The sequence below is a fragment of the Carya illinoinensis genome, chromosome 7 (genome assembly GCF_018687715.1).
Source record: "Carya illinoinensis cultivar Pawnee chromosome 7, C.illinoinensisPawnee_v1, whole genome shotgun sequence".
NCBI lineage: Eukaryota > Viridiplantae > Streptophyta > Magnoliopsida > Fagales > Juglandaceae > Carya > Carya illinoinensis.
Window position 1 is genome coordinate 3,299,476 of NC_056758.1, and position 72,089 is coordinate 3,371,564.

At 35.0% G+C, this 72,089-nt stretch overlaps 4 protein-coding genes across 6 annotated transcripts; all 4 read left to right on the forward strand.

Moving 5' to 3' along the window:
• The first annotated feature begins 793 nt into the window (after positions 1-793).
• On the forward strand, positions 794-1,255 carry LOC122315509. Its single transcript, XM_043131446.1, has one exon. It carries the CDS (start codon positions 794-796, stop codon positions 1,253-1,255), a length of 462 nt encoding a protein of 153 aa, XP_042987380.1.
• A 7,345-nt stretch (positions 1,256-8,600) lies between these two features.
• Positions 8,601-20,185, forward strand: LOC122317503 (phospholipase D zeta 1-like). Of its 2 annotated transcripts, XM_043134627.1 has the most exons (21): positions 8,601-9,123; positions 9,946-10,047; positions 10,280-10,395; positions 10,527-10,668; positions 10,908-10,949; positions 11,229-11,390; positions 12,362-12,535; positions 12,931-13,173; positions 13,263-13,379; positions 14,339-14,478; positions 14,598-14,747; positions 15,129-15,285; positions 15,531-16,052; positions 16,359-16,469; positions 16,699-16,845; positions 16,934-17,131; positions 17,478-17,579; positions 18,217-18,348; positions 18,564-18,629; positions 19,425-19,486; positions 19,570-20,185. In XM_043134627.1, exons 1-21 carry the CDS (start codon positions 8,917-8,919, stop codon positions 19,820-19,822), a joined length of 3,345 nt encoding a protein of 1,114 aa, XP_042990561.1. In that variant the 5' UTR covers positions 8,601-8,916; the 3' UTR covers positions 19,823-20,185. The 2 variants fall into 2 exon arrangements, with proteins under 2 accessions (XP_042990561.1, XP_042990562.1); XM_043134628.1 differs by lacking the exon at positions 10,908-10,949 and having other exon boundaries at positions 8,602-9,123.
• Positions 20,186-34,405: 14,220 nt separating this feature from the next.
• On the forward strand, positions 34,406-37,941 carry LOC122317456 (probable protein phosphatase 2C 34). The gene is made up of 6 exons (XM_043134564.1): positions 34,406-34,651; positions 35,786-36,100; positions 36,322-36,633; positions 36,813-36,930; positions 37,014-37,237; positions 37,574-37,941. Exons 2-6 carry the CDS (start codon positions 35,855-35,857, stop codon positions 37,781-37,783), a joined length of 1,110 nt encoding a protein of 369 aa, XP_042990498.1. The 5' UTR covers positions 34,406-34,651; positions 35,786-35,854; the 3' UTR covers positions 37,784-37,941.
• A 21,326-nt stretch (positions 37,942-59,267) lies between these two features.
• Positions 59,268-60,770, forward strand: LOC122317225 (ribonuclease S-7-like). Of its 2 annotated transcripts, none has more exons than XM_043134197.1 (3): positions 59,268-59,684; positions 59,853-60,126; positions 60,423-60,770. In XM_043134197.1, the coding sequence occupies exons 1-3, from the start codon at positions 59,448-59,450 to the stop codon at positions 60,704-60,706; spliced, it is 795 nt and encodes a 264-aa protein (XP_042990131.1). In that variant the 5' UTR covers positions 59,268-59,447; the 3' UTR covers positions 60,707-60,770. The 2 variants fall into 2 exon arrangements, with proteins under 2 accessions (XP_042990131.1, XP_042990132.1); XM_043134198.1 differs by having other exon boundaries at positions 59,853-60,060.
• The last annotated feature ends 11,319 nt before the right edge of the window (positions 60,771-72,089 follow it).

Sequence of the window (72,089 nt, forward strand, 5' to 3'; positions counted from 1 at the left end):
TTAGTAGTGTGATCTTACAGAAATTTTTTCTTACAGAAATTTTCAACCAAGCTGTTCTGTTCTGTGTCTTTCGGCACTCTGTGAGTTGTCTTTCGGCAGGTTCTTGGCACCATCATCTCGTGTTCTGCAGTTTCTTGGCACTCTGTTCTTGGCTTCGTGTTCTGCAGGTCCCTCTCCTCTCGGTTTCTCTCTTCTCTCCTCTTTGCGTTGGATCCACTCGGTTCTGCAGAATCATCATCCACTTGGTCTCTCTTCTCTCCTCTCGGTCTCATTTCCCCTCCTCTCGGCAGGTTCTCGACAAATCATCATCCACTCGATCTCTCTTCTCTCCTCTCGGTTTCTCTCGGTCTCATTTCCCCTCCTCTAGGCAGGTTCTCGGCAAACCACACGAGAACAGCTTCTGCTGGTTCTTCTCTCGGCAGGTTCTGCAGCTTCTCTCTTCCCGTGTATTTTTTTCTTTCTTTTCCCAGCCTCGGTCAATTATTCCCAGCCTCGGTCAATCATTCCAACACAGCATCCGTTATTTTCAAACCCCATATATATGGGTTCAGGTCCTTTTTTGTTCTTCTTGAGGCTGATGACAATCCACTGAACAAATTCTTCTTGAGATTCTGTGTGGTATTTCGAGCACACAGTCCGTGGGTCATTTATCTTTTGACAGTTTCGGTATCCTCTCGGCAGTTTTATTAGCTTTCTAATTTTTTTGTGATTTTGCTTCCTGGCATCTTTAGTGCTATTTTTTGTCTCGGCAATTTGTTTTCCAATGGATTCTGCCCCTGTGTGTGTTAAATTTATGGGCACAAATTATTCTACCTGGGCATTTCAGTTTGAATTTTTTCTCAAAGACAAAGACCTTTGGGGTCATATTGATGGCACGGATGTCACCAAACCCTCTGCTTTTACACAATCTCAGGATGTCGGGTCTTCTCCGTCATGGGTCGTACTTGATGCACGCATCATGTCTTGGCTTCTTGGTTCCGTGGAGCCCCATATTGTCACCAACTTGCGACCCCATCGCTCCGCTCAATCTATGTGGGCTTACTTGAAGAGGGTTTATCATCATGATAATGATGCTCGTCGCTTTCAGTTAGAACATGCGATTGCCATGTTTCAACAGGGTAGCCTTTCTATCCAGGACTACTACTCGGCTTTTCTGACCCTTTGGCATGAATATGCTGATTTGGTTACAACGGATGTTCCTGATGCCGCTCTTTGCACTATTCAGACTCTTCATGCGACTAGCTGCCGTGATTAGTTTCTTATGAAGCTACGTTCGGAATATGAATCTGTTCGCTCCTCTTTACTGAACAGATCTCCTGTTCCTTCTCTTGATATTTGTTTTGGAGAGTTACTTCGTGAAGAACAACGTCTTAGTACTCAAGCTATTCTGGAGCAATCTCATTGCAGTTCGGGGATGTCAACTGTAGCTTATGTTGCACACAGACGAGGACCCTCTATCAATTCTAAAAACTTGCAATGTTTCTGCTGCAAGGAATATGGGCATATTGCTGCCAATTGTTATAAGAAATTCTACTCTTATTGCAAGAAGAAAGGTCACATTATCACAAAGTGTCGTACTCACCCTCAGCATCGTCAGGCCCAAGCATTTCAAACTTCGGTTACTGTTTTGCCTGCAGCGCCTTCTGTAGCAAATGGCTCTCCTGCACCTCCTGCATTGAATTACTGCACCTCCGACATGGTGCAACAGATGCTCATGTCGGCATTATCAGCAATGGGGTTCCAAGGTAACAATTCTACTAAACTCTGGTACGTGGACTCGGGGGCCTCCAATCACATGACTAATAATCCCATTGCTTTATGACATGTCCGGCCCTACGCTGGTAAATCTGCTATTCAGACTGCCAATGGCAGCTCTTTGCCCATAGCTGCTGTCGGAGATGTTTCTTCGAAGCTCACTGATGTGTTTCTTGCTCCTCAGCTTTCTACGAATCTTATTTCTGTTGGCCAATTAGTTGATAATAATGGTGCTGTTAATTTTTCTGGTAATGGTTGTGTTATGTAGAACCAGGTAACGGGGGAGCCGATCGCGAAGGGACCTAAAGTGGGGCGCTTGTTTCCACTATTTTTGTCTGTTCCCAATTTTTCTCCAGTTTCTTCTATTAAGTCTTTTGCTTGTAATAATGTTTCAGATCTTAGTATGGTATGTCATCGTCGTTTAGGTCATCCTCATACTCAAATCTTATCTCATGTATTGAACTCTAGTTTACTTGGTAATAAAAATCATTCTTCTTTATCTCTTGAATGTGATTCTTGCAAACTTGGTAAAAGCAAAACTCTTCCCTTCCCTTTGCATGCTAGTAGAGCATCTCACTGCTTTGATCTTATCCATAGTGATGTTTGGGGACCTTCTCCTGTTTCTTCACATGAAAAGTTTAAATACTATGTGACTTTTATTGATGATCATAGCAGATTTACTTGGGTTTACTTTCTTCGCTCTAAATCTGAGGTCTTTCGTATTTTTACTGAATTTTTAGCGTATGTTGACAATCAATTTTCTGCTTCTATTAAAACATTACACACAGATTCCGGTGGTGAATATTTGTCTACTGAGTTTCAAACATTCTTGACTTCTAAGGGTATTATTCATCAATGTTCATGTCCCTCTACTCCTCAACAAAATGGAGTAGCCGAACGCAAAAATCGTCATCTCCTTAATGTGGTACGTACTCTCTTGTTAGAATCTTCTGTTCCATCCATGTTTTGGGTCGAGGCTCGGAAAACAGCTACTTATTTGATTAATCGTTTGCCTTCTCAAGTCTTAAATATGGAGTCTCCCTATTTCCGCTTATTTGCTACGCAACCTAGTTATGATAACCTTCGTACATTTGGTTGTGTATGTTTTGTGCATTTAACTCCTCATGAGCGACATAAATTTCTGCTCAATCTGTCCGTTGTGCTTTCTTGGGATATAATGTGTGTCAAAAGGGATTTGTGTGTTATGATCATACTTTACATCGTACACGGATTTCTAGAAATGTTATTTTCTTTGAAAATCAACATTTCTTTCCTGTGTCTTCTGTGTCATCCTCTTCTACTGTGATTCTCCCCTCCTTTGAACAACCATTCTCAGATCATCATCCCGTCAGTTCTCGCTTTAGACCAGGTTTTGTGTATACGAGACGCTCCCGTCCACAGTCTCTTCCGGTGGCTCCACCGATATCTGCTCCTACCATGCTCCAGGACCAATCAGTTGCAACACCCTCAGAGCACTTGGCACGTCGCTCTTCTCGAGTGTCAGTACCTCCGGATAGGTATGGATGGTTTGCTTCTACTCTTACTGCTACATTATCCAATTTTGATATTCCCACATGCTACTCACATGCTGTCAAGCGAGATTGTTGGCAACAAGCTATGCAAGAAGAAATTGCTGCTTTAGAGGCCAATCACACCTGGGACATTGAGCCATGTCCTCCTACCATTGTTCCTCTAGGTTGCAAATGAGTTTATTCAGTCAAAGTCCAATTTGATAGACGTTTGGAACATTACAAAGCTCGACTTGTTGCACTTGAGAATAATCAAGAATATGGTGTCAATTATGAAGAGACCTTTGCTCCTGTGGCTAAGATGACTACTGTTCGTACGATTCTAGCTCTTGCTGCTTCTAGTGATTGGCCATTACATCAGATGGATGTTAAGAATGTTTTCCTTCACGGGGATCTTAAAGAGTGTATTTATATGAAGCCACCCCCGGGATTGTTCACTTCTCCAACTACACATGTGTGTAAGCTTCGTCGCTCTCTTTATGATCTCAAACAAGCTCCGAGAGCCTGGTTTGATAAATTATGCACAACTTTATTACAATTTTCATTCAAGCAAAGCAAGTATGATACTTCATTGTTTCTTCGAAAATCAGACAAGGGTATTGTTGTTCTTTTAGTTTATGTTGATGATATTGTGATCACTGGTTCCGATTCTGTTTTACTTGACCAGCTCAAGACCCATCTCTTAGAGTCCTTTCATATGAAAGATCTTGGATCTCTCACATATTTTCTTGGTCTTGAGGTGCATCGTAGTCCCTCTGGTATTTCCCTCAATCAACATAAGTATGCTAGTGACTTGGTGGCTACAGCTGGCCTACAGGAGGCTACTTCTGTTGATACACCTATGGAATTAAATGTCAAGCTTCGCAAAGAGGAGGGTGACTTACTTGTTGATCCTAGTTTATATCGAAAGTTGGTGGGTAGTCTTGTTTATCTCACCATTACTAGACCAGACATTTCTTTTGTTGTACAGCAAGTCAGTCAATTTCTTCAGACTCCTCGTCATCTTCATTTGGCTGCTGTTCGTAGGATCATACGCTATGTTCAGGGCACTTCTGCTCGTGGTTTATTCTTCTCGGCTAGCAACTCTATTCATCTTGCTGCTTATAGCAATGCTGATTGGGCTGGTTGTGCGGATACACGTCGCTCCATCACTAGTTGGTGTGTGTTCTTAGGTAATGCATTGATCTCTTGGAAGAGTAAGAAGCAAGACAGAGTTTCTAAGTCATCTATAGAATCTGAATACCGGGCGATGTCTTTAGCTTGTTCTGAAATTATTTGGCTTCGAGGTATGCTTGCTGAACTAGATTTTTCAGAAACCGATCCCACACCTCTACATGCCGATAATACGAGTGCTATTCAGATCACAGCCAATCCTGTCTATCATGAGCGCACGAAGCATATTGAAGTCGATTGTCACTCTATCCGTGAAGCATTTGACGCTCGTGTTATCACTCTTCCACATATTTCTACTGAACTTCAAATCGCTGATATCTTCACCAAGGCTCTCACTCGTCATCGACATTGCTTCTTAATTAACAAATTGATGCTTGTTGATTTACGGGCATCAATTTGAGGGGGGGTGTCAACGAGGAAGAATATTAGGCACCGTATTAAGAGAATTATGGAGGAATGTTAGGCACCGTTTGTTGTATATAATTGACTTTCCATGTATAGTATTCGGTGGCATAGTTTATATAATAAAGAGAAATCTCAAGGCCAGAGTATTCGGACCAAGAAATTGTCACATACAAGGACATGGGTCCAAGTGCCATTCAACAATAGAGGTTCAAATTCTTCAGTCATTGCAGTTTTAATAAGGATCACTGGCAGCTTTGGAATAACATGTTGGTTCTGTTTCAATCATAATGGTAGGGTGCCACAGGTTAGGGGTGAAAACCGACCTCATCGGCACGGTTTTTGGGTAAAACCGACGCCAACCGATGAGGTGAGATTCACCGGAGCAACCGACCGTAACCGGTCGATGGGGGGGAGGAAAACCGTCCGTATCTACTCCGGCGGTTCTCGGTCGGTTGTCGGTTCCTCTAGCGGCGCTGGTGCTCGGAGAGAGTAGAGAGAGAGAGAGTTACAGAGGAGAGAGAGAGAGAAGCTGTGAAACCCAGGTGAATCGGGGGAAGAAGAAGGAGGAGGAAGAAGGAGATCAAAACGACGACGTTTGGTTTTAAATCCAACGGCGTCGTTCTACTTATTTTTTTTTTCGTTATCATAGATAAAACGGCGCCGTTTGCTTTAATACAAACGGCGTCGTTTACATGTGTTTTATCATAACAGAATCAAACGACGCCGTTCCACTTAGTGGAACGGCGTCGTTTTATTTAGGTATAAATTAAAAAATATATATGTTTATGTTGTCGGCCGGTTTAGCGGTTTGAGCCGGCCTCAAACCGCGACCGAACCGACGAACGTCGGTTTTGCTAAATCGCTGCCGACCGCCGACCGGTTCCTTGGCGGTTTCGGCCGGTTCCGGCCTCCGGCGGCCGGTTTGCCGGTTTCGTGTACACCCCTACCGCAGGTGGACATCGGGCAGAGTAGAATAAAATAAAGTCAGAGAAGTCTTCGGCTTAAGAGAGCCAGTGTGTGATCGAAGTAGCATAGGATGATGGATGTATAACAAAATGTGGTGGAGGATCAGGTACCGATGTGGTATGAGAAATAGGAGAAGGGAAGCATAAATGTGTCTAAGGGGATGAGGTAGATATTGGAGAACAAAGCTGATGTGTCCAAGCTTCATGTACTTGCTTCCATGCCAATCTCCTAATGGACAGAAGTTTGAAGTCAGGACGTGTCAACTTTTCTCAGTCGTGCAGCTATACAGTGAGTAAATTTTGTAGCCTTTTTCCATTTCAGGTCGATGATTATATGACACCACTTGTGAAGGTTCGCTGTCTCTGTCCGCTATCTGGCTGTTCTTCCAAGTCCTAAAAAATATTTAGGCAGTATTCATAGATTTATGTTGCTAGCTTGGAGCACCACAGGAGATAGATCCAAGCAGCAGTGATCATATTGAGTCAGTGCAACTGGCTTCCTTCAGAATTTCATGTCATTGGAAGCCTGTCAGGTAAATTTTCATAGCAAGATCTGTTTTTTTCTTTCTTTTTAATAGTAGTTTAGTAAAGTTTCTGGGTAATAAAAACTTAACTGTTCCTTGCCCTGGCTGTTACATTCAGTTTAAACTAGATTATGACATTTTATATTGTCTGCTAAATTGCAGCACTGTCTAAACTTTATGGGTTTTATGACCATTGGAAATGCCAGAATTCAGATACGAAGCCAGAAGGCAAGAGACACAAACCATGATAGGTACCTTATAATCTAATACAAGGATTTTGAATATGAAAGGAGGTCATGACTTTTGTCTCCTCAACAAAATATTCCTGCCATGATTAGGATGGAGACAGATACACATGCCTGTCTCTGGCAGTTCCCCTGTCTAGATTCGAGTACAAATTTAAATCACTAATGTCTTCCTTCTTTACTGAGTTGTTAATTGTTTGTACCTGGCATCTTATGTTTTCTATGTAATAATGGTCATGGGCAACAACTTAGGCCATATGTGGTTATAACATTTTTTCAGAATTTTTTATGAAATGTTTTCAACTTCAATCCAAATATTTTTAAATCTTAAAAAAAAAAAAAAATTAGAAAACATCCCTATATATTCGAACTTTGGGATTTATGTCCATGAAAGTTGAATGAAAAGAGAAGTAGTACCTCGCAGCAAACTTTTGGGAGAAAACAGAATTGAAGATTGACCTGCAAAATGTGTGTTACTTCTGGCTCTCCTTTTGTGCCAATTGAAAATGACTTCAATCATGAGCAACACATGAATATTTTTGGAGTTAGAAAAACAACAACAAATAAAATAACCAAAAAAACCCCTCAAATGGCAGTGGTGGGAGGTGGAAGGGGATGTCTCTTGGGAGAGGACTGCCCCGAGCCACCTCGAGGTGGTGGATTGAACCGCCCCGGATCACAATTTCCTCTTTATTTTATTCTTTTCAATTCTCAAATGAGCTTAAAGAATACTTTGAGGGTATTAGTTATACCTTTGTTGCAAGACTAAGAAATACTGCTTATAAATGTATGTGTGAAGGAAAATATTCGCCAACTAAGAACATCTAACAGGTAAATGGTGGTGACTTTGAGTTTGGTAGATTATCATTGTTTTAAGAAATTGTTTTACACGTCAAATGTTGAATAGTTTACAATTTCATCAACATAAAAAATAAATAAAGCTATAAGCAATAAAATAAAGTAATATAACAGCTTCATATGGCATGCTCATTCTGGTCATTAATTTTTTTTTTCTTGGAAATAAAAAAAAAAAAACATTTCTAATATTTGGAAAACCTCTCAAAATATCTAAAAATCATTAATTTACGTAAAAATATATTATTAAACACTACCGTGTATATTAGTAAAGAGATGGATTTATATTTACTTGACACGACATAAACACAACCATCATGCCAAATAGTCAAATAAAATGTGCTTCAACATTTAATTAAAACCCATCCAACATTTGATTATTTGAAGGTGTTTATTTATCATATGGCAAGATAATGAAGCCGTGCACGACAAAGCTCGGATGTCACAAACTTAGAAATAAATATAAAAAGATATTTGGATTATGGTAATGTTAGGCATGTGGGTACATTTGTAAAGTTGTAACAACAAATCCCAACCATACACCTTTTTTTTTTTTTTTTTTTAGCATATTCTCATTGGTAAGCACAAAATATCTGGATATTCTTTTCTGTGATTCTGCCATGGCATATGCCTTTCCAAACATCAACTTTTTGAGTCTCATGGATCTTCCATGGTACCACTGATTTTATTGGCCAAATTACACTCGTCAAATGGTCCCTATTGGGGTTGAAATTCTAGCCTACATTGCTTGGTTTTAATTCAAAGAATTTTGTTACACATAAGTTGGTACTGTATTATGTACTTTTTATGTTCTTAATTAATTGATCAAATTAATTATTTTATATTAAAGAAAAATAATGCAGCCAATTATATTAATTAAATATATAATAAATACATAAAAGTAATTATAACATATTTTGTTCATGAATTCGGGCCACATGAAAGCCTATATTTGTGGAAGAAGATTCCCGGGAATATTGAACGGTTAATTCGGACATTCTGCATTTTTTAGTTTCTCTTTAACTACAATTTCTTTAATTGAAACCCATAAAATTATTTTATGTAAAAAAACAAATTAATTAAACAAGACGAAATAGGATGAGTTAATTAAATGAATCAACTAACCGGAAAACCCAGAGAAGCTCCAAACGTTAGAGTTTGATTGATGCCACGAGTACTGGAAGGGTCGTAATCTCCATTTCTCGTACACACGTCTCCAATGATAGCCTAGTAACATGAAAATCCGGTGAGAACCCCGGTAACTCGACAACCATAGAGCTTGGAAAGCTTTTGTAGCTCCAAAAAAACTATAAAAACCGCTACGTTCTGCTCGGAAGCTCTCTTATTTTTCCTCGCAAAGCGAACCACCTCTCTCCTCCTCTCTCTGATTCTGTCTGTCTGTCTGTCTGTCTTCCAAAGCACATGCAAGAGGTGAATTATATTGGGTTTGTGCGGGAAGTTTGGGATGTCATCGGAGAGGCTTATTGCCAATGGTGTTTTACGGTCAGAGGCGCCTGTGATGACATGGTCTTCGTCATGCCGGCAATACGGCGAGCCGGCGTGGATCTTCGAGGAGTTGCCGAAGGCGACTATAGAGTCAGTTTCACGGTCCGATCCTGGGGATATCAGCCCCATGCTTCTGTCATACACCATTGATATCCAGTACAAGCAGGCACCAACTCTCTCTCTCTCTCTCTCTCTCTCTCTCTCTCTCTCTCTCTCTGTGTATTCGTTTCTTGGTATCTCTTGCTTTTGTTTGTTTGAGTCTCTTTACTGTCTGTTGGGAAACTGTGTAAAATAGTTGTGTAAGGCATATTTTGAGTGTGGGCTTTCTTATTTCTTGTCTTTCGCATATTATATAGCAAACCAGTGGAGACCAATTGAACTGGAATTATGGAGCTGAAAAAATATTCAATAGGAATTATGGATTGTGATTAACTGCAAAAGATTTTCATATAATGATGCATTAGAAATTGAAAGCTCGTTGCTAATATATGCAACATGTTTGATTAATTTAAGAACTACGAGTCTTTTTTTCCCCCCTTCTTTTCTTTCTAATTCGCGTCTGCTACGTTTGTTGAAAGAAATTTTTACAATTTCAATCTTTTAATTTTTGTTAGTTTCTAAAGTTACGAAGAGTTAAGCTTCTAGAATCTGGTTGTTTCCTGGCCTCAAGAACTTGGGCAAAGTGTTCTTGAGGGGAAATAATAGGGCCCCAAAAGATCCAGGAAAATGCTTTTAATAACTACTGGTAAGAAAAATGAAGAATGCTACTGAAACGAACTAGTACTTTTCAAATAATATTGAAAGTGATGATCTAACATTTTGATTGGATGTTACAAATAGAAGAAATGGCCTAGTTAGGTATCATCAATCAATATTTGGCCTTTTGTTGCTTCCCAATCTTATTTGCTGCTTTTTTCTTTTGATATTCTTTCTTGTTTAAAGACTTTCCCAATATTGTGCAATTAATGACTGTATTCATATTGAACAGTTCAAGTGGCGTTTAGTGAAGAAAGCATCACAAGTTCTCTACTTACATTTTGCTCTGAAGAAACGTGCATTTATTGAGGAATTATATGAGAAACAAGAGCAGGTTGGCCTAATATATTGACTTGTCCTTGATAATTTTTTAAAAATCATTTCTGGACTTGTAGGCTCGCCCAGTTTCAAACTCATTGCTATCATTATTAATCCCTTATAATTGAATTTTGCTCTTGAAATAAGAGTAAACCCAGAATGTCAATATAGGTTTTCTGAGTTTCAATTTCCTTTATTCTGTACATGTCACAATTTTCATTTAGTTTCTGCTGTAACTTTCGTGAAAGGTTAAAGAATGGCTTCAAAGCTTAGGAATAGTAGATCAGACAGCAGTTGTGCAAGATGATGATGAACCTGATGATGGAGCTATTCCTTTGCATCACGAAGAAAGTGTTAAAAATAGGTGAAGGCTGACCCTATATTGTCTGCTCTGTTTGGTATTTTAAACTGATAAAGCCTTTTTACCAGAGTTGCTTCTTGCATCTCTTTTGAAGCCTAACAAAGGAGCTTTTTGGGATTTGGTTCAATATGCAGAAATGTTCCATCAAGTGCTGCTCTGCCTATAATTCGCTCGGCACTAGTGGGGCAGCAATCTATTTCTGAAAGAGCAAAGGTGGCAATGCAGGGCTATCTTAATCACTTTCTGGGAAATATGGACATAGTGAATTCCAGAGAGGTGAAATTTCAGCCTTCTTTGGTTCTTCTGATAATGAATCATATTCAAATTCAACACTTTTTGACGGGGTTCTGTTGTTCTTTTGTCTGGATAATAACTGCTATATGTACATGTTTAAGAATTGAAGTTACATTCAGGCCTTTTCTAACATTACTCGTCAATCTTTTATTTTTGAACGTGATTATTGGTTCCTTTTTCCTTTACCTTTTTGAAACTCTCTCTTTAGCTAATTTGAGCAGGTAATGTGTACATCAACGAGTCCTCTACCAGGTTCCTGTCAGGTGATTTGACCGTTATGCCTGCTTGTGTAGAAATCCCAAAACAATGTGCTTAATAAACTAAGAATATGAATTTTGGCAAGGCCCCTTATATTCCTTTTATTTTTCCATTTTTGTGGGGTGGTAGGGTAGTGTCTGGATTAGGCAAGAATCATTTTAAAACTTGATTCAGGTCACACGGTTTTGACATTGCTCAATGAATTCAGTAATCTCACTACTTCATCAATCTTTTGTTCTTGACAGCTTAGGCCATCTATCGTGACAAGTGCCTTTGGATTGTAGGTATGCAAATTTTTGGAGGTCTCCAAGTTGTCGTTTTCACGGGAGTATGGTTCGAAGCTGAAAGAAGGTTACATAATGGTGAAGAATCTTCCGGGGGCTGATTCTGATGTGAATTGTTGTGTGTTACATTGGACTGGGTGTTGCCAAGGCAACTGGGAAAAGGTTTGGTTATGAACTTCTGTCCTTGTGATCACAATTCCCTTTTCTTTCTCTTTCTTTGTTGTTTTATTTTTTTTTTGGGGGGGGGGGGGGGGGGGGGGGGGGGGGTGAGTGTGATTAAGTTAATATTTTCCTCTTCAGAATGAAGAGCCAGGCACAGCCATGTGAAATAAGCCCCTCAGCTTGAAATCCTGTTACATGCCTCTACATTCTGGCTTGAGGCACCTTTTATACATCTAAAGACTGGAACATACCCCTACTCAGTTGTTTAGACATCACTCTTAAAGCACTTTTTGATTTGTCTCTGAATTCACTCTCCAGCCTCGGCTACTAAGTTAATTCAACAAGTGGGGGTGCTTGCTTCAGTCCATTAGTATCCTTCTCCAAACTGCATATCTGATTACATTTTACGACTACTACAACTTTATCACACCAGTGAAGATATTGCGTTGAATAAATTCTTCATGCCTGCCTCATAGGGGTCGAGAATAATATCTAGCTTAAGATTAATGGGATCTAGAACTGCAGTAGGGGTCATCCTGACCATTGGCCGCCATCTAGCTTCCTCTATATTTCAATGATCTCAGCGATCTAGTTGGAGTGACTGCATAAGACTGAGTATGGAAGAGTGGGGCCGTCAGCAGTCTCTCTTTTAGTCTGTCAATTATTATTGGCTTCTAAACTTCATGGCATTAAATGCTTTCAAATAGCTTAATTTATTGTTGTTATTTCACATTCAACCAAGTTAAATCATGGATAATGAATCTTATATGAAAATCAAGTTGTGTTGGTCTTGGTTTGTAGTGAATAATCAATGCATCATACAGCCAAAACGAAAAAAATTCTATAATTCCTGCTCGCATAAAGTGTACAATAGATTGATATGATTTACCTTTCCTGCAACCTCTCTATGTTTTCTCTGATTATTTCTTAACTATAGTTTCAATTATTATTCACACCTTATCTGCATGCAGGTATGGGTTGTTTTAAAACCTGGGTTCCTGGCCTTTCTGGATGATCCTTTTGACACCAAGCTCTTAGATATAATTGTTTTTGATGTACAACCAGACTCCCGTAAAAATCGGTTCTCCCAAGTACATCTAGCAAGTCCTATAAAGCAACAAAATCTTTTACGTTATGAATTTAACGTGAGTAAGCTGTCTTTGTCTTTACTTCTTCAAAGCTTAACGATTCTAGTCACTACGTAACTTATGCATCGGCACTGTGTTTGCTTTTGATTGACATTTTATGAGTCTAATGTAATGGCTATCTGATAGTTATGGTTATCTATATACAAGCAATTGAAGTTTTTTCTGCAAGAGAATCAGATAGCATAAGAAATTGGAACTGCATGAGCAATTTCAAAGTTAGAAGATAATATTGGTTGATAGATAATTTTATGCATATTGACTGTTTGTGCTTAGTTACTTCTTTAGAAGTTTTATAAATGAAATGGATGTTTAATTTTGTTGATTATTCTGAATATACCACCTTTGCTTTTTCAAATTTGATTCTAATGACAAGAGTTTGGAAATTGTGGAAGATAAATTGTGGAAGTCGGAGCATAAAGCTAAGAACCTCAAGTATGGCAAAGGTTAAAGAATGGGTTACAGAAATCAACAAAGCTGGTATGAGGCCTCAGGAGGGTTGGTGTCATACTCACCGTTTTGGTTCCTATGCTCCTCAAAGAGGTCTGGCGGAAGATGGAAGCCAAGCCCAATGGTTTATAGATGGGCAAGCAGCCTTTAAAGCAATTGCTTCTTCAATAGAGAATGCAAAATCAGAGGTTAGATTTTTAAGTCTGTACTTACACGGAAGGCACTCATTTCATGTCAATGTCCGTTTCTTTTGACTGAAGGATTAGATTGTATGCAGATATTGATTACTGGCTGGTGGATTTGCCCAGAAATGTTTCTAAAACGTCCTTTTGATAGACAGTCTTCCTCTCGGCTTGACGCTCTACTGGAAGAGAAGGCTAAGCAAGGGGTTCAGGTGCAAACACAAATGATTCCATCTCATTCTAGATAATATACCGTTTTGGTTTTGGGCTGTTTTTCTGAAACATGAGTTACTTGACTTGATGGAGGGAGGGAGGGAGGGCCTCCAACTCAAGCATAAAATCATTTTTGGGTCAAAATTCATCAAGGGATGTTAATGTCTACTTTTAGACACGGAGATCTTTCTTGCTTATTATATACGGTCTCTATAGAACTGAAAATTTTTGTGGACTGAGTTAACATAGATGCTTATAAAGTCATAATCAATGTAAGTATAACATTTACTAGACCTAAATTGAAGTATGCTGTAGTTGTATGATCAGAATGTCAATCCATGCCAGTTTATCTGAGTCAGATATGCGATGAAACTAGCAGACAAAAAATAAATATTTTTCTTAAAAGGAGACTAAAACTTAAATTTATCACGTCATGAAGTTTGCATTTATTGTAGGATAAATTTTGTGAACGGGAAGGTTTTGGCATCACTCTTATTCTGTTTCATCATTTAGGGATGATACTTATATGTGACGTTCTCTGGTTATTTGTTTCAGAGGAGTTCATAGCATTCAGTTGTTGTGTGTTTTAGCCTCCAGTTTCATAGCAAATTTATCCATGTAGTCATCTGTTCTCATCAATTAGTTCATTCCTAATTGTTATAGACTTATCGTTTCAATAAAAGTTATCTTTTCCAAAAGAATGTTCAGACTTATTGATTACGAGTTACAAATGCTTGCAACAGTGATTTGGCTGACTTTATTTTCGGTCAGATATCATTCTTCTGATAAAACATGAGGCTCGCCTTGAATATTTAGTCACTTATTTTTATCAATTGATCTTGTTTCCCTTCTCTTATCATATTTTTTTTATTTGTTTTCCCACTTCTGTAATAATTTCCATGTATTTTGAGTGGATTTGTAAATAATTTGCAGTTAACAATTTGCAATAACTATGCAGATTTACATACTTCTTTACAAGGAGGTATCTCTTGCCTTGAAAATCAACAGTATGTACAGTAAGACAAGGCTCCTTAGCATCCATGAGAATGTGAGGGTATTGCGTTATCCAGACCATATCTCCACTGGAGTTTATTACTGGTATGCAGTTTATGGAAACTTTCTCAGAATTCTTGTTGCATCTATGGATTTACTCTCTACTTAGAAATTACAATTACCTTGATTTCTTGCAAGTGCTTATCAATTCTGGTTATATACAGGTCGCACCATGAAAAACTTGTGATTGTTGATTACCAAATTTGCTTTATTGGAGGATTAGATTTATGCTTTGGCCGTTACGACACAATTGAGCACAAAGTGGGTGATTATCCTCCTCTTACATGGCCTGGAAAGGACTACTATAACCCAAGGTACTTTACCTCTCTTCTTACCTTTGTAATGACTCGGAACATTTTGTACAAGATGAAGCAAATATGATTCTCCCTTTGGTGTTTTATGGTACAATTATGATGCATTTAACTAATTTTTATATGTTGTATAAAAATAAAAATAAAAATAAAAACTAATTTTTATATGTGCTATGCATCTACAGAATTGTCTAATTTTATATTTAACACTCAAAATATAAAGCTCTGTACATATTAGTTTATATCATCCAGTGTGATTGTTCATATATGGAATCTATCTAGAGTTTGTCATTGCTGTTGGTTTGTAGTTAATAGCTCATGCTAATAAATTCTCATCTTCTATTCTGTTTTTCTTTTCTTTTTTACTTTTACTGCGGGGTGTAGAGAATCTGAACCAAATTCTTGGGAAGACACAATGACAGATGAAGTGAATCGTAAAAAATTACCTCGTATGCCATGGCATGATGTCCATTGTGCTCTTTGGGGACCACCCTGTCGTGACGTTGCCAGGCACTTTGTTCAGCGCTGGAACCATGCTAAGGTTAAGATTCTGTTAATGATAATCTCCAGGTCAAATTAACTTTTATATATGAGTAATGGTAGATGTACAAGTTCTACTGCGTAGGCTTTAAAAACTGATGTATCGCTGACAGAAAGTTCAAATGAAATAGCACGTCAAACCAATATTTAGTACCTTGGTGATGTGTTACCAATCACATGATTGTTGTAAGATTTGTAGTAAACTTTTCATTTTTCTTTTTATAACATAATGGAGCATTTATTCAGAGAAACAAAGCACCAAATGAGCAAACAATTCCATTACTTATGCCTCACCACCACATGGTCCTCCCTCATTACATGGGAAGAAGCAGAGAAAGAGATATTGACAAGAACTCAGATGAAAATCAGAAAGGCATCAGTAGGCAGGACTCTTTTTCCTCACAATCACCATTGCAAGATATCCCATTGCTTTTGCCTCAGGAAGCTGATGGACTAGCAGCTTCCAATGTAGACTCAAAGTTAAATGGCCTGCATATGAATCATAACCTTGTTGATCAGCCAAATGAAGAACGTGGAAATTATTCATTTTCCTTTAAGAAGTCAGAAGATGAAGACCCAGCCCCAGATGCACGGATTAAAAGCTTTGCATATGACCTTGGCTGTATGGATCTTCAAAGTGAAATGAATTCAGATGTAGTGGCACATTGTGGCATGAAAACTTCAAATGAGTGTGAAACACCCAAGGAAGGTGATCATGATGTTGCTGCTACTGACTGTGTTGGTCCATGTACTTCTTGTCATGTTCAGGTTAGCTCTTTTATCCATACCTCAAGGAGTCTGCCAACATAATATGAGTTCCATTCTAGGAAGTAGTATACCATTTATTGTTTATACCATTAGCCATCCACTTCTGCTAGGCACCAAGCATAAATTCATAGAAACTAGCCAAATCTAAATCCAGGCTTTAAAAAATTATAAATATTATAGTTGTGAATGCAAAGTTATGGCACGATATTACTTGTTTACGGTTATTTTCTCCTTCCATCTGTATCTCAATTTCCCTTTTTAATCGTTTATCTCCTGCCTTCTTTATATACGTTATGTGGTGTATAGATAATCAGAAGTGTTAGCCAGTGGTCTGCTGGGACAAGTCAACCCGAAAAAAGCATTCATAGTGCTTATTGTTCTCTCATTGAGAAGGCACAGCATTTTATCTACGTCGAGGTATTACATTTTGTCAAAGCAGCTTTATTTTTGGGTTAAAAACTAATTGGATTGCTCTTGATCCTACCTATTTTGACAACTTATTGCCAATGAAAAATTTAATTTGAGCACATCATGTTAATAATATGATTGGTGGATTGTGTTTTGTGAAAAAGGTTAGTCTGCGGAGCAGTTTGATTTGTCTTTATTGCTAGCATTTAACTTATCTTTATTGTTTGATTGCTTCCAGAATCAATTTTTCATATCTGGACTTGAAGGGGATGAGATAATACAAAACCGTGTCCTGGAAGCTTTATACAGGCGTATTGTGAAAGCACACAAAGAACAGAAGTGTTTCAGGGTCATTGTTGTCTTACCACTCTTACCTGGCTTCCAGGTACTTACTCTTGGTGTTATTTCTTAAATATTGAATATTAAGTCCCGATACTTAAGCCTTTTCTTCTGTTTTGAACCTTTTATTGCAGGGGGGTCTAGATGATAGTGGTGCAGCAACTGTTAGAGCATTAGAGCATTGGCAGTATCGTACTATTTCTAGAGAAAAGCACTCAATACTGGATAGGCTTAATGTCCTTCTTGGTCCTAAAACCCATGATTATATTACTTTCTATGGTCTGAGATCATATGGCAGACTTTTCAATGGTGGTCCTGTGGCTACAAGTCAGGTAATGTCTTGTTCTACATGCCTACATGCACCATGCATGATAATAGGGCCTCTTCACATTTGATTCCATAGCCTCCCATACTTGCTTTATAGATGCACCTGGACCACATGGCAAGTGGGCTAGGATGCTTTACAACTGGATCACAAATCAGGGATAACACTTCCAGATTCTGGTCCCATGACCCCAAAATGGGTTGAGGTGTTGTCATCCCAAAGCTGCATCTCTATACTTAATAAATAAGGCCTAGATTAATGTAGGATTGTTTTTCAATTTTTTTTTCTCAAACCATGATGATTCCCACGAATTATATGCTTGCTTTTCATTGCATATCCTCACTCTTATGCAGGTTTATGTGCACAGCAAATTAATGATAATAGATGATCGCATTGCCATGATTGGATCATCCAATATAAATGATAGGAGTTTGCTCGGATCAAGAGACTCTGAGGTATCATTTCTACTTTGGCACAATAGCTACCATAATGAGCATGTGAAAGAGCTTCAAATCTGGAGTACATTTACTGAATTTTTTCCTTGGGGATCTAAGCCAAGAATATAAACTCTTCTCAGATTTAGGAGATGCCAGGGAACTGTCATGCTTTATTCATCCATTACCATAGATCACTCAACACGAATGCAATCTTCTATTCAAATACTTGAGATAATTGTGGAAAAAAACTAGAATTTGCGATATGTTGTCAGAATATACTAGTAAATGGATGAGTTCTTTCAGTTTCTGCTTGAGAAGAAGGAATGGATTTCTCCTAGTGTGTGTTTGATTTAATGTTTCCAAGAATCGTGTCTCTTTCTTTTGGAATATGCAGCCAGTACTCAACTAGTTTGGCACATTTCTTGAATGAAAAAAAAGAATTAGATATCCTCTAGAAGTAGCATAATCCAAATAATGCTATTTGGAAGATTGTTTGCTAGATACAAGTTTGAGAAAATAATGACTAGATCAAATTTAAAATAAGAAGCCAAGTCTTATTGATTTATTTTTATGAAGGTGGTGTTTTAATCTTTTCTGGTTTTCTGAGAAATAATGTAAATTGAATATATATTTTACTATATGATTGCTGTTTCAGATTGGAGTCGTAATTGAAGATAAAGAGTTTCTTGATTCATCTATGAACGGACAGCCTTGGCAGGCTGGAAAATTTGCTTATAGTCTTCGGTGTTCATTGTGGTCCGAGCACCTTGGCTTGTCTGCAGGAGAGGCAAGTAATATTAACTAAACATGCATGTTTCTGCACTCTTCTTGCTTCCACAAAGTTTCAGAGGTGATATGTAAGGCCTGCTGCAGTATAAAACTGAATGAGACTAATGTAATTATAACTCCACTATCAAAGATACTTAGCACCACCACCTATTCATCAATTAACTAGTGACGTCATATGGTGCACTAATACCATAAACTCTTTTTCTTTTTCAGATAAGTCAAATCAGTGATCCATTATTAGACTCAACATACAGAGATCTGTGGTTAGCAACTGCAAAGGTGAAATTTGCTAGTTTTTGTGAATGTTCAGTTGGTTTCAGTGAGGTGTATGTGTATTGTGTGCTGTATGCATATGAAATCCAATATCATATTCATATACATGTAACAAAACTGACCCTTACAACTCCCACACACACATGCAGGCAATCACAACACGTAAATTGATATGTTAAGTCAAAGTCTATGGTAGAATGTGGCCTTGACATGTGTTTTTTCTAGAAAGTTTCGTTGAAGCCATAGACTAAAGGGTTTTTCCTAGTAGTCTGGATTGAATGACTTGGTTTTTCTCCATGCAAGTCTTGGAGGAAATTGGGCTGCTTGATATTACAGTGTAGTGTCTAATGTAGGTTAGTGTCATCTTAAGAAATAATTTGTATGTGGAAAAGTAGGCTGTCTCAATCATTGTGTAATGCTCCAGATTAAGTATAGAAAAATGGTGAATGGGATCTCACACTGTCTGGGAGAGATGTTCTTGTGGTTTATAAAATTTGAATGGACTCTAATTGTAACCTCGACTATCTTTTTTGGGATTATAGTGCAAATATGACTAGCATTTTCCTGTGTTGTTGCATATGGTACGTGAACCACCTAGTAAAGCCAGCCCATACTACTGAAACACTGTATAACATGGCCTTAACAAGATGGTCAGAAATTCAAGAGGGAAAGTTTGTAGCTCCCGATTCCCATGCGGGGAAAAGGAATAGCTTTATATTGTTTTATATTTTTTTTTCCCTTTCCACTGATTGTTTTTCCTTTTGCTACACTACCTAATGAACATACTATAATATGTGACAGGAAAATTCCATAATCTACCAAGACGTCTTTTCTTGCATTCCCAATGATCACATACGCTCCAGGTAAGATACCACCATGACTTCATATCCTTTATGCTCTCACTTTCCACTCTCCCACATATGTTTAATCTCGCTATCAAACACAGAGCTGCTCTCCGGCAAAGCATGGCCCATTGGAAGGAGAAACTAAGCCACACCACCATTGATTTAGGAATAGCCCCTGAAAAGCTAGAATCCTATGAGAATGGAGAACTCAAGTTAATAGATCCAATGGAGAGATTGAAATCTATTAGGGGACATCTTGTTTCCTTCCCATTAGAGTTCATGTGTGAAGAAAACAATATGAAACCAGTATTCAACGAGAGTGAGTTTTATGCAGCTCCTCAAGTATTCCACTAAGGAGGTAAAAAAAAAAGGGTAGTAGATAGAGAATATATATATATATATATTTAACAGGACCATTATTTTACCTATCTACGATGTAGATAAATCCCAATTATGGCAGAGAACAGGAATGCCAAGTTGCTAACAGAAGCTACTAACAGAAAGTTGACAGCACTCACAATATTTTGTAGATGTGTTAAGAGTAAAATTATTCAGAATGCCACATTGGCCTTCATGTAATATCTAAGACTACTGGAATTGTAAAAAGTAAGTGTGTGCTGTGTGTGTGTGTATATATGTATTCTGTTTTCCATTTATTCAAGGATGTCCTTGATTTTTTGTAACATGTATATATATATATATTGTTTTCATATTCTATTTTTGTTTTCTTATTTTTGTGCTGGAGTTTGAGACCTAGTACATATTTTGGCTTTCAAATCCAATGTACTGGTTCTCCTAAACTTCCCAGATAATGAGGCGATCTTGAATCTTCTGATTTTGCTGTGTTTGATAAGTGTGTGAGAAGTTTATTTTGCTTATAGAATCCGAGTCTAAAGTAAGACACGGTTGGTTGCTTAACTCTTACGCTTGGTTAACCAAAACCAAAAATCTCATCTCATCTCAACTCATCATTACAACTTTTTCAAATTCTCATATAAAATATAATAAACAATTTAACTTTTTCAAATCTCAATACGAAATTAATATTAAGAAATTATATTATAACAATATTTTATTCACTACCATTCAAAACATCTCATCTCATCTCATATGTATAACCAAACTAGGTTGGATTTGAATGTTGATCTGAGTTGAGTTCTTTATGAATAGTAGTGAGTTGAAACAGTAAAAGAGTTTTGTGGAGCCCACTTAAGATGAATTTAGATTTGTTTAGATGTTAAGATGAATTTAGATGTATTCATGAGAAGTTGAAAAAGGTTATAAATCCCGCATATAAAAAGGTGTTGAGTTAAATAAAATTACGGGTCCACGTGTAAAGAAGTCTTGAGTTCAGTGATTTGGAAGTTGTGTATTTAGATGTTGGGTTAGACTTAAATTTAAACTCAACTCAAATGAGCTCAGCTGCATGTTTCAAACATAGCCAATTCATAGATGAACTTGCATACAAACTAATTAGTGCCAAAGGGGTGGTGTGTTGACAGTAAGCAAACATTTCTCGTAGTTTGACATTTTGACTGCTGATGAATGCCAAAATAATTCATATGCAAATGTAAAATGGGAAGAAAGAAGCTGATTTTTTTTTTTTAAAAGAAAAGGACGGAACCCCAAATTTTATTAATAGCCCTCACTTTTGGCAGAAGAAAACCATGGTTACAACCAAAAGCCTGGGGGTTTACATATATGTTAGAAAGACCAAACCTAGGCCTAAAAAAAAAAAACCAAACCATATAATCGAGATCAAAATTACAATTTTCCAAAACAACAAAAGGACAAGATAAACGAGAACAGCCACCTACAATAAAAAGAAACAAACCAAAAAGATATAAAATGTAAATAAAGATAAAACGGGAGAGTACATACCTCACTAAGATATCCTCAGATAGGGAATACCAACTCTATCGATTCTGAGCAGACCTCTTAACTGATTGGGAAGAGACCTATCTTCAAACCACTCCATATTAGACCCTTTAGAACCCTCTTTCGCAAGATAGTCGGCTACTGCATTTCCTTCCCGAAAAACATGGCTCATACTACTCCAAGCGATCAAGACAGACTTGAAGCTCATCCCAATAATCCTCCAAGTTCCAAATATTACACACACCCTTTTTAATCCATTTAATAAGAATCTAGGAATCTGTCTCGATGTTAACCCGTCTAATACTCAAATGACAGCATCTCTTAACATCTTCCAGCAAGCTTCTCAATTCAGCATAATTATTAGAATCCTGGCCTAAGGAAACAGAGAAAGCCGCCCACATATGACCACCTACATCACGAATGACACCCCCAGCCCTAGCCGGACCAGGATTTTCCAAACTGCTCCCGTCAATATTAAGTTTAACCCAATTTGGACAAGGCGGAAGCCACTTCACCAAAGAAACTCTCTTTGCTTTAGGGGTCGAAATCAAAATCTCCAACCTTTTAAGGATGGCTAAATCCTATTTCAGAATCTTCGTAGCTTTCATATTGAAATACATAATATTATGGACCCAAAATTTAATAGCATTCCAGACAGACTCAACCGATTCAACCTGACCTTCATATCTAGCTTTACAATGCTTTTCCCATAATTTCCAATATACAATGTAAGGAATAAAACCAAAGATAGTCCTAACCTGAGACAATTTGTCAGCACGGCAAAACCAAAAATTAATTTGCTCCTTTAAAGTACGCAAATCACCCATATACACCCCAAGTTGAACAGAGGCCATGCTCCAAATTTTTCTAGCAAAATCCCCAATACAAAGAACATGATTAAGATCCTCAATTTGGCCCATAGAGCAACAATTACATTTCGAAGCCAAAGGAATTCCAACCTTTTTAATTTTATCATCCACATTCAAGCAATTATTATAAGCCTTCCACATCATAATGGAGATTTTCTTAGGAAGATTATTGTGCCAAATCCAAGAAGTCCAAAGTAAAGGGGATGCCCAAACCCTAATACAATCCCAGGCACTTTCAATCCGAAACTTTCCATCATTCTCCTTCCTCCAAACTAAAACACCATGCCCCTCTTTCCTCCTTGCCAAAACCTGATACAAATCCGTGGCTTTTTCTTGACCCACCAGCCATTCCAAAAGAGGAATATCCCAACCATTATCAATGTAAAAGTCTTTAATCTTAATCAAAGGTTGCTCGATCACTGGTAATTGATCATGAAGAGAACCTTCCTCTTGCCAATTGTCATACCAAAAAGAGAGATTACCCTCTCGCACTAGCCATTTAGAATTATTAAGCACAACAGGAATATTGTTAACAATAGATTTCCAAAGATGAGTACCCTTGTTCGGTGGCAGAAGGGAAAGATGATTTCCCCTAACATACTTACCTCTGAAAAAATCTGCCCATAAAAATTGACCAGAGATCAAACGCCAGGCAAGTTTCATATGTAAAGCACACTTCATATCTCCAAAATCCCTAATGCCCAAGCCACTTTCTTCAATAAAATCTTAGTCCAAGCCACCCATTTTCTTTTGCCTTTCCCTTCAGATTCACCCCAAAAGAAAGTAATAAGAAGCCTATTCAGCTTCATAATCACCACCTTGGGGACTTGTAAAATAGCTAGAAGATGAGTGGCCATACTCGAAAGAACATGACGTAACAAAATAATTCTCCCACTTGCAAAAAGTAATTTCATCTTCAAACCCGCAATTTTCTTTTTAACTTTCCCTAATAACTCACCAAGGTCAGAAGCCTTTAGTCTACCAACCACAATAGGCACACCCAAATACCTGAAAGGAAAAGAACCCTCTGAAAACCCAGTAATACGAAGAATAGATCTCTTTCTATGCATAGAGATATGTTTAGAAAAAAATATAGCACTTTTCTCTTTATTAAGAACTTGACCCGTCCAATCTTCATAAAAATTTAAAACCTGGATCAATCCTTTCATCGACCTTTTTCTACCATTCATAAAAATAACAATATCATCAGCATACATAAGGTGGGAGACAAGTGGAGTACCTCTCGCCTGATAATACTGACCAATATTACCATTATTAAAAGCATGCTTCAACAGACGAGAGAACCTCCTGCATTATAATAAAAAGGTAAGGCGATAACGGATCCCCTTGTCTCAAACCACGTTCTTCTTTAAAATAACCCAAAGGAGTGCCATTCATCATGGTTGAAAACCAAGTCGTAGAGATACATGAATTAATTAAAGCACAGACTTGATCAGAAAAGCCAAAAGCTGCCAAAACATGTAACAAAAACCTCCAGTCAATTCTATCGTAAGCCTTAGACATATCAAGCTTAATCAACACATTACCCCCCAATTGATTTTTTGTTAATAGAATGGACCATCTCCTAAGTTAAGCTAATATTCTAAAAAATGCTCCGACCTTGAATAAAAGCCCCTTGTTTCTGAGATATCATCTTAGAAAGCATGCTAGTTAGACGAGCAACAATAATCTTAGCACAGATCTTGTAAAAAACAGAGCACAGACTAATAGGTCTGAATTTATCGAACCCATTAGGTTTATCCACCTTAGGAATCAATACAATATAAGAAACAGTGAAAAACCTGGGAAGAAAACTAGTACTAAAAAACTCAGAAGTGGCCTCCAAAAGGTCCTCCTTTACAAAATCCCAACAAACTCTAAAGAAACCCAAACCAAAACCATCTGGGCCGAAAGAAGCTAATTGCAGCAGGCTTGTTTGGAAGATTAGACGTCGTTTTGCACATTTTTTTGTCTGCAATATGTGGTTTCAACTTGCAGTGAACTGCATAACCAAAAGTTCGTAAATCAAGTCAAATTTTATACGATAGTCTCTCCTCTCTCTTTCTAAATGGGAGTAAGAGGTAGAGTGGTGGGGCCCACTAGATTCTAACAGAATTTAGGTGGTTAGTGTGAGTGAGGAGGGGTGGTGCGCGAGTGTGTGGAGAGCTAGAGAGTGTGTGCGTACGGTGGATTATGGTGGTGGAAGGTTCCTATTCGTCAGGAGAAGAAAGAAAAACACAAAAAAATTAATATAGAAATGATTGAAGAATGGAGGATTAAGAACTCTACAATTGCTGGAGGATGAAGAAGTTGCTATAGAGCTTAAGGATGATGTTTGAGAGGAGCTTTCCTGCAAAGGAGAATGCAATCTTGTGGGGAAAGTATGTATGGACAGAAACATAAGTAAGGAAGTGGTGGAGAGCACGATGAAGAAAATATGGAGGATAAGTAAGCCTGCAAAATTTCTAGAAGTAGTTTCGAATATCTTTACAGTTACTTTTGCTAATCTAGCAGACAAAGATCGAGTGTGGAGTGGAAGACCATCGCTGTTTGATTATCATTTGTTTGTATTAAAGCCTTTCGATGAAAACACACCACCTCAGAAGCTGATATTCATGTAGGAGCGCTTTTGGGTCCAGCTGTATAATTTGCCACTATCTTGCATGAATGAAGATAGAGGAAAACGGATTGGTAATTCCATTGGAGTGATACAGGAGGTAGATGTGAGTGAAGATGGCAGTGGATGTGGGAGATATTTGAGGGTCTTGATAGATTTAGATCTATCCAAACCACAAGCTCGAGGCAGATCCATTAAGGTGGGAGGAGAAAAGCTCTGGATTCCTATAAGGTATGAAAAGCTTCCCAGATTTTGCTTTTCTTATGGTTGCATATTACATGGTAAAGCTGGATGTGATAGCAAGAATGATGGGGCTAATCAGTGTTGGGTTGGACTAAGAGCATATATAAAAAAAGGAGAAAAAAAAAGAGTGAGTCGACTAGTTGGAAAAATAATGATGAGGGTAGGAATGGGTGGTATATTCAGAGGGAGGTGGTTGAGTCATGCTATAATATGAAAGGAAATAGAGTAATAGAGGAGGAAAAAGTTGCTGAAGAAGGAAAGGGTAATAGTGAGATGGCATCTGAGGAAACGAGTGAAAGGAATAATGGAAAGGAAGGGAGATTAAATGAGGAGGAGGTGAGTAAGAAGCATGTAGAAGAAGTGATAAAGCATTATTAAATGAGGAAGGAGCAGAAAGGGAGGGGGAAGGGCCTAAAGAAGTCCATCTAGCTGTAGGGCCTCAGTAGAGAGAGGACCTTACTGAAACAATACAGGAGCTTATTAATAAGAGGTCTCCTCGAAAGGGAGAAGGAAAGAGAAGGCAAGAGAAAGAGGGAAGCAAGTGACAAGTAGTGGTGTTGGTTTTACCAAAAAAAAAAAAAAAAGGAGGGAATGAGATAAGAGGAGAGAAGGGAGAGAAAAAGGATGAAAAGAAAAAAGGATTGTAGGAGTGGTGCTGAGGAAGTAAACAAGTCTAATGAAAACATGGTGGCGGCTGGTCAACAGCCCCACCAATCCCAATGAAAATCCTAAGTTGGAACGGTCGATGGCTTAGGACCCTCGGATAGTTCAGCACCTTTGCCATATGGTGAAGGAAAAGTACCTAGATGTGTTATTTTTTATGGAAACTAAATTAAGGAGTGAGCTGTGTGTGAGATTGAAGAAGAGACTCAGTTGGGAGGGGTGCTTTTTGATGGAGCCAGTTGGAAAGAAGGGAGGCCTAGCTCTATGGTGGAATAGTAGAGTGAAGGTAGATTTTTTAAATTACACTCAGAGGCATATTAGTGTTGGGATTTTAGAAGAGGGTGAGAATGATAGCTAATTAATGACTGGCTTTTATGATTAGCCTGAGACCAGTAAAAGGGATGAAGCTTGGCACTTGTTAAAATCCTTAAAACCAAGAGGTGATAAAGGGTGGTGTGTATTAGGGGATTTTAATGAGATAATCTCGAATGGAGAAAAAATGGGTGGTAGGCCAAGACCAGAGAGACAAATGGAAGGCTTTAGAGCAGCACTAGAAGAGGGTAACCTTTTTTATCTCAGGTGGAAAGTTAACAAGTATACATGGAATAATAAACGTGAAGATGAGACATTTACAAAAGAAAGGTTAGATAGGGTAGTAGCTAATTCAATATGGACCCAAATGTTCAATGAATATTGTGTGGAGGTGCTGCCAGGCAGAAGTTCAGATCACAGGTCTCTTCTTTTGTCAATAAGGAGGAGAGGTGAAATAAGGTGGAGAAAGAGGAAAGTGTTTAGATATGAGGCAAGTTGGGACAAAGAGGAAGGTTGTGTGGAAGTAGTAAGAGAGGCATGGCAGAACAGGCAAAGGGCTATGAATGATCCAAAGATTAAACGAAAATTGGAGAACTGCAAGGAAGCCCTTAAAAAATGTAGTAGTCAGATCAACTCAGACAGAACAAAGAAATTAAAGAGAAAACTGAGTTACTAAAGAAGCTTCAAAATGGGGAAAACATATTTAATGTTGAAGAGATAAAGCGAATTTAGAGAAAGATAGGGACTTTGCTTGAACAGAAAGACCTTAAATGGAAACAAAGGGCTAAAAGATATTGGTATGCTATGGGGGACAGAAACACTAAATTCTTTCATGCATGCGCCTCACAGAGAAGAAGGAAAAATGTAGTTAAACAAATCATGGATGAGCATAAACAGTTGTGCAATAATCAAGTAGATATAGAAGGGGCATTTGGCAACTACTTTAACGGTCTATTTACCTCAACAAGGCTAGGTTTAGAAGATATTGCTGCTTGTGTACAGCAAGTGAAAACTTGAGTAACAAGTGAGATGAATGAAAGGTTGGTTAGGCCTTTCAGCAGGCTGGAAATTGAGGCAGCAATTAAACACATGGGCCCTTTGAAGTCACTTGGTCTGGACTGGTTTGGTGCCTGCTTTTATCAAAGTCATTGGGCAACAATAGGGGAGGAGGTGATTGTTGCAGATGATTGTGGCCTTTTTGGGAGGGCTAGGGTGAAGGAATGGAGAGACCAAAAGAATACACTTGGTACTTATGAGAGAGCATCATGATAGTTCCTTAACAAGGAGAAAACAACCATGTTTTTCAGTTTCAACACTGTTTCATCTATCAAGACTAGAATATTAAGGGAATGAGGGGATATAGTGCAAGAGAGTTATGAGAAATATTTGGGACTACCTACTTTAGTGGGCAGTTCTTAGTATAATACGTTTAGAGGCTTAAAAGAGAGAGTTTGGTTGAAGCTTAACAATTGGAAGAACTCATTTCTTTCAAGTGCAGGCAAAGAGGTTTTGATAAGTGCAGTATTGGAAGCTATCCCTTCCTACACCATGAGTGTCTTTAGATTATCAAAAAGGCTATGCAGAGAATTAAATCAACAAAGAAATAGTTGTATACAATGGAGGAGTTGGAAGAAAATGAGGCTCTCAAAAGACAAGGAAGGGTTGGGCTTCAGAGAATTAGAGAATTTTAACTCGACTTTGTTGGCCAAACAAGGCTAGAGAATGTTGTAGAATCCTTCCTCTTTAACTACTATGATTTACAAGGAAAAATATTTTAGTCAATCCTCATTGTTGGAGGCAAAATTGGGCTACTCTCCCTCATTGATTTGGAGAAGCATTTGGAGCTCCTTAGGGTTGCTGAAAGATGGACTAAGATGGAGGGTGGGAAATGATTGCAAAATTCAAATTTGGGGGCAAAGATGGTTATCCACTCCATCGTCCTTTTATGTGCAGTCTCCAATTAAAATCTTAAATGAAGATGCAAAGGTTAGTGAGCTTATGGTGGAGGGAAAGAAGGAATGGAATGAGAGTCTAATCAGAGCTATCTTTATGGAAGACGAGGTTGAACATATCTATTGTGTTCTACTGAGCAGAAAGGATGTCGAAGATAAGCTCATTTTGGGCCCCTCAAACAAAGGTATTTTTATTGTGAAAAGTGCATACCACTTGGAACAAGAAAGATCAAGGAGGGTTCAAGGGGAGTTCTCAAGAGGAGTAGAAATAGATGGTCAATGGAAACATATATGGAGCTTAGATCTACCTTGCAAGCTGAAATTGTTTATGTGGAAGGTAGGAAATAATTTGCTAGCTACAAAAAGGAACCTATTTGTTAGGAAAGTCAGTGAGGATCCTAAGTGTCCAATCTATCTCCAACAAGATGAATCCATAATGCATGTTCTATGGCATTGTCCTGCTGCAAATGATGTGTGGGCAAAACATTCTAAGATTCTGCATAAATGGGAAACAGGTGAAGAAGTCTTGCTGTGCTTATGGGAGAAACTTACTCATAAACTCAATAAGACTGAAATGGAAGAGGTTGCAGCTAGAATGAGAAGTTTATGGACTAGAAGAAATAATTTTATCTTTGAACAAAAGTTTATTGGCCCAACTTGTGTAATTAGATTAGCCATGGAAGCCTTGAGAGATTATCAATCAGTGCAGGCTATGTCAGAGGGGCAGGTGGTTCATAGTAGTGTAGTAGGAAGTGAGAAACGCCGGAACCCACCATAACAGAATGTGGTGAAGGCTAATTGGGATGCAGCTTTGAATGTAAAAGCAAGGAAGATGGGAGTTGGTGTGATAATTAGAAACGATAAGGGAGAGGTAATGGCAACTTGTCATGACCAGAAATAGTACATGGTATCACTTGTATTAGCAGTGTTATGGCTTGAGGAAAGCAATGGATTTATGTAGGGACCTCAATTTCGACAATGAAGTTTTTTAGGATGATGCATAGGCTGTCATAAACGCTGTGAATGATCAAGTTGAAGACGTCCTATTCTAGTGGTACCGTTGAAGAATTGTGAAGGAGCCTCAAAGGCCGGCATGGTTGGAAAGTTCTATACCCACATAGAAATACAAATGAAGTAGCTCACAAGCTTGCTAAGGCTGCTTTACATCATGTAGAGGAGAAGGTGCGTATAGAAAAAGCCCCAGTTTTTGTTTTAAATGGTTTACAGTTTGACAAAGTTTGTATTAATCATTATATGAATACAAAAGGAAAGGTTATTTTCAAAAAAAAAAAGGAAAAAAAAAGTTGGTAGATACCTGTGGAAAGAGAGAAACATATCAGATTTTGGTTTGCTTTTTCTAATTATAAACATGTCTGTATGCATTTAGCAAGTTTTGATCAATGGTCTTGTAACTCAGTTAAACGTAACTGTTTTCAAATGTTATCAAATTATTTAATTATTATTCAAAAATTATTTATTATTATTTATAAATTATTTATTATTTTATTACTACTATTTTATTATTATCTTATTATTATTTATAAATTATTTTTTTGATATTTACAAATATTTTAAAATATTTTTAAAGCTAGTTTGGTTATTAAAATACACTAAAATCAATTCAGTTTAATTTAATTTTAAGATGAGTCAAATATTTAAATATATAACTCTTAAATTATTAAATTTATTTTAATTTAAAATTTTTTTACATGTAAAATTTATAATTTTTATTTATCTTAATATTTAAATATATCTAAATTTATTTTATAAAATTTATTTTATTATTTTAACTTAATACTATTGATAAAATATTGAAGTGAGTTGAAACTCCAAAAGCAGTCTTAATATTCAAATTAAGATCTTTATCCACAAGGACAGCTAACCTGAACGAGCAAACTGGCCATGCGTTCAGAATGTTTCTTTGTCGTACTGCCAAAATTGAGGTCCATATCGATTTGAGTCCATTCATTCACTGTCATAACTTGTCATCACAGGTTGGGTATTTCTTTACTTGCGGCTCAGAATCAGTCGACAGGACCTTATTGGCATAAAGAAGCGTTCCATGATACACATTATGTAAAACTAGTTTCATAGTCAAATGTGTCACAAGCATGGCCCGGGCATACCTATGCAATGCGCTCTGGTTTACCATAGGGTGTCGGCTAAGGCTAAAAAACAAAACACACACGTATCTAACCCTGTATTGTGGCCCAAAATATCTGTCCCTTGCAAAAACGTGTATTTCTTCCTTAGCAATAGTGAAGATTGTATCCTTCTACACATTGATTTACACGTGTATGAATGTCAGAAGATATTTTTTCTTTATCAGCTATCCAATCAAGATTAAGAGATAGATTCTCCTTACTTTTCCATCCATTTTTATTTTATTTGTTTTATTTTTTTTTTATTTCAACCCAGAAGATATTTTGTTTAAATTATACAGTAGATAGTGAACCTGGCCGAAGTGTACCCAGGGGACAACAGAGCAGAGCATTTAACACGCATCCAGCACCCCGAGTCACTCCTAAAAAGGAGAGACGAGAGAACACTCCAGAGACTACAGTCCAGATTAAAGTTGTTTTTACTTTTTAGATAGGGAGTTGATTTTAAATATTTTATAAATAATAATAAAAAAAATAGTAATAAAATATTAAATATTAATAAATAACAATACAAAATTATAGAAAATACATAAAAATAATAAATAATAATAATAATCCAAATCAGTTCAAAGCATTCTCTGAGGCTTCGGACGTCGTTATCCAGTGCACCGCCCCACATGTGATTGTTTGGTACTTACGTGGCATCTATTTATTTGTCGAGAAATATTACACATCATCTGTATAAATAAATATTATTTACATATTATATATTTATTATAAAATAAATAAATAAATATAATGTATAAAATATAAGGATGATAAGGAAAATTTTCTTTATTTGCCACTATTACGAAACGTTAGGAGGACCCTTTAATTTGACTCGTCAGCCACTATTCTCTCATTCACTAGCAACCTTTTTTGAACCGACCTCCATCATGTTGTCTCACCGCTGCAAGTAACACGTGTTCCACGCCTACATAACCTATTTATCTGTCAGATCTGAAATCTTTCTCCTTCTTTGTTCCTACATATTTATTTATTTATTTATATTTATTTAAATAATAAATTAAGATGAGATAAATTAAAATAAAAATTTAAAATTAAATAAAATATTTTTAAAATATTATTTTTTAATATAATTATTTTAAAATTTTATTATATTTTATATAAAAATTTAAAAAAATTATAATACTAATCAAGCATTTTCTTTATTAAATATTATGTCCTTTATTAAATATTATTTTTTTAAATATATATTTTACATATTAATATCGATATATAAATTAATATATAAACTTTATTTATAAGGAGATTTTTTCATTTTATTAACTATTTATTATTATATTATCCATTTCATATTTTTATCAAGTATACTGGAGGCTCAAATTCGAACAATAACTTAAAAAAAAAAGATTTTTTACAGGAAAAGCAAGCCCACTTACTAATCAAGATGATGATGACCGACAGAATAGTAATATCAAATGATTTTGGAGGAGGAAAAAAAAAACTGATATTATGATTTGAATATAAAAATAACTGATATTATTTTAAATAATTTTAAATAAAATAACTGATAACCACTACATAGAATATACGAAAACCTTGGATGGATATATTAGATATTCCAATTGTAGTACGACAAATTTAATTGCATTAATTACAAATGTTGAGTGGGAGATTTTACTTGATTTGGCCAATTTAATTTAAAGAAATTAAATGGACCACAAAGAACAACCCAAAAAATAAAAGGACATATAAACTATAAATGTGTGTCAATAAATACACCATAACCTTTCCCAATACGAGGGAGATAAATATTAGGTACTAGAATCAATCTATAACTAAACTTTGGGCCCCACAAAAATATGGGTAGTGAGTAAATAGTGGGTCATCCCGCACTGTCGTTGGTGGTCAGCCATAGATATATTCGGTGGGGATGGGCCCATCTGATCATGACCTTTCCCTCCGCTCCACCTGCATTATTGTACCTAAATTTTACTTCTACTACCCTTTCGTAGTAGTGGGTTTAGGGTGGAGCTGTCTCCGTAAACTTTTATTTCTGCCATTCGAGGGAAAGAAATTATACTTTGTCCTAAAAATTAATGAGCAATACTACGTATTAGTTTTTATTATTTGGAGACTGTATTATACGTATAGATAATTTTGTTTTAATTTTTTTTAAAATTACTAAATTATTTTTCTTAAAATAATATTTTTTCTCATTTAATAAAAAATTTGTACATACAATCTCTACTTAAGAACTATAAATAGAATTTCTCAAAATTAATATCCGTCAAATTTAAATTGAAAAATATGTAACATTTCACCTCAATTTATAATATGACATTTCATATCAAGTCATATCAGTTTGTAAATTTAATTTTTGTATAATTTCTTTTATGGTTAAATTTTTTTTAAACAGTGTAATCAATAATTCTATTTGAAAGTTTTTATTACACACCATCCACGTGACATAATTTAATTTAGTGTAAAGACTTTTTAAATAACGCTGTTAATAAAATCTCTTTTAGCAATAAACAATTTGCAGGAGTTGTAAATAATATAAATATAGAGTTTTGCTACATACAAGCACAGTCGCGCACTAATCTGTTTACCAATACTGATTTATTCATACTTAAAATTTAAATTAATATTATTTTTAATAAAATCTACTTTTTGACAAATCACATCACATTGGTATACAGATTAGTACATAATTGTACTTGCAACTATATTTTTCCATAAATATAATACATAAAGGTCGGTTCAAAGAATTAGTGTTATTTCCTATCATTTATCTATTGATTATTTGAATTATAAAAAAATATGAAACTTTCAAAGACCTACGTATGACTAATATAAAGAATTAGTTTCAAATCATGCAAACTCACCAAAAACTAATAATTTTCTGTTCTGAATTTATAACTAATTTAATAATCTCGTTTTCTCCTGCTTTGTTGGTCTATTGTGATTTGCTTCTAAACGTCACCCTTGCGAGACCTACTTATAAAATAATTATTTCACGCCAACCACTATATTTATATATAGAATAATATTATAATAGTAGAATATGTAAATACGGTATAATTATTTTAAAAAAGAGTAGAGTTCATTATTAAAAATTTAATTCTTTTATATAGATCCCATAATTATTTATTTATTTTAAATAAATTATACGGCATTGATACACTTTACGACTGTAAATATTATTTCTTTATTTATATATCACTTCCGAAATAAATAAATAAAAAAATGGTAATAATTATTGAACAGAAGATTTTGGGATAACATTAGGTTATTAGAGGTATACATTAAAAAATACAACATATCTAATTAATTTGTGTATTTATCAATTTTATCTTGTTAGGTCAAGCAAAAGGCAATCCATATTATATATGAAACAATATATTTAATTGAATAACATAATCTGGCTACAAAGACAGGATGATATTGAAGCCTATATTTAAGTTTATCCTCAATCATGGATATGATATGATATGTATACCGTATAACTTAATTTATTTCCAAACTTAGCCCCACCATAGTTGACCTTGACCATCTAGTTAACAATTGGCTTACACAAAAAAAAAAATAAAAAAACCACTGCGTACGCCAACCAAGAAAAAAAATAATGCTAGATAAAATTATAAATTATATAAGTATCTTACATTTTTTTTATAAAAAATAGTAAAATTTATTATTAAGAAAATTAATTTTTTCATACAAATTTTATATATAGATCTCACTTTTAAAAAAAAATATACGATATTTAGATATTTTATAATTGTAAATATTATTTTTCAATTAAAAAAATCTTGCTTTCCAATTTGTATTAGAAGGAAAAAAATACATGGGAACATATCTCATTATTTATATATATATATATACAGAGAGAGAGAGAGATAATTTTGTTTAAAACTTGTATATTGATATACTAATTATGTTATTGGTGTTGAAGTCTATAACATTAATTAATTACAAAAAATAACTCCCACAGTATTATAGCTGGTAAATTTTGTAAACTTATTTTTTTTAAAAAAATAAAATCTGAAATTCAAGTAAAAAAAACTCAATTAATAATATATTTTATTTTTTTAAAAAAATAAACCTCCACACTCATTTAAAAAATATATATTCATAAACAGCGAAATTCTATGAATAATATTGATTATGACGCAATATTTCTTTTATTAAAAAAAAAAAAAAAAAAGCCACACGAGGATACAACCTTTGAACTTCCTTTTTTTAACAACAGGAAAAACACGCATAGATACGGAGATAGATTATGTACAGTGATTGTTGTTTGTATGCAGAAAAGGCTGTGGCCTTGTTTTCCTCTCCTCAATTAAACTACAACCAGGCAAGACACGATACCAGTACTAATATGGATTGCCATGCTTCTCTATCTCCCTATTCTCCAACTCTCAGCTTGGCTCGTCGGAATTCCGTCACATTCCGGCAAGGGAAGCCCACTTCCAGCCGAATGCGTCAGATTCCGGGTCTCTAGTTCCACGTTATTCAACGAAGAAGTCGCTGCAAAACTCAAGGTCTTGTTCACATATGGATTTGTTTTGTTTTTGAGTCTGTGAAAGGTCTGGAGTAGGTTCTGGAAAGAAAACAAGGGAAAGTTTCGCGTTTTGTTGTTGTTTTCGCTTGGCTTTTGGTGGATGAGAAGCCTAGCTCTGCTATATGTGTTTTCTGTTTTGCTTTTCTTCTGGGTATTTTTTTGAATGGTGGCAAAATTGGGATGAAATTAAGTTTTCAAAGAATTGTGCGCCAGTTCTGTTTTATGTGGTCAGCAATGGATGGGAGAATCGACTTAGCTTGTTTTCGTTTTCTTTATCAAATTTCTCTTTCTGGGCTTTGTTTGGTCTCCGAGAAAATTTTTTTTTTCTTTATAGGTATTTGGTCTCCGAGAAATTGAGGCAGGAAAGAAAGAAAAAGAAAATTCTTCTTTTTAACATTGGTTTTTAAAGAGTATAAAGGTCATTTCAGTCAAGTACGAAGCTGTCTTGATTGCTGTTTAATGGGGATTGGGCTCTTAACTTCTAAACGAGAAAACACCTGAAGCCTTAGATATTTTGCTTCTGGGTATTCGCACATTGTCTCAGCGTCCAAAAGTGGAACCAATTGCGTTTCGGTTGGAAGCTGAGAAAATTAAGCAAAACAAATGAAGAAAAGAAATATGATCGAGATTCGTTTTGCCTTCCATTTATTTTTACTTCTCAAGGACGGAAGCGAAAATAGAGAAAATATTCCCTTTTATTTACCTTTTTCTCAGTTGCAAAACAAAGAACTACAAAATAGCCTGCAAAGTTGTATATTTTTATTCATATATTAAAGAAATTTTAGCCAGATAGTTTAAGAACTCTACATGCAATGCTGGAATTACATGTAAGAGTATCGGTATTTTCTGCAACGGCTTTCAGATTCAAAGTTTTTTGTTTGTTTCGGGTAAATAAATTCTGAGGTTCTTAGCTTTCTGAGTCAGATAATGTCTTTTAGTCACTGTATGACTCAATTCAATATGCTTCTGTCTGGTCTCAAGAGTGAATGTCGGATAAAAATATAGATAAATATTTCTTCCTTGCGAATATTTAAGCATTTTCGTATCTTTGAACTCATTCTTTCCATGATCCCTATGTCATTTTATTTTATTAATATAAATTTCCTATGTCCAGATTTTTGAGTCTACAAAAAGGAAGTACCACACCTCATTAGCGGGTAGTGGGAATTGAATTTTGAGGCTGATGGGGCATTTATCCTCCTTGTTCAATGGGCTGGCAAGGTCGCTTTCTTTGAAAAGAGGGAGGAGGAAGTCTGGGAATTGCAGTGGAAGAGAAGCCGCGGAGGCAATGGCTAAGGAGGCAAAGAAGAATGACTTGGTTTTACGCACTTCAGGGTTTATAAATGCTAATGGTTCTAACAACTTTGCCTCAGTTTTCTCGAAGAGAGGCAAGAAAGGAGTGAACCAGGATTGCTGCATTGTGTGGGAGGTAAGGAATGATTAGAATGTTGGAAGATTTGTTCAGTCTTTTTTAGCCTATAGCAGAAAAACTAAACGAACTTGGGGGGCTTAAAATTTTGTGTCGGATTCAATAATCTAGAAACATATTGGGTTCAGTTTCACATTTTTGTTTCCTTATGTTGGCAATTTGATGGAACATTCTCGCTTATATTTATTGATAGATGTGAACAATGTTGGTTTTGGTGGTAGGAATTTGGGTGCCAAGAAGACATGATATTCTGTGGGATTTTTGATGGGCATGGCTCATGGGGCCATTTTGTGGCTAAAATGGTCAGAGAATCATTGCCACCATCTTTGTTAAGCAATTGGCAGGAGACAGTTGCTGAAGCTGCTCTTGACCCAGAATGTGATTTACAATCTGATAAAAAGCATCATCGGTTTGATATATGGAAGCATTCCTACCTAAAGACTTGCGCTGCCATTGATCAAGAACTTCATGAGCAACATCGTAAAATAGATTCATTCTACAGCGGAACAACTGCACTCACAATTGTTCGGCAGGTACACTAGATTTGCAATTCTGATTATAGACTCAACATGTGTGACTAGTAGTGAATATAATATAGTGCCTCCCTTTTTCATTTGAGAATGAAAAAATGGTAACTTCTCTTTGTAATCTGTTGTCAGTTCATACATCCCTATTCTTAAGGCAAGCAAAATTGACAACTTCTTTATTCCAGGGTGATCTCATCGTTGTTGCAAATGTTGGGGATTCTCGTGCTGTATTGGGTACCACTTCAGATGATGGAAGCTTGATTCCAGTTCAGCTTACTGTAGACTTCAAGCCTAATTTACCTCGTTAGTCTCAATCCATGTTTGTTTACCCAGGGAAAAGGGAAAGAAAAAGCGAAATCTAAAGCTGTGTTTTATTTTGTTTGCAGAGGAGGCTGAGAGGATATGCCAGTGTCAAGGGCGGGTCTTCTGTTTGCGCGATGAGCCAGGGGTGCACAGGGTCTGGCTGCCGGATGAGGAATCACCGGGACTGGCAATGTCTAGAGCCTTTGGGGATTACTGTGTGAAGGATTTTGGACTAATTTCTGTGCCGGAAGTGACACAAAGGAATATAACCAGCAGGGACCAATTTGTCGTGCTGGCAACTGATGGGGTATGCATTAGACTCTTCCTGTAGATTTGTGCTTTATGCAGAATATGATGTATGCTCAGCAGAAAATTTTGAAGAAACTATGATTTTAAAGTTATGATCGTTGCCATACTTTGTTTGGCTAGGGTTCTTTGTTCAGATTTATACTTGTGCCTGTATAGAAGTATGAAGGCTGGAAACCTGAGGTTGCTTTTATAAAGAATCAAATTCTCTGTAATTATAATCGGAATGTTTGTGTCATGAAAACCCAAGCGAATGTGTCTAGAAGTTCTGTAGGACTTATTTTGCTTGATAAGTGCTAAGGCTGCATTAAGATGTTTGACTGATTTTCTCTATCAGGTATGGGATGTTATCTCCAACCAAGAAGCAGTAGAAATTATATCTTCAACACCAGACAGGACGCAATCAGCCAAGCGTCTTGTTGAGTGTGCTGTGCTCGGATGGAAGCGCAAGAGGCGGGGCATTGCTATGGATGACATTTCAGCCATTTGTCTTTTTTTTCACCCTTCTCCATCCCTGCAAGTGCACCCTCTTGCTCTACTGGATTAGTATTGTAAATGTCAAGTTACTTGCTGTGTGTTTTGCAATGCAATCTTGATTTTGAGGTAGTTGATGAGCAATAATTCTTATGTCAAGATGTTTGCATTTGCTAGTCAGGATATAAACTTATGGGAAAATAATAGAGATTCCCCACGTGCTTCCTCTCCTTTTTCGGTTTCTGATTTTGAGCTTTAAAGCATAGTCCGAAATTTAGAGCTTAAAAGTGAGCCATGCGGCATTTACATTCTGAAATTTTCTGATAACATTAAATTCTCAAGAAATACTATGAAATTTATTTTACTTGTTTATATTTCTCCCAATTGATACCAAAGTTCAAACGAAAACTTTAAAAACTTGAATGTTTCCCCCTTTAAATTTCAAAGAGAAATTAATTGAAATTACAATTGCATTTCTAGAATCAAGAAACCAAAACCATAAAACTAACAAAAAAAAAAAAAGCAAAGGGAATGGAGCAATTGGCCATGCAGTGGTCTCCCGTAGGCCGCCACCTTGCATGGAGGTGGAGGGGGAAGGGTCGCATTCGTGCCAGAAGATCTTCCACCCTGTTCAAGTAATCTTGTGGCAAGATGTGGGCAATTTTTTATGTGTTTTTGAGTATGATGCATGCATTTGCTAGTTAAGATACACAAACTTAATAGGGAAGCATGACTGTATTCCAACGGCTCCATTGTAAAGAGGAATATTAAATGGATTAGGCTATCCGCATGGGAAGCAGCAGCATGCCACAGTACTATACACTTTCTGCACTATCACCAAAAGGTAGGCTGCATTAGAATATGCTGTTGTTGTTGTTGTCGTCACAGGTTAAAAGCTATTTACTATTAAATGCAAGTTTGCTTGACTTGAACCCTAAAGGACAAATTGGCTTTAAGAGGTAGTTGCAATTTTGAAAAAAGCCTTCCCTTTGGTTGAATCTGAAGGGAATATTGGATTTCATGTGAGACAACTTTACAGTAATTTAGAAGCATCCTTGGAGTGTGGGGTACCCAAATTTTGGGTAATATGATTCTGGTTGCAACTTGTGCTATATATAATGTGAGTTTTTAAGTGCAACTTGATCTATTAGTTTTTGCCTTTTGGGTACATTCTCTAGCAGTTTGCAAGAGACTAGATTTCTTTATGCAGAATAGTTTCCTGACAGAAGAAGAGCCAAAAAATGTTTTGAGTGGTTCTGGATTTGGCAGCCAATGGTTTTGTTCAAAATTTGATCCGTGAATGGGGACTCAGCACCTTGTTTATGTTATATACCCAATGGTTTAGGCTGCGTGTACAAATAAAAAAATTTGAGTATTATTTTAAACTCTTTCGTTTTTTAATATAACTAGTTACAATGAAGAGCAATCAGGTAAGATTTGCATAATATGGCAGGACTATATTGATTTTTCCCCTATTTCTATTCATCAACAAGCCATGACTGAGATGAGATGATCAATTATGGTTCTTTGTCTTTCATGGTTTTTTTTATTTATTTATGCTAGTTGTGGTTATATAGATCGTAGGCAGCTCTGGACTGAGTTGCAAAGCGTCTCATTGTGGAACCCTAAATGGATTATTTGTGGTGATTTTAATGTCATCATAAGTAATGCTAAAAAGATTGGGGGAAGAGCTAAACCTCAAATAGTTATTGATGATTTTAATAATTTCATTCAAACCTGTGGTTTGTTGGAATCCATAGTTGAAGGTTCTAAATATACTTGGTGCAACGAGCGTGAGGGAACTTCTAGAATATGGGCCAAGCTGGACAGAACCCTTATCTCCCACATATTTTAATAGATTTTTCTCATATTTATACTTCGGTTTTAGTCAAATCCTGTTCTAATCACATTCCTCTTATTATTCGTCCCAAGGAGATTGCCCCTAGATATGGTGCCCATGTGTTCAAATTTATGAGGATGTGGTGCAATCACATGATGTTTGGTCAGCTTATCCATGATAATTGGAATCAACCTATAGACGGGGGAGGTCTCATGAAATTCACGGCTAAAGTCAAAAGGCTAAAACCAATTCTTAAAATCTGGAACAAGGAGATCTTCGGTCGAGTGGAAAATCACGTTCAGAACACTAAAGATGATATCATGAACATAGAAGCTCAAATGATGTTAACCACAGTCATGACCTTGAGATGCAACTTGAGTCTAAATAAAAGGATCTCGAATAGTTTCTGCTTCAAGAAGAAATTCTCCTTAAACAGAAATCTTGTGTGAGGTGGCTTAAAGAAGGGGATGCTAATTCTAAATTCTTCCATGCTACTTTACAGAGTAAAATAAATAGAGGCATTAGATGAATTTGGAAGATGGAACCTCCCTTAACTCTCCTCAAGACATTCATGAATGAGCAGTTCATTATTTTCAGACTGCTTTAGGCACAGAAGTGGAGCAAAATAATGATACTTGGAAGGACCTATTCCAATAAGTTATCACAGATGAGGAGAATGATCTACCATGTTAGAATCTAACCTTGGACGACATAAAAACAACTCTATTTGATATCCTAGAAAATAGCAATCCTGGACTTGACGGTTTTGGATCTTTTTTTTATTATTATTATGCATTGTTGGGATGTTATTAAGAATGATCTCGTCGAGGCGGTTGTTGATTTCTTTAGTGGGACTCCTCTCCCTAAATTTTACTCCTCCGCTTTCATCGTCATCATTCCTAAGGAGGACAAACCAACAAACTTTGCTAAATTCAGACCTATTAATCTGTGTTCTATGATTTACAAAAGTTTTTTACAAGATTATCATTAACAGACAAAACCCTCTCCTTGCTAAAATTGTTTCAAAGGAACAAGGAGCTTTTATAAGAGGGCACAATATTTAGGAAAATATTAACATTGCTCAGGAAATGTTACATAGCATTAATGCCAAGGTTCGGGACGGCAATGTGATGATTAAGGTGGATATTACCAAAGCATATGATTGGCTAGAATGGAGCTTTATTTTGGAAGTCTTACAAGGGGTGGGCTTCTTTGCAAAATGGCGACAACTAATCTCTAACTACATTACTACTACTTATTTCTCCATCTTGATGAATGTGTTGCCCAGATGACTAACACAAGAGGGGAAGTGAATTGAGTTGTATTAAAAAAATAATAATTATAAATTAAATATATAATATAAAATATAAACAAAATATGAAATAACAATAAATATAAAGAGTAAGGGTAAGAGAGAAGCAAACTCAGTATGTTAACGAGGTTCGGCCCCACTGCCTACGTCCTTGCCTTAAGCTACCCCTTGAGAATTTCCAAATTCACTATTCAACCTCCTTCAAGTAGAGATAGAAACCTATTACACCTTTGAACAACACCGCTACAAAGGATCTGTGTAGAACACCCTCTACACTTGCAATCACCTTACACGTGGTGATTCAACTATTCCCCGTGTAGAATACTTTCTACACGCACAAGGGTTATACACACCCTTTTCTGATACAAGAGCTGATAATGGGTAGGTTATCAGAAAACACTTCTCAATGAGTGAAATAAGAACAATACAGCGCAAACTATATCTCTCAAAATGAACAAGGATTAAGGCTCAATGCTTAGAGAAGAGAGAATGAAAGCTTTGAATGAATGTTGTATGCTCTTGGTGTTGTAAATGTGAAGCTCTCAAATGATCTATTTATAGGCATATGAGATTTCATATTCAAATTTAAAAAGATTCACATGTCAAAGACAAAATCATTCACTTTTTTCAAAAAAATCAAACCTAATCTTTTACTTTTTGCATATGACAAAAAGAGCACACTTTCCTTTTCAAAAAATTCAAATCTAATCTTTTACTTTTTGCATATGACAAAAGGAGCACACTTTACTTTTCAAACAAAATCATCTACCTTTTGTATAAGTCTAAAAAAACATCAATCACTTTTGAAAATATTCAAATAAAATATGCACATGTGAAAGATGACAATCAATCATCTTTAATATTTTTAAAGTTCAACCCTTTAATCAAGACATGCACATGTAAAAGATGACAATCAATCATTTTTAATATTTTCAAAGTTCAACCCTTTAATTAAGGCATGCACATGTAAAAGATGATAATCAATCATCTTTCAAAATTTTCAAATTTAATTTTCAAAAATATTCATGCACATGTGGAAAATGTATTTTAATGCTTTATGATAAAATATTAATTTTAAGTATTAATCCTAATTTCGAATTTTGAAGAGATTTACAACATTACTCTATAATTTTAATGTGAACTTGTTCCCTTCTTGCTCGTGCTTATTTTCTTAATGTGCTTGACTCCATTATGTAGACAACTTGAGTTTGAGACTTCTTTATTCTTTAAATTCATTTGTTATCATCAAAATTCATGTGTAGATATATAATCACACAAAACTTGAAACATTGGGTTCAACAATCTCCCCCTTTTTTATGATGACAAATACTTGATAGAACCTGAAGCCTGTATTGATACTTAAGCTCTCCCTGAGAATGTGCGTTAGTTTTTCAAGCAAAAGTATAAATATAATTCCAAGCATATATAATAAGTTTAGCAATTCAAACAATGTTAATGTTCTAATCTAAAACTTCTTCCCCTTTTGGCATCATTAAAAAAGATCGACAACAAGTAAATGGACTGAAGAAAATGATGCGTTTAATAGTCACTGTAGATAATTGAAAAAGGAGTCATCTGTGACCTGACAAATGCTGCAAAGTCTCGAGGCCTAACTCTATGAATTTAGTGCGGCTGGAGATTTAAACAATCGTCTGATGTTGTTGACAAACGTGATTGAAGGCTCTGAGTTTCTATAAAAAAAATGATCATTTTCATTTATCGGATGCCAAAAAAATACATCGTTTCTTGACCTGAGTTCTGTTTTTCAACAACGATAGAATGGCTGAGCAATTCTCTTCCACTAATGTTCCAGACTTGAATCAGAAACCCTTGACGCATCAATCATCAATCTTCTCTCATGAGGCCGTCAATACCATGATAGGAATAGAGAACCGTTTTTCTAGTAAGGCTGATTTTGAGATTATTTCAGAATCAAGAATGCTCAGTAGTCAATATGATGCCTCTGTTACGATCATGTCTCAGAGGTTAATGACGAGGGTGAGTGAGATTGATCATCTTAACATGCAAATATCTGAGTTACGACAGAAACTTGTTAATAAGGGTAGTGAGAATAAAAGGCTAAAGTAAGAAAACCAAGAGTTGAAAAAATTTACAGATTGGTATGCTCATGATCTGCAACCACGAATAGAGGAGCTAGAACGAGAAAGGGTTCAGATACAAGGTGAACATCGGCAGATAACAGCAGAGGTTCATCGTTTACTAGAAAAATAGGGACAATCTACTATTAATCTTGCTGGCTTAGTAAGAAAACTTTTGACAATGTGTTTCTAGCATATCTTGTATTTCTTTTGACTAAATAAGATTTGAAGAGACAATAGTTTGTCTTATTCTTTATGCTATCTCTATAAAATCAGTCCTGAAGTTCATCCAATCCGCATCAAGTTTTCTTCTCATCTCTATAACTCATATGCATTCTTTCAACATTCTCGTTTTAAGCCTTCTATTCTTTTCTCAATGGCTCATTCTTCTAACATTTCTCTAGATCCATCCATGAGGCATTCTGCATCTCAACCTCTTATCCTTTTTGCAGCTGCCATTGGTGCCATGTTGCAGCAGGAAAATAATAATCTAACTAATAAGTCAGATTCTGATGCTATTTATGACTTGATGAGTCTAGGGACTCGCTACTCTTCCTCTATTGTTGCTTTTTCTCAGCGGCTACAAGCCAAAAATCATGAAATTGAAAAGCTCAAAGAACAAATTGTTGTACTTCAACGAATTGTTCAAGAGTCTCACACAAGGGAATGAATCATTCGGCAGAAGAATAAACAGTTGAAATCTTTATTAGATTCTTCATTCCGCTTACCGGTTCCCATGGATAAGAATGACATGATATTGTATGAAGAGAATGAGCGTCTCAAACATGAGGCTAAGAATCTCAAGTTTATGTAAAAGTATTTAAAAATCTATCTCTATTTTTATTGACTCTAGTCTATCTTTTAAGAGATATTCATAGCATGCATCATACCTATTTTTCTTCTGATCATACATAATCTATCTTCTGGTAAAGGCTTTGTGAAAATATCTGTTAACTAATCGTGTATGTTTGTGAATTCTAGTACTGTATCGTCTTTCTGCACATGATCTCGAAGAAAATGATATCTTATTTCAATATGCTTAGTTCTAGAATGTTGTATTGGATTCTTTGAAAGATTTATAGCACTTGTATTATCACATTTGATTGAAATGTAATTATACATGAGTTTAAAATCTTCAACTTGTTGCTTCATGTAGAGAACTTGAGCACAACAACTACCCACAGCAACATATTCTGCCTCAGCAGTAAATAGTGCAACAAAATTTTGTTTTTTACTGTTGCCCAGATAACTAACACAAGAGGGGGGGTAAATTGAGTTGTATTAAAAAAAATAACAATTATAAATCAAATATATAATATAAAATATAAAAAAAATATGAAATAACAATAAATATAAAGAGTAAGGGTAAGAGAGAAGCAAACTCAGTATGTTAACGAGGTTCGGCCCCACTGCCTACGTCCTCGCCTCAAGCTACCCCTTGAGAATTCCCAAATTCACTATTCAACCTCCTTTAGGTGGAGATAGAAACCTATTACACCTTTGAATAACACCGCTACAAAGGATCCGTGTAGAACACCCTCTACACTTGCAATCACCTTACACGTGGTTATTCAACTATTTCCCGTGTAGAATACTTTATACACGCACAAGGGTTATACACACCCTTTTTCTGATACAAAAGCTGATAATGGGTAGGTTATCAGAAAACACTCCTCAATGAGTGAAATAAGAACAATACAACGCAAACTATATCTCTCAAAATGAACAAGGATTAAGGCTCAATGCTTAGAGAAGAGAGAATGAAAGTTTTGAATGAATGTTGTATGTTCTTGGTATTGTAAATGTGAAGCTTTCAAATGATCTATTTATAGGCATATGAGACTTCATATTCAAATTTAAAAAGATTCACATGTCAAAGACAACATCATTCACTTTTTTAAAAAATTCAAATAAAAGGTTCTTCTTTTTCAATTGTCAAAGACAACATCATTCACTTTTTCAAAAAACACAAACCTAATCTTTTACTTTTGGCATATGACAAAATGAGCACATTTTCATTTTCAAAAAATTCAAACCTAATCTTTTACTTTTTGCATATGACAAAAGGAGCACACTTTCCTTTTCAAAAAATTCAAACCTAATCTTTTACTTTTTGTATATGATAAAAAGAGCACATTTTACTTTTCAAATTTTTCAAACAAAATCATATACCTTTTGTATAAGTCTAAAAAAGCATCAATCACTTTTAAAAATATTCAAATAAAACATGCACATGTGAAAGATGACCATCAATCATCTTTAATATTTTCAAAGTTCAACCCTTTAATCAAGGCATGCACATGCAAAAGATGACAATCAATCATCTTTCAAAATTTTCAAATTTAATTTTCAAAAATATTCATGCACATGTGGAAAATGTATTTTAATACTTTATGATAAAATATTAATTTTGAGCATTAATCCTAATTTCGAATTTTAAGAGATTTACAACATTACTCTATGACTTTAATGTGAACTTGTTTCCTTCTTGCTCATACTTGGTTCTTTGATGTGCTTGATTCCATTGTGTGGACAACTTGAGTTTGAAACCCCTTTATTATTTGAATCCATTTGTTATCATCAAAATCCATGTATAGATTTATAATCACATGAAACTTGAAACCTTGGGTTCAACATTTACTAAACCAGGAAACTAGTGTATGACCTAAGAAATGACATGCTCCACTAGTGTTTTTTCGAACTATTTTATAGCCAGCATAATCTGTATCTGTGTAGCTGATTAGATCGAAAGATGTGTGCTTAGGGTACCATAACCCTAGGTTAATTGTACCACTAAAATATCTAAGAATGTGCTTAACTGCAATTAAATGTAATTCTTTTGGAGATGATTGAAAGAGTGCACATAAGCACACACTAAACATAATATCTGGTCTACTAGCTGTTAAATATAATAAGCTACCAATCATACCTCGATATATCTTCGAGTCAACTGACTTACCGGATTCATCTTTATCAAGTTTAGTTGATGGGCTCATTCGTGTTCCAATTTCCTTAGCATTTTCCATCCCAAACTTCTTCAATAATTCCTTAATATATTTTGATTGATTGATGAATGTCCCACTTTTTACTTGCTTAATTTGCAATCCGAGAAAAAATGTAAGTTCTCCCATCATGCTCATATCAAATTTTTCCTGCATAGTCTTAGCAAAAACTTAACACATATTTTCATTAGTAACACCAAATATTATATCATCAACATAAATTTGAATCAAAAGAATATCATCATTTTCATATTTAATTAAAAGAGTTCTGTCGATTTTTCCTCTTGAAAAACCTTTTTCAATCAAGAAACTACTGAATCTCTCGTACCAAGCGCTAGGAGCTTGTTTAAGTCCATATAGTACTTTTGTGAGTTTAAAAACATGATTTGGAGAAATATGATTTTCAAAACCTGGAGGTTGCTCAACATATACCTCTTCATTTATAAAACCATTTAAGAAAGCACTTTTAACATCCATTTGAAAAAGTTTGAAATCTTTATAACAAGCATATGCAAGTAGAATTCGAATAGTTTCTAATCTTGCGACAGGTGCATATGTCTCATCATAATCGATTCCTTCTTCTTGATTAAAACCTTGGGGTACAAGTCGAGCCTTATTTCTAGTAATGACTCCGAACTCATCTTTCTTGTTTCTAAAAACCCATTTTATTCCAATAATAGTATGATTTTTAGGTTTAGGAACAAGTGTCCAAACATCATTTCTTTCAAATTGATTCAACTCTTCTTGCATAGCTAGAATCCAAGATTCATCAAGAAGTGCGTCATCAATATTTTTGGGTTCAATTTGAGATAGAAAAGCAGTATGATTGCAAATATTTCTAAGAGATGATCGAGTACTTACACCTTGTGAAGGTTCTCCCAAAATTTGTTCCATTGGATGATCTTTCACAAATTTCTATTGTTTGGTTGCATCTTGTATTAAATTTTGATGATCTTTTCTGATGGCTCTATGTTGAACTTCCTCTATTGTTTTCTTTTTGTTGAGATTGAGACTTTCCGTGTTATTTATACCTCCTGTTTCTTCATCAATAGATTTCTTGGAGAGTGGAGAATTAGATTCATCAAATACTACATGCATAGATTCTTGTACAGTCAAAGTCTTTTTATCGAATACTCTATAAGCTTTACTATTAGTAGAATACCCGAGAAAGATACATTCATCAGATTTTGCATCAAACTTGCCTAAATTATCCCTGTCATTCAAAATAAAATATTTGCTTCCAAATACATGAAAGTAACCAATGTTGGGCTTTTTCTCATTCCAAATCTCATAGGGGGTTTTATCTAACTTAGACCTTAGCATATCTCTATTTATAACATAACATGCAGTACTTACCGCTTCGGCCTAAAAATAACTAGGCAAGTTGTTCTCATTAAGCATTGTTCTTACCATCTCTTGAAGAGATCTATTTTTCCTCTCTACTACCCCATTTTGTTGAGGAGTTCGAAAAGCAGAAAAATTATGCACAAAACCATTTTCATCACAAAATGCTTCAATATTTTTATTAACAAACTCTTTTCCCCTATCATTTTGGATACTTGAAATAATATAACCCTTTTCATTTTGAATTCTCTTGCATAACTTGGTAAAGACATTATATGCCTCATTTTTATGAACAAGAAAGATGACCCAAGTATATCTAGAGAAATCATCAACAATAACAAATGCATAATATTTTCCTCCTAAACTTGCAACTCTATTTGGTCCAAAAAGATCCATGTGTATCAGTTGCAATGGTCTAGTAGTGGAAATATGTTTCTTAGTTTTAAAATAAGTTTTTGTTTGTTTACCAAATTGGCATGCATTATAAATTTTGTCTTTAAGAAAATTTATTTTTGGTAAACCTCTCACAAGATCATTTTTTGAAAGTTTGGAAATAAGTTCCATGTTGGCATGATCTAATCTTCTATGCCATAACCAACTAGTTTTATTTTGAGCTGAAAAGCAAATAGCATCTTGTGAGGTAATTTCTTCAAAATCGATTGTATAAACATTATTGTTTATAAAAGTAATAAAACAAATATTACAATCATGATCATTCAAAATAATGCACTTATCCATTTTGAAAGTAACTGTAAATCATTTATTACATAATTGACTTATGTTCAAAAGATTATGTTTTAGACCTTCAACAATTATGAGAGAAGATTCATTACCAATTTTACCTATTCCCACGATCTTCCCTTTCGAGTTGTTTCCAAATGTCACGTGTCCTTCTTCTTTAGATCTAAGATCCAAGGACTTAGTCTTGTCTCCTGTCATGTGTTTTGAACATCCACTATTTAAAAATCACTTGTTTTTGCTTGTGGATGACTTCATGCATACTTATAAAAACAATTAAAATGATTTTTCTTGGTATCCAAGTTCTTTGGGTCATTTATTTATTAGTATTAGAATAAACAAGATTTTTAGGTACCCATATGGCCCTAACAGTCATTGTATGATTTCTTCTAATAAGACAAGTATGATAATTATGACCATTTCTATTACAGAAATTGCAAATAGCATGTGACATATATGAAGAACTTGAATGATTATAATAATATCTGTTTTTGACAAAATTATTTTTATGAAAAGAATTTTGATTATTGGTTTTTGATATAGAAGGATTATCAAAAATTTTTTTATAAAGTTTGTATTTTTATTTTGGCATATATCTCAAGCCTGCCTTGTCAAAAACACATATTTGACTACCAAGAAGTTTTTCAAAATTTCTTTTTCCATTCGTAAAGTTTTCAACAATATTTTCTAAATCGGTTTTCTTCTTATTCAATTCAAGATTTTCATCTTTCAAAATGATACTTTCTTTTCTTAAAATATCAATTTCATTTGTTAAAGAAAAATTTTTCTTTTTCAAAGCAGTATATTTGATACCCAATTTTCAAATTCCTCATAAACTTCTTCTAAAACATTTTACAATTTTTCATATGAAGAATCTTCAATATTATCAAGATTTGTTACCTCAATGTCATCTTTAGCCATAAGACAAAGATTTGCTGATTCTCCATTGCTTGCTTCACTATCTGAGCTACTTGAATCATCATCCCATGTAGCTTCTTGCCCTTGTTTCGATCTTTCTTTAGCAGAGGACAATCTGGCTTGATATGACCAGGCTTATTACATTTATAACAAATTAAAGTGTCATTTTTACCTGAATCTTTTTTGGAAAACTTTTTGAAAGATTTCCTCGGATGAATTTTATTTTTCTTTAAGAACCTCTAAATTCTTTTTGTTATCATTGCAACTTCTTCATCTTTGTCTTCATTTTCATCATCTTCATCACTTTCACTTTCATGAGGAATAGTTTTAAGTGCCAAGCTCTTCTTTGGCTTTCCTTCTTCTTCTCCTCTTTTCAATGTGTACTCATGGGTGATAAGTGACCCGATGAGTTCATTCACTTGAGGTCTCTAGCTTCAAGAATCGCTGTCACTTTTGATTCCCAGCGTTTTGGTAGAGAGTTGAGAATTTTTCTTACTATCTCCACTTTGGAATAAATTTTGCCAAGAGCTGTCAAGCTGTTTATGATGTTAGTAAAACGAGTGTGCATACTAGAAATAGATTCATCATCATTTATCTTAAACATTTCATATTCATGAGTAAGAATATAAATTTTTGTTTCATTGACTTGCGAAATTCCTTCATAAGTAACTTCCAAGTTATGCCAAATTTCTTTTGCCGTAGCACAAGTCATTATTCTATTAAACTCATTTCCATTGAGAGCATTAAATAATAAACTCATAGCAGTTAAATTCAAAATATAAAATCTATCGTCTTCACGATCAAACTCTTCTTCTTCCTTTTTGACCTTTACTCCATCAACCACTTTTGTTGGAATATAAGGTCCATTTACAATACATTTCCAGATTTCTCGACCTTGAGCCTGAAGGAATATTCTTATTCTAACTTTCCAGAATGGGTAATTATCTCCACAAAAGAGTGAAGGCCGACTGCTAGATTGACCTTCACCAAATGAAGCTGAAATGTTAGCCATAAGATCTTAACTCGAAAGATAGTTAATCTTATAATAGAGCTCTTAGCTCTGATACCAATTGTTGCCCAGATGACTAACACAAGAGGGGAAGTGAATTGAGTTGTATTAAAAAAATAACAATTATAAATCAAATATATAATATAAAATATAAACAAAATATGAAATAACAATAAATATAAAGAGTAAGGGTAAGAGAGAAGCAAACTCAGTATGTTAACGAGGTTCGGCCCCACTGCCTACGTCCTCGCCTCAAGCTACGCCTTAAGGATTCCCAAATTCACTATTCAACCTCCTTCAGGTGGAGATAGAAACCTATTACACCTTTGAACAACACCGCTACAAAGGATCCGTATAGAACACCCTCTACACTTGCAATCACCTTACACGTGGTGATTCAACTATTCTCCGTGTAGAATACTTTCTACACGCACAAGGGTTATACACACCCTTTTTCTGATACAAAAGCTGATAGTGGGTAGGTTATCGGAAAACACTCCTCAATGAGTGAAATAAGAACAATACAGCGCAAACTATATCTCTCAAAATGAATAAGGATTAAGGCTCAATACTTAGAGAAGAGAGAATGAAAGCTTTGAATGAATGTTGTATGCTCTTGGTGTTGTAAATGTGAAGCTCTCAAATAATCTATTTATAGGCATATGAGACTTCATATTCAAATTTAAAAAGATTCACATGTCAAAGACAAAATCATTCACTTTTTCAAAAAAATCAAACCTAATATTTTACTTTTGGCATATAACAAAATGAGCACACTTTCCTTTTCAAAAAATTCAAACCTAATCTTTTACTTTTTGCATATGACAAAAGGAGCACACTTTACTTTTCAAATTTTTCAAACAAAATCATCTACCTTTTGTATAAGTCTAAAAAAGCATCAATCACTTTTGAAAATATTCAAATAAAATATGCACATGTGAAAGATGACAATCAATCATCTTTAATATTTTCAAAGTTCAATCCTTTAATCAAGACATGCACATGTAAAAGATGACAATCAATCATTTTTAATATTTTTAAAGTTCAACCCTTTAATTAAGGCATGCACATGTAAAAGATGACAATCAATCATCTTTCAAAATTTTTAAATTTAATTTTCAAAAATATTCATGCACATGTGGAAAATGTATTTTAATGCTTTATGATAAAATATTAATTTTGAGCATTAATCCTAATTTCGAATTTTGAAGAGATTTACAACATTACTCTAGAACTTTAATGTGAACTCGTTCCCTTCTTGCTCATGCTTATTTCCTTGATGTGCTTGACTCCATTGTGTAGACAACTTGAGCTTGAGACTTCTTTATTCTTTGAATTCATTTGTTATCATCAAAATTCATGTGTAGATATATAATTACACAAAACTTGAAACCTTGAGTTCAACAGAATGACACAAGTAAAGGTTACTCTCCATCTTCTCGAGAGTTGAGATAAGAAGCCCTCTATACCCTTACTTATTTATCATCGCTAAAGAAGTTCAGAGTCGCTTGATTAAAAAGAGTGATGCCAATGGCAAGATGATTGATTATAAAACCCCCAATGACTGCCCTTGTATTTCTCATCTTCTTTATACGGATGATCTCATGATATATCTTAACGAGTCTAAAAAAAAATTGAAGGCGTGTATGGATACCTTACAACTGTATGAGCACATCTCTGGTCAAAAGGCTAATCATACCAAATCTATTATGTATTTCGCTAAAAAAGCTTCCCTTTCCCATAAGATGATTGGGCTCCATACTACTAGATTTCATGAGGGATCATTTCCCTATTTATACTTGGGCGCACCTATTTGTATAGGTAGCACACGTGCTTCCCATGTTGAAATTTTAATTCAAAAAGTGCAGAAGAAATTAGCAACATGGAAATGAGCCATAGTATCTAAGGGGGGTAGACTTGTTTTATTGAACATGTGTTGTCTAGTATTCCTATTCATCTCTTAGTTGTGTTGAATATGCCTTGCAGTGTCCTACACAAGTTAAATCATATGTTTGCAGATTTCCTATGTGGTAGCAAGGATGGAAAGAAGAAAAAGAAATGGGTGGCATGGGATAAAGTCTGCATAACAACGAACGAAGGTGGGCTTGGTATTCAAAAATTGGAAGATATGGAAAAAGCCCTTCATATGAAATTTTCTGGTAGTTTCTGTATGGAGACTCTCTTTGGGAAAGTTTTTTTTCGTGCCAAGTATAACGCTCAACATTATCCTTTCCTCCTACGCACATGCTCTTGCGAATCACAGCTATAGAAAGCTTTAAAACCGTTGGTGAAGATGGTTCTTAGAGTTGCGGGTTGGATCATCAATGAAGGCAAGATATCTTTTTGACTTAGGAATTGGTCTTCTTTGAGAATTCTGGGCAAACTCTCGGAAATTATAGAGCCATATTTATTTGTAGAGGATCTATTTTCTGATACGGGAGCAAAATGGGAGAGAATTTAGGAGGTAGTGGGGAATTCTCTACGTCAAGAGCTAGAACTTCAAAAACTCAACATTGCTTCGGGCGACATATTCTAATTTGGAGAGACGAACAAAATGATAAATTCTCCACATCATTAGCTTGGAAAGTCACCTATGTTTCCGTTGTCAAAGTACCATGAGCAAAATGGAACTGGCATAGATTACTTCTCAATAAGATTTCTACTTTTACGTGGAAAGGTATGTATAAAGGCTTACATTTTGACCAGAATATTATGAAGTTGAATATATCTCTGGCCTTTATCATTAACCATATAAAATATTTTTTAATGAGTTAGTTACATAATCTAATAATTTATTTAATTTTAATTTAGTAATTTAAATAATTTTTTTATTAATTTATTTAAAAAAAGAAGAAGAAGAATTAAAAAAAATAGACTAAACCGACTAAACTGATAGCTGCCGATTCAGATTAGACCAATTTACACCCCTAGGCTACACCCCTAGGCTGGGTGACAATGTGCAAGTCATGGCGACAAAATTGTTTAAGAGTGCGTACAATGACCAAAAAGGTCATGCGAAATGCCACAGTAGAAACATCCCGAAGGGCTTTTCCGTCCAGTCAAGTGATGAGGAAATTACTAAAAGAACAATCAAATGAGTAGCAGCCAGACTCAATCTCGGAGGACATTTTTGTCCATTCTTATGAAAAAATCAACAATTGTCTCTTTGTAAACAGAGAACATATTTAAAATCTGAGATTTTGAAGGACTAAAATGTATTCTCGATAAAACAGTATTGAGGCTGAACCAAAAAAATATGTTTATATGCATAGATCATGAGGTTTAAAAATTCTCGTTGATTATTTATTTTCCTGAGAATATATTAAGATCTTCAGGTTATAGTCATTTTTATATATATTTTATGCATTACACTGATGTGATTGTTGAAAACCAACTGTAGTGTGAAACCAAGCCTGCACCATTCTTTGTTTTGTTGTATTAGGCACCAACCAAGACTCTGCAGCCACCCAATCTTTATAGCAAATTGCTGCACCGAAATCATAAATTATAGGCTGCTATCTCCTATAAATAGGAGAGCTTAGTTGTGCAGAATGGAGGGAGAAAACAGAGAGAAAAGAGAGGACGTGAGAGAGAGAATTTGTAGAATTTTTGTAATCTCGTATAAATTCAGTAAAAGAGACTCCAGTAGACGTAACGTAAGTAATTTACTAAACCACTTAAATATTATCTTGTGTGATTTTGGAGAGACCGGAGTGCCCAACAGTAATTGGTTAAAACAGTACACAAAATTAGAGACTGCACATAAATTTTTTCTTATATATTTTAACGCCATCAATATTATTGTTAGACCAAGAAATTTTGAGTCATTGGCGTTGAGTGAAAAGTCATGTGAATATGAACAATATTATATTATTCGGTAGTGGTCCTAGGACTCGATTATTAAGTGATGATGGGTGTGTGCGCATCCATGTGCTGAGGTATCGATAATTACGTAAATGCATCTATAAACAATTAATTTAGAGTCCTGTATATATATATATATATATATAGATGTTCAACTACTTCATGAAAATACAGGCAATTAATGGTTGTTAAACTTTATTGTTGCTTTGATAAAATTTCAGACAGTATTAAATGAAGATTTATTTCTCGTCTCACGTCCCTCTCTCTCTCTATTAAGATCTTCAGGTTCGAACAAAAATTTGAAGAAATCTTTTTCTGATCTTTGGCCACATTGATATCGTGTCCTGCTTCGATTGGTAGTCAACAATGATCAAACGGCTCAAGATGATGATGGAAAGTTGCAAGTTGCATGATAACCATAAATTAATGAAGGAAAGCAACTCATGATCATGATCATCCTTTTCAATTAATGATCCATTCATCCATCCATTCAGTATACATCCTAATTTTCAAATTTCGGAGTTGATTTTACATCTACATTCACACATACGTACATATATAAGAAGTAAATTATGAAAAGTTTTGAAATGAGATGCCAAACAAGCCCTTAGAATTCATGGCAGCCGACGTATGACTACCTAAATGCATCATGTGTAGATGCATCATGGGAAGGAGATTGTATACGGTGGGTGTGTGTGCATCATGAGTTGATGACAGCTAGTCGACAAATTATAACTAAAGCTTAAAAATGTATTTTATATAAACAAAATACAGGCAAAATGATTGTTAAATCTTTATTAATGTTGACTGTGGAAATATTTCGGAAAACATTAAATGAGCAAGACATCATGTAGGATCCATTTATTGTGTAACTACTCTTTCTCCCATGCAATCGAGAACCTCAAATCCGAGCAAAAACTTCAAAAAATATTCTTCCCTTTTTCTATTGGTGATTGTACTTAAGATGTCACTAACTTTAGCTACATTGATATCGTTCTCATCTTTAGAGTCATGGTTAGACTCTTCGATCCATCCCATACGGTATCCATTACGTCGATGATCTGCATTCACACATAAACTATATGTTATAGTTCGCTCGCTATATAATATACCCAAACGCAACCTAATCTTCCTTATATATGGACTTACATATATATAATATACCCAAACTACTATATGGAATTTATGAATAGCAAATCTCTTTATATATGGACTTACATATATATATATATATATATATATTCGGGAGTCCTAGCTGGACTCGACAAATTACAATTAAGACTCCGTTTGGATTCTAAAAACGTTTCATCTCTATCATTTCATCTCATTATTATAATTTTTTAAAATTTTATATAAAATATAATACGCAATTCAATTTTTTTAAATCTCAAAATAATAAAATATTAAAAAATAATATTCTAATAATATTTTATTCAACTTTCACATTTTATTTAAAATTATGATGTCATCTCATTTCTAAATCTAAACCAGACATGATGGGTGTGTCATGCATGTGCTGACGACATATAACTACGTGCGTAAATGCATTTATAAACAATTAATTTAATTTAGACAGAATTAAATGAGCAAAAAGGATCCAATTTCTATATCCTCAAATTCAAACAAAAATTCGAAGAAATCTATTTTCCTATTTTCCATTGGCAAAATGGTTGTTAAGATGTCATTATACCTTGGCGACATTGATATCGAGCCTGCATTCACACGTACATAATAAGTATATATGTAGTTATAATATAATATATATATAGCAATATCATATATAGCTCTCTAACTCTATGTATACATATGTCCTAAACGTCCAAGTTTAATTCTGAACTCAAAATACGGCATTTTTATGTGTGGGTGGAGTAGTACTGCTACTACTACTATACTGCAACAGCAACAACATGATGGTTAAATTAACAACGAAAGCGTACGTGCTTGCAGCTACCTGCTTGGTTTTGGCGAGCGGAATTTAGTTTTGCCAGGATTATTCTGTCGACTACTTCTATTTGACCCTTCAAATGCCTGTTTACTTTTACCAGGATGATTCTGTCGCTTACTACTATTTGACCCTTCAATGGGCTGCATCAATATGCCAACGTTCGAAGGTCAAGTGTTCTAAGGTTCCTGGCAATTTCACTATTCACGGGCTGTGGGCACAGAAGAAGAATAATGAGTCAAAAGATTGCAATACTGCTACAAGTGATATAGAAATTTGCAAAAAGCATACCAAATATGTATCCCGAACGTGTATGTGTCCCGATTTTTTATTTTTTATATTTTTACTTAGTGATTAAAGAAGTGTTTTAAAATAATGTTGTATTTTTTAAAAAAAAAATGTTTATGATGATTAAAAAATACATAAAAAAGAAAAGAATTTAAAAAAAAAATGAAATGTACGTTCAGGACACTCTTTCGGATGATTTATTCGGTAAATGTAGAAGAACTCATATTTAAAATCTTAGATTTTGAAGGATTAAAATGTATTCTCGATAAAAACAGTGAGGCTTAACCAAAAAATATGTTCAAAGGGATAGATCATGAGGTTTAAACATTCTCATTGATTATTTATTTTCCTAAGAATATATTTTAGTCTTTTTAATGAAATCTCAGAATTAGCATATGCAATTTTGGAGTTTTGCTAAACATAGTTATTGTTGTATATTTTTTTATGCACTTTATTGATGTGATTGGCTAAAATAATTATTTTATATTTAAAAAAATGACGCTGTCACTTTAGTGGAGTGGATAAATGAATACACAAAAGTAATTATATATAGAATTTTTCTTATATATTTTAACGCCATCAATATTATTGTTCGACCAATAAATTTTGAGTCATTGCATTTAGTGAAAAAGTGTGAATATGAACAATATATTCATAGAACAATATATGCCTCTCGACTTTCATTTCTTTCTTTCGCTTCTCCTACCAGTTCATATCTATGTAAGCTATCAAAGCATCCCCGCCTAGGGGGAGCTGGAGCTTTGTCTCCTCTCCCCTCAGCATGTCCAGCCGTTGTTTATATGCTGTATTTTTTCTAGTTTTTTTTAGTTTTTCGACAATAGTATCTTGATGTTCCAATCTGCTGTTTTTCGGCCTTCTTCAACAGCCACGCGCCCCTCATTCGAACTCCACAGCCACCAATTTGTCAGACGGTGGTAAAAATCTTTTGAACGTGTGGCAAGTAAGGCTCATGCGCAGCTTACAGTGTGCATGGGCCTCACGAGCCACTGCATCTTTGGGAGTCTTCAGTGGCCACGCGCAGCTCCTTTGGGACAAGCGACTTCAAATTTGCCAGATCTGTGTGCACCTTGATTCCTTAGTGTGGCGTGTGTCCCTCACATGCCACCACCATTTGGGGTGGACTTTGGCCGATGCATTGGGTCACTTCGGGTTGCTATTCTCCTATGTTCCTATTTTTCCTAACCAGCGATCAAGACAACGTGATCGTAATAGTCTCTTACAGTTGGACCAGTTCAGCAAAATGCAGCGCACCCTTTCAACTACAGCTTTTAATTATAGGTTTATAGTTTGTTAATCAAACTATGTTAAAACCACTTTTAAGCGGCGTCCCCATGTAAGACTAGATTGGAACTAATTTTTTGGTGAGATAACCCGTTTTATTGTTTTTATTTTTAATGCTGCTTTTGTTTGCTTTGGGATGACTGTTGGGGACTCCCACCCCACTGAATCTTGTATTATTATAATCACAAAGTTTATCTATGAAATGTTTTACTTGTTGAGGAAAAAAAATATATATATATATTATTTGGTAGTCCTAGGACTCGATTATTAAGTGATTTTGGGTCATGTGTCTAAATCATGTGTTGGCGTGTCGATAATTAGCATTTATAAACAATTAATTTAGAGTACTATATATGTTTAACTAATTCATGGAAAAGTAATTTTACATATAACTGTAAAATACGTAATTGTTACATAATTATTTTGAAAAAAAATAGGATCTACTATTAAAAAAATATTTTATTTTTCATATAGATCTCATATTTTATTCATTTTTTTTAAAATAATTACAGGACAATTGTATAAATCACAGTTATAAATATATTTTCTCTTCATGAAAATACAGGCAAATTAATGGTTGTTAAACTTTATTGTTGCTTGGATAAAATTTCAGACAGTATTAAATGAAGATTTATTTCTCATGTCACGTCCCTCTCTCTATTGAGATCTTCAGGTTCGAACAAAAATTTGAAGAAATCCTTTTCTGATCTTTGGCCACATTGATATCGCGTCCTGCTTCGATCGGTAGTCAACAATGATCAAATGGCTCAAGATGATGATGGAAAGTTGCAAGTTGCATGCATAACCATAAATTAATGAAGGAAAGCAACTCATCATGATCATCCTTTTCAATGAATATTGATCTATTCATCCATCCATCCATTCAGTATATATCCTAATTTTCAAATTTCGGAGTTGATTTTACATCTACATTCACACATGCATGCATATATATATATATATAGCTCTCTACATATACGTATATATGCCGCAACATCCAAGTTTTCTGAACTAAAAACATTTTAGTACTGCAACTGCAACAGCAACATGGTTGCATTAACATTGCCCCTATATTTATGTTTTTATGTTCCTCATGAGGCGCTGATCAATAAATTTTGAGTCATTGGCGTTGAGTGAAACGTGTGAATGATAATAATTTTTAACATTGCCCCTATATATACGTAAATGCTTAGAAGCCATGATAAACGTAATTACCACGATGAATGCTGTAAAAGGAATTTATATATGAACAATTATTTCTGGAGTCCTAGCTACAATTAAGGATATGTTTAAATAATGAGATGAGATAAAAATTATGTGAATAGTAGTGAAATTATTTATGAATATATAGTAGTAAAATGATTTGAGATAAGATATTTTTATTGGATTTTGAGAAATTATGGGGGGAAATTGAATAAAAATATTATAAAATTAAAATATTATTAGAATATTTTTTTTAATTTTAATATTTTTGTTTTGAAATTTGAAAAAATAGTATCATTTTTTGTGTTTTGTTTAGAAATTTAAAAAAGTTGTAATAATTGGATGAAAAAGTTGAATATTTGAAATTGAAAAGTGTCTATATTTTAATAATATTTGAGTAGTAAATTATGAAAAATTTTGAAATGAAAAGAAATGACCTCACTTTCCAAACAAGCCCTTAGAGTTCATGACAGCCGACGTATGACCACCAACTTTAGCGACATTAATTAATATTTACATTGGGTCATCATCACATTACAGCAATTAATTATGATCCATATCCATCCATCCATACATGAGTATCCTTTTCAATTTTCGGAGTTGATTTTACATCTGCATTCACACATTACTATTTTATAGCTCGCTCTCTATATATACGTATGTCCCAACATCAAAGTCTTCTGAACTCAAAAACATTTTATGCAGTGTGGGCACTGGAGTGCAACAGCAAGAGCAACATGGTTGCATTAACAACACAAGAGAAGCGGGCTTTTGTGGCCAAAATTTAATGACCAAAATGACTATTTCCCACGGTTTTCGTGAAAAATAGTCCTTTTAGTCACAAAAATTTGATCACAAAAGCTCACTTCTCTTATAATGACGACAGGGTTGCTTGCTAGCTGCTTGGTTTCGGCGATCGGGGTTTACTTTTATTACCTGCTGCAGGATGGTCCTTTTGAATACTTCTATTTGACCCTTCGATGGCCTGCATCAGTATGTTCGGGCGTCAATTGTTCTGAGGTTCCTGGCAATTTCACTATTCACGGGTTGTGGGCACAGACGAAGAATCATAAGCAATACGATTGCAGTGGAAAGGATTTTGACTATGAAAAGGTATTATATATATTTATGCTTTTTATATGTCCCTCAAGTCTCTTTCGACAACCAAATTGACATTGCGCGCACCCCATAATTTTATTTTTAGAAGAGTTGCAACGATCGAGCGACATTTTAACATAATGTTTTTACTTCTTCTTGTTGTTGTTATTATTTTTTTTACAGCTGGCAAACGACACTGCACTCATGGCGGAGATGAACAAAATCTGGCCGAGCCTCTCAGAAGTCCCAGATCAGAACAGAGACTTGTGGAAGCACGAATGGAACAAGCATGGCAGCTGCACCTTCGAATCCCAACGTCAGAACGAGTATTTCTACAAAACTTGTGGAATGTGCAATCAAGCCCGGCTGCTTAAAATCTTTGAAGCAAAGGGTAATTCGGTGTTTTTCTTTTTTAGTCCCACTACTCTGTCGCTGCCGATGACAGGTCCATCTTACTGTTAGTATAAAATCATTTTATTATTTTTTTTAATTTTTTTATTCATATTTTTTTTATCATTCTAAAACAATTTTTTGAAAATATAAAAAAAAAATCAATACACTAATAACCACTTCCTTAATTATTAAATAAAAAAATAAAAATACATGAGATGTCAAAGTGAGGGGGCAAAATAATATTTCTCTTTTTTTTGACTTTCTGTCAATATTATTTTTTGGATTATTTTTTCCAAATAAAAAAACTAACACGGATATGTTTATTTTTTATTTTCCGGTGTACTTCTTTTATGAAAAAAGACATTACTCCCGGAAATAAATCGTATTTTCTCAGAGATTACATTGATGCCATTCAAACGTCGTCAGAAATAGGGAAGAAGCCGGGGCCATTTACATGCAAGTGGAAGAAGAGCGGTCCTAAACGACTGGTCGAAGTAAAACTCTGCACAGACAAAGAAGTAACTAAATTTATGGATTGCACTGCTCCGGAAGAAGAGGCCCCCACATGCGGTAAAGTCGAGGAATCCATCCCGATCGCATTTCCTAGTAATAATAAAGATGATGATGAAGTAGCAGTACTGTAATTCCAGCTTCTATAATCTTATATATGTATCCCTAATTATTATATAATCAGCAATATGCATTAATGTTGAACTCAAAGTTTCAAGTTTCATGTGATTATAAATCTACACATGGATTTTGATGATAACAAATGAATTCAAAGAATAAAGAAGTCTCAAGCTCAAGTTGTCTACACAATGGAGTCAAGCACATCAAGAAAATAAGCATGTGTAAGAAGGGAACAAGTTCACATTAAAATTATAGAGTAATGTTGTAAATCTCTTCAAAATTCGAAATTAGGATTAATGCTCAAAATTAATATTTTATCATAAAGCATTAAAATACATTTTCCACATGTGCATGAATATTTTTGAAAATTAAATTTGAAAATTTTGAAAGATGATTGATTGTCATCTTTTGCATGTGCATGCCTTGATTAAAGGGTTGAACTTTGAAAATATTAAAGATGATTGATTGTCATCTTTCACATGTGCATGTTTTATTTGAATATTTTCAAAAGTGATTGATGTTTTTTTAGACTTATACAAAAAGTAAAAGATTAGGTTTGAATTTTTTGAAAATGAAAGTGTGCTCATTTTGTCATATGCCAAAAGTAAAAGATTAGGTTTGATTTTTTTGAAAAAGTGAATGATGTTGTCTTTGACAATTGAAAAAGAATAACCTTTTATTTGAATTCTTTGAAAAAGTGAATGATGTTGTCTTTGACATGTGAATCTTTTTAAATTTGAATATGAAGTCTCATATGCCTATAAATAGATCAATTGAGAGCTTCACATTCACAACACCAAGAGCATACAACATTCATTCAAAACTTTCATTCTCTCTTCTCTAAGCATTGGGCCTTAATCCTTGTTCATTTTGAGAGATATAGTTTGCGTTGTATTGTTCTTATTTCACTCATTGAGGAGTGTTTTCTGATAACCTACCCACTATCAGCTCTTGTATCAGAAAAAGGGTGTGTATAACCCTTGTGTGTGTAGAAAGTATTCTACACGGGGAATAGTTGAATCACCACGTGTAAGGTGATTGCAAGTGTAGAGGGTGTTCTACACGGATCCTTTGTAGCGGTATTGTTCAAATGTGTAATAGGTTTCTATCTCCACCTGAAGGAGGTTGAATAGTGAATTTGGGAATCCTCAAGGAGTAGCTTGAGGCGAGGACGTAGGCAGTGGGGCCAAACCTCGTTAACATACTGAGTTTGCTTCTCTCTTATCCTTACTCTTTATATTTATTGTTGTTTCATATTTTGTTTATATTTTATATTATATATTTGATTTATAATTGTTATTTTTTTTTATACAACTCAATTCACCCCCCCTCTTGTGTTAGTTATCTGGGCAACAATTGGTATCAGAGCTAAGAGCTCTATTATAAGATTAACTATTTTTTGAGTTAAGATCTTATGGCTAACATTGCAGCTTCATTTGGTGAAGGTCAATCTAGCAGTCGGCCTCCACTTTTTTGTGGAGATAATTACTCATTCTGGAAAGTTAGAATGAGAATATTTCTTCAAACTCAAGGTAGAGAAATCTGGAAATGTATTGTAAATGGACCTTATATTCCAACAAAAGTAGTTGATGGAGTAAAGGTCAAAAAGGAAGAAGAAGAGTTTGATCGTGAAGACGATAGACTTTATACTTTAAATTTAACTGCTATGAATTTATTATATAATGCTCTTAATGGAAATGAGTTTAATAGAATAATGAATTGCGCTACGGCAAAGGAAATTTGGGATAACTTGGAAGTAACTTATGAAGGAACTTCGCAAGTAAAGGAATCAAAAATTTATATTCTTACTCATGAATATGAAATGTTTAAGATGAATGATGATGAATCTATTTCTAGTATGCACACTCGTTTTACTAACATCATAAACAGCTTGACAGCTCTTGGCAAAGTTTATTCCAAGGTGGAGATAGTAAGAAAAATTCTCAACTCTTTATCAAAACGTTGGGAATCAAAAGTTACAGCGATTCTTGAAGCTAGAGACCTCAAGAAGCTCGAAGTCAATGAACTCATCGGGTCACTTATCACCCATGAGTACACATTGAAAAGAGGAGAAGAAGAAGGAAAGCCAAAGAAGAGCTTAGCACTTAAAGTTGTTCCTCATGAAAGTGAAAGTGATGAAGATGAGGAAAATGACGATAAAGATGAAGAAGTTGTGATGATAACAAGAAGAATTCAGAGGTTCTTGAAGAAAAATAGAACTCCTCTGAGGAAATCTTTCAAAAAGTTTTCCAAGAAAGATTCAGGTAAAAACGATACTTTAATTTGTTATAAATGCAATAAACCTGGTCATATCAAGCCAGATTGTCCTCTACTAAAGAAAGATCGAAACAAGGGCAAGAAAGCAATGAAAGCTACATGGGATGATGATTCAAGTAGCTCAGATAGTGAAGCAAGCAATGAAGAATCAGCAAATCTTTGTCTTATGGCTAAAGATGACATTGAGGTAACAAATCTTGATAATATTGAAAATCTTTCATATGAAGAATTGCAAAATGTTTTAGAAGAGATTTATGAGAAATTTGAAAAATTGGGTATCAAGTATACTGCTTTGAAAAAGAAAAATTCTTCTTTAACAAACGAAATTGAAATTTTAAGAAAAGAAAGTATCATTTTGAAAGATGAAAATCTTGAATTGAATAAGAAGAAAACCGATTTAGAAAATATTGTTGAAAACTTTACGAATGGAAAAAGAAATTTTGAAAAACTTCTTGGTAGTCAAAAATGTGTTTTTGACAAGGCAGGTTTGGGATATATGCCAAAACAAAAATACAAACCTTATAAAAATTTCTTTGATAATCATTCTACCTCAAAGACTAATATTCAAAATTCTTTTCATAAAAATAATTTTGTCAAAAAAGGATATTATTATAATCATTCAAGTTTTTCATATATGTCACATGCTATTTATAATTTTTGTAATAGAAATGGTCATAATTATCATACTTGTCCTATTAGAAGAAATCATACAATGACTATTAGGGTCATATGGGTACCTAAAAATCTTGTTTATTCTAATACTAATAAATAAAGGACCCAAAGAACTTGGGTACCAAGAAAAATCATTTTAATTGTTTTTATAGGTATGCATGAAGTCATCCACAAGCAAAAATAAATGGTTTTTAGATAGTGGATGTTCAAGACACATGACGGGAGACAAAACTAAGTTCTTTGATCTTAGATTTAAAGAAGAAGGACACGTGACATTTGGAGACAACTCGAAAGGGAAGATCGTGGGAATAGGTAAAATTGAAAGTCTCAATCTCAACAAAGAGAAAGCAATAGAGGAAGTTCAACATGGAGCCATCAGGAAAGATCATCAAAATTTAATACAAGATGAAACCAAACAGTGGAAATTTGTGAAAGATCATCCAGTGGAACAAATTTTGGGAGAACCTTCACAAGGTGTAAGTACTCGATCATCTCTTAGAAATATTTGTAATCATACTGCTTTTCTATCTCAAATTGAATCCAAAAATATTGATGACGCACTTCTTGATGAATCTTAGATTCTAGCTATGCAAGAAGAGTTGAATCAATTTGAAAGAAATGATGTTTGGACACTTGTTCCTAGATCCAAAAATCATACTATTATTGGAACAAAATGGGTTTTTAGAAACAAGAAAGATGAGTCTGGAGTCATTACTAGAAATAAGGCTCCACTTGTAGCCCAAGGTTTTAATCAAGAAGAAGGAATCGATTATGATGAGACATATGCACCTGTCGCAAGATTAGAAGCTATTCGAATGCTACTTGCATATGCTTGTTATAAAGATTTCAAACTTTTTCAAATGGATGTTAAAAGTGCTTTCTTAAATGGTTTTATAAATAAAGAGGTATATGTTAAGCAACCTCCAGATTTTGAAAATCATATTTCCCCAAATCATGTTTTCAAACTCACAAAAGCACTATATGGACTTAAACAAGCTCCTAGAGCTTGGTACGAGAGACTCAGTGGTTTCTTGATTGAAAAAGGTTTTTCAAGAGGAAAAATCGACACAACTCTTTTCATTAAATATGAAAATGATGATATTCTTTTGATTCAGATTTATGTTGATGATATAATATTCGGTGCTACTAATGAAAATATGTGTCAAGTTTTTGCTAAGACTATGCAGGAAGAATTTGAGATGAGCATGATGGGTGAACTTACATTTTTTCTCGGATTGCAAATTAAGCAAGCAAAAAGTTGGACATTCATCAATTAATCAAAATATATTAAAGAATTACTGAAAAAATTTGGGATGGAAAATGCTAAGGAAATTGGAACACCAATGAGCCCATCAACTAAACTTGATAAAGATGAATCCGGTAAGCCAGTTGACTCGAAGATATATCGAGGTATGATTGGTAGCTTATTATATTTAACAGCCAGTAGACCAGATATTATGTTTAGTGTGTGCTTATGTGCACGTTTTCAATCATCTCCAAAAGAATCACATTTAATTGCAGTTAAGCGCATTCTTAGATATCTTAGTGGTACAATTAACCTAGGGTTGTGGTACCCTAAGCACACATCTTTCAATCTAATCAGCTACACAGATGCAGATTATGCTGGCTGTAAAATAGATCGAAAAAGCACTAGTGGAGCATGCCATTTCTTAGGTCATGCATTAGTTTCCTGGTTTAGTAAAAAACAAAATTCTGTTGCACTATCTACTGCTGAGGTAGAATATGTTGCTGCGGGTAGTTGTTGTGCTCAAGTTCTCTACATGAAGCAACAACTTGAAGATTTTAAACTCAAGTATAATCACATTCCAATCAAATGTGATAATACAAGTGCTATAAATCTTTCAAAGAACCCAATACAACATTCTAAAACTAAGCATATTGAAATAAGGTATCATTTTCTTCGAGATCATGTGCAAAAAGACGATATAATATTAGAGTTCACAAACACACACGATCAGTTAGCAGATATTTTCACAAAACCTTTACCAGAAGATAGATTATGTATGATCAGAAGAGAAATAGGTATGATGCATGTTATGAATATCTCTTAAAAGATAGACCAGAGTCAATAAAAATAGAGATAGATTTTTTAAATACTTTTACATAAACTTGAGATTCTTAGCCTCATGTTTGAGACGCTCATTCTCTTCATACAATATCATGTCATTCTTATTCATGGGAACCGGCAAGCGGAATGAAGAATCTAATAAAGATTTTAACTGTTTATTCTTCTGCCGAATGATTCCTTCCCTTGTATGAGACTCTTGAACAATTCGTTGAAGTACAACAATTTGTTCTTTGAGCCTTTCAACTTCATGATTTTTGGCTTGTAGCCGCTGAGAAAAAGCAACAATAGAGGAAGAGTAGCGAGTCCCAAGACTCACCAAGTCATAAATAGCATCAGAATCTGACTTATTAGTCAGATTATTATTTTCTTGCTGCAACATGGCACCAATGGCAGCTGCAGAAAGGACAGGAGGTTGAGATGCAGAATGCCTCATGGATGGATCTAGAGAAATGTTAGAAGAATGAGCCATTGAGAAAAAAAAAATAGAAGGCTTAAAACGAGAATACTGAAGGAATGCAGATGAGTTATAGAGATGAGATGAAAACTTGATGCGGATTGGATGAACTTCAGGACTGATTTTATAGAGATAGCATAAAGAATAAGACAAACTATTTTCTCTTCAAATCTTATTTAGTCAAAAGAAATACAAGATATGCTGGACACACATTGTCAAAAGTTTTCTTACTAACCCAGCGAGATTAACAGTAGATTGTCCCTATTTTTCTAGTAAACGGTGAACCTCTGCTGTTATCTGCCGATGTTGACCTTGTATCTGAACCCTTTCTCATTCCAGCTCCTCTATTCGTGGTTGCAGATCATGAGCATACCAATCTGCAAATTTTTTCAACTCTTGGTTTTCTTGCTTTAGCCTTTTATTCTCACTATCCTTATTAGCAAGCTTCTGTCGTAACTCAGATATTTGCATGTTAAGATGATCAATCTCACTCACCCTCGCCATTAACCTTCGAGACAAGATCGTAACAGAGACAGCATATTGACTACTGAGCATTCTTGATTCTGCAATAATCTCAGAATCAGCCTTACTAGAAAAACGGTTCACTGCTCCTATCATGGTATTGACGGCCTTAGGAGAGAAGATTGATGATTGATGCGTCAAGAGTTCCTGATTCAAGTCTGGAACATTAGTGGAAGAAAATTGCTCAGCCATTCTATCGTTGTGGAAAAACAGAACTCAGGTCAAGAAGCGATTATTTTTTTGGCATCCGATAGATGAAAATGATCATTTTTTTATAGAAACTCGGAGCCTTCAATCCCGTTTGTCAACAACATCAGGCGATTGTTTAAATCTTCAGCCGTATTAAATTCATAGAGTTAGGCCTCGAGTCTTTGCAGCACTTGTCGGGTCACAGACGGCTCCATTTTTCAACTATCTACAGTGACTATTAAACACATCGTTTTCTTTAGTCCATTTATTTGCTGCCGATCCTTTTTAATGATGCCAAAAGAGGGAGAAGTTTTAGACTAGAACATTAACATTGTTTAAATTGCTAAACTTGTTATATATGCTTGGAATTATATTTATACTTTTACTTGAAAAACTAACGCATATTTTCAGGGGGAGCTTAAGTATTAATACAGGTTTCAAGTTCTATCAAATATTTGTCATCATCAAAAAGGGGGAGATTGTTGAACTCAAGGTTTCAAGTTTCATGTGATTATAAATCTACACATGGATTTTGATGATAACAAATGAATTCAAAGAATAAAGAAATCTCAAGCTCAAGTTGTCTACACAATGGAGTCAAGCACATCAAGGAAATAAGCATGAGCAAGATGGGAACAAGTTCACATTAAAATTATAGAGTAATGTTGTAAATCTCTTCAAAATTCGAAATTAGGATTAATGCTCAAAATTAATATTTTATCATAAAGCATTAAAATACATTTTCCACATGTGCATGAATATTTTTGAAAATTAAATTTGAAAATTTTGAAAGATGATTAATTGTCATCTTTTGCATGTGCATGCCTTGATTAAAGGATTGAACTTTGAAAATATTAAAGATGATTGATTGTCATCTTTCACATGTGCATGTTTTATTTGAATATTTTCAAAAGTGATTGATGCTTTTTTAGACTTATACAAAAAGTAAAAGATTAGGTTTGAATTTTTTGAAAATGAAAGTGTGCTCATTTTGTCATATGCCAAAAGTAAAAGATTAGGTTTGATTTTTTTTGAAAAAGTGAATGATCTTGTCTTTGACAATTGAAAAAGAAGAACCTTTTATTTGAATTTTTTGAAAAAGTGAATGATGTTGTCTTTAACAATTGAAAAAGAAGAAGCTTTTATTTGAATTTTTTGAAAAAGTGAATGATGTTGTCTTTGACATGTGAATCTTTTTAAATTTGAATATGAAGTCTCATATGCCTATAAATAGATCAATTGAGAGCTTCACATTCACAACACCAAGAGCATATAACATTCATTCAAAGCTTTCATTCTCTCTTCTCTAAGTATTGAGCCTTAATCCTTGTTCATTTTGAGAGATATAGTTTGCGCTGTATTGTTCTTATTTCACTCATTGAGAAGTGTTTTCTGATAACCTACCCACTATCAGCTCTTATATCAGAAAAAGAGTGTGTATAACCCTTGTGTGTGTAGAAAGTATTCTACATGGGGAATAGTTGAATCATCACGTGTAAGGTGATTGCAAGTGTAGAGGGTGTTCTACACGGATCCTTTGTAGCGGTATTGTTCAAAGGTGTAATAGGTTTCTATCTCCACCTGAAGGAGGTTGAATAGTGAATTTGGGAATCCTCAAGGGGTAGCTTGAGGCGAGGACGTAGGCAGTGGGGCCGAACCTCGTTAACATACTGAGTTTGCTTCTCTCTTACCCTTACTCTTTATATTTATTGTTATTTTATATTTTGTTTATATTTTATATTATATATTTGATTTATAATTGTTATTTTTTTTTATACAACTCAATTCACCCCCCTCTTGTGTTAGTCATCTGGGCAACAATTAATAAAACCAAAAATCCCATAAAATAATCATGTTTTTTTTTTATGGGGTTTAATTATTAATGATGTCAAAGTTGTTAATAATGTTTATTTGTTACAAAAACCAGTGATCTATCATGCAGATCAGGTTTGTCTAGCAATCCGATATTTTTTAATTCCTTTCTATTCTCTTTTTTTATTTTAAATTTAGTTCAATATTATGCTAGTCACATTTACGCTTTAACGTTTACCAATAGAAATTAAAATATAGTAGAAATTGAAATGAAGAAGAGAGTATGTAACGACCCGGTTCAATATTCTACTGATGATTTATTGGCCCTAGATGTCATTGATGGGTTTTGTTGGAAAAAAATGTTAATGAAAAGTATTAAATAGTAATATAAAATAATGAAAAATAGATAAATAAATAATAAAAAAAAAACTAAAATCTAATAAATAAATCAACACACATCGGAAACTGCCGCACAATTATAGCTTTAGAATATTTTCTGATACTCTGGTGTCCTCTTAGGTTTACATTTTAGTGAGTTTAGAATTACGGTTATGCCCTTTATACAATATATAATGCAGGATGTGTGTTGACTGTTGTTTACATTTAAGCTTGCTTGTTTTATTTCATTACGGGCTTCCTTTTTTTTTTTTAAGTTTCAAAGGCTTATATTGGATATATAATATTTTTAAGTAAATTATATTATTGACTATTATCTTGTATTAAACAAATGGACTTTGCTCTAAATCAGATTGAGTTTGTGTATTTTTACCGAAACTACGTTAGAAAATTTTTAAGGGAGTTAGGTAAAGTATAATATTGAGCCCTTATTTCAATTAATAGTCCCATTGTCTATTTACCTTGATGTTAATAAAATTATTATGTTATATTTTCTAAATAGAAATTAAAGAATTTAATTATATGATTTACTATTAATATTATAATTTCATTTTAGTAGTAATTAATAAGTGTTTAAAATTACGTTAAACGCTCAAATCTGATTTAATCTATTTTATTAAACGAGTTTAAGCAATTGGCCTGATAAGTTACAATTATGTGTTATGTTATGCTCTCTCTGGCTAGAGTAGAGGTTTTTTCTCTCATCTCTCGTACGAGGTTTTCGGAATGGCGGATGCATTAGATGAACTTTATGCAAGTTTGTCTTTAACTGAGAAGGAGAATGAAGCAGTTTCGGTGGAGACTAGTCGGCTGGAGGATGTTTTAGAACGTGGGGCGAGTTGTTTGATTATGAAGCTTTTGATCAAGAAGCATTATAATCATGAGGCGTTTAAGCAGACGATGAGGAAAGTTTGGCGACTGGTGAAGGGTGTGAAATTTCGTGATCTCAATTCTGAGTTTACGTTGGTTAAGTTCGAAGATACGAGAGATAAACTTAAGGTTATGCGTGAGGGTCCGTGGTCGTTCAATAAGCATTTGGTTCTGTTGAAGGAATTTGACGGTAGGTTGCAGGTTGGTAAGATAGAACTGGTGCATGCTCCTTTTTGGGTCCGTTTACACGATTTACCGTTAATGGCCCGTAATGAGTATATCGGGAGATTAGTTGGGGGTGTGTTGGGGGAGGTTTTTGAAGTCGATTTAGACAACGGTGAGATGGAGTGGGGGGAATACATGCGAGTAAGGGTTCTCATCAATATTACCAACCCTCTATTACGTTGGAAGCGTATGATTGTGGAGGAGGGGGTGTCCTGTTGGGTGCAGTTTACTTACGAAAGGCTACCGGATTTATGCTTCCACTGTGGAACTCTGGGTCATACTTTAAAGGAATGTGAGACTATTGATACAAACCAAGTCGATTCCCAGAGACTTCCATACGGTCCATGGTTACGAGCGGGATTCCATTCTTCCCGCAGGGGAGGAGGACGTCTCTACAATGGCTGCTACGGCTACAGCAGAGGCGGCTATGGTTGCTCCGATTGAGACTGGTTCACGGCTGGTTGGTAACGTAAAGGGTAGTGAAGTTCTGACGGTTACGGATCCAGTGAGGGAGAGAAATCCGGAATTTGAAGGGGCCGAAATATCTGCAAACACTGAATCTTCATCTAATCCGATTATTACACCGTCTGGGTTGAATGAGGGGGTTGCTGTTTTGGAATCTTCCGTGGATGTAGGAGGTTCAAATACGGAAGTGGTTGAAACGGTTGACTTAAATGTCGTTCAGAAGAATCAAGATGAGGATGGGCTTATGGATGTTCTGGTGCTGGAGGCCCCTCATTTGTTCTTGGGCTTTGAGTCTGGCCCATCGGGTAACAAAGGCTCAAGGCCTTTTGGCATGTCTGGCTCCCATAGCAGTGCTCAAAGGAAAAGGGGTCAAAGATCGGGTTTTAGGGCATTGCAGAAGGTTCAAACCCAACCGCATGAAGTAACTTCGGCGAATGGTGTTGAGGTAGCTTCTGTCCAACAGACCGAAGGGGTTTTTCCTCCAAACCATGGCAAGAAACGGAAGGGGAGTCCGATTGTGGAGGCTGACGCAAAAAGAGGTAAATCTTCATCTACTTCCTCTTCTTCGGTGGAGGTGTTTATAGAGAGAGCGGCGGTGGCTGGTGATCAGCCCCGCCGATTACAATGAAAATTTTATCATAGAATCTCCGTGGGCTTGGGAACCCATGGAGCATTCATACTCTTCGTGACTTACTCACGAGTGAAGATCCCCAAATTTTGTTTTTGCAAGAAACGAAATTATCATCATGCCGGTTGGATTTTTGTAAGTTTAGATTGGGTTTTCGGTGTTGTTTTGGTGTTGACAGTGTGGGTCGAAGTGGAGGGCTGGCTCTCTTTTGGAAGGATAACATTTATCTGACGATTGTTAGTTATTCTAGAAATCATATTCATGCATCTATTAAAAACTGTGATGGGGAGGAATGGTTGTTGACAGGGGTGTATGGTCATCCCGAGAGTGGGCAGCGGTCTGAAGTATAGAGTCTCTTGAAGTTTTTGGGCCATGGGGTTGTTCTACCATGGCTAGTTTTTGGGGATTTCAATGAAATCTTAGATCATTCTGAGAAATTGGGTGGAAACATAAGAAGTGAATCACAGATGAGGGAGTTTAGAGGGGTTTTATCGGAGTGCCAGTTGAGAGATTTGGGTTATGAGGAGGTTCCTTTTACTTGGAGTAACCATAGTGGGGAGGAGGGTTTAGTGAAGGAAAGATTAGATAGATTTCTTGCCAATTCTTTGTGGTGTTAAATGTATCTAAACCTTCAAGTTAAACATGGAGTTGCAGCCTACTCTGGTCACATTCCTTTATGGTTGGATACTGAAGGTGCTTTGATTAGAAGGAGGAATAGGAGGTTGTTTAGATTTGAGGCTATGTGGGTGGGCGAAAATGAATGTTTTTCGATTATTGAGAGGGCATGGTGTCAGAGAA

Bases quoted from the DNA above. Each gene is read 5' to 3' on its own strand.
- LOC122315509 (XM_043131446.1), top strand. From the start codon at position 794: ATGGGCACAAATTATTCTACCTGGGCATTTCAGTTTGAATTTTTTCTC.
- LOC122317503 (XM_043134627.1), top strand. From the start codon at position 8,917: ATGTCATCGGAGAGGCTTATTGCCAATGGTGTTTTACGGTCAGAGGCG. The intron at 18,349-18,563 runs GCAAGTAATATT...TTTCTTTTTCAG, and splicing joins TTGGCTTGTCTGCAGGAGAG to ATAAGTCAAATCAGTGATCC. The intron at 19,487-19,569 runs GTAAGATACCAC...TATCAAACACAG, and splicing joins AATGATCACATACGCTCCAG to AGCTGCTCTCCGGCAAAGCA.
- LOC122317456 (XM_043134564.1), top strand. From the start codon at position 35,855: ATGGGGCATTTATCCTCCTTGTTCAATGGGCTGGCAAGGTCGCTTTCT. The intron at 36,634-36,812 runs GTACACTAGATT...TCTTTATTCCAG, and splicing joins CACTCACAATTGTTCGGCAG to GGTGATCTCATCGTTGTTGC. The intron at 37,238-37,573 runs GTATGCATTAGA...TTTCTCTATCAG, and splicing joins TCGTGCTGGCAACTGATGGG to GTATGGGATGTTATCTCCAA.
- LOC122317225 (XM_043134197.1), top strand. From the start codon at position 59,448: ATGACGACAGGGTTGCTTGCTAGCTGCTTGGTTTCGGCGATCGGGGTT. The intron at 59,685-59,852 runs GTATTATATATA...TTTTTTTTACAG, and splicing joins AGGATTTTGACTATGAAAAG to CTGGCAAACGACACTGCACT. The intron at 60,127-60,422 runs GTTAGTATAAAA...TTATGAAAAAAG, and splicing joins GATGACAGGTCCATCTTACT to ACATTACTCCCGGAAATAAA.